The 72,089-nt window shown below is 40.9% G+C and overlaps 1 protein-coding gene across 1 annotated transcript; it reads left to right on the top strand.

Annotated features, from left to right (window-relative positions):
• Nucleotides 1-50,102: 50,102 nt before the first annotated feature.
• Nucleotides 50,103-52,310, top strand: LOC131218868 (U-box domain-containing protein 30-like). The gene has a single exon (XM_058213733.1). The coding sequence runs from the start codon at nucleotides 50,486-50,488 to the stop codon at nucleotides 51,791-51,793; it is 1,308 nt and encodes a 435-aa protein (XP_058069716.1). The 5' UTR covers nucleotides 50,103-50,485; the 3' UTR covers nucleotides 51,794-52,310.
• The last annotated feature ends 19,779 nt before the right edge of the window (nucleotides 52,311-72,089 follow it).

Genomic DNA, 72,089 nt, shown 5'->3' with positions numbered 1-72,089 from the left:
CAACATATAATTTTCCTAGTTCGTTCAGTTAATAGGGCAACCTGTTTCACCAACTCCCTCATGTGGACATTCATTTTTTAGAGGGGATGGGAACTTTTTCTTCTTCTCCGGTGATCTTCTAGAATGACTCCTCTTAAAGTATGTTATTTTCTCAGTTAAAAAAAATTACCCATTTAGCTTGAGACTGATGTGGAATGTGGCCTTTCGGACACTAAGCATTCAAATTTCATATAGCCTTTCTTCACATGCATGGCACACGAGAGAGACTTTAGTTTTACTCCCTGAAGCAATATAGTCCTTTTAAATCACCACCGGGATAGAGGTTGTCACATAAATATTCTTATTATTTATAAGACCTTTCTTATCCTTAAAAGGCTTACCCATGCCTAAATATTTACCTATTTATTCTTCTCCTTGGGTAACTTTAGCATCATAAAGATACGATTCAAGTTGGCTGACTTGAAATTTTAGATCTTGATTTTCAGATTTTATTGTATCAAGTTCCAATTAAAAACCTGAACATCTCCCTAGGATCGTATTAAGATTAGACTCAAGATTTTCCTTTTCACGAATTAGGAATTTTATATATATATATATATATATATATATATATATATATATATATATATATATATATATATATATATATATATATATATATATATATATATATATATTTCTAATTTGTTAGCCAATCGATTCTTCTTTGCCTTAACCAAACTTAGCTTCTTTAAAAATTTCATACATTTAGTGAAAAGTTGGTCGTACACACTTGCAATTCCTCATCTTCTTCATCATTGGAGGATGATGTCATACCTTCTTCTTTTGAGATGTTATGGTCAATTACTTCACCTATGTCACTAGTCATAGGGAGAATAAACATGTTGGAGGCTATTAAAGTTGTCATAAATCTAAGGTCTCTATCACTATGTGATTTTTCATAATTTGATTTGAAACACTCGGACTTATCCCATTTTGTTATCAGTCTTTCCTTTGAATTTTAAAACATTCGAATATAAGGAGGTAACATGACCATAACCTTTGCAAGTGTGACATCAGAATTCTTTTGTTTCTTTTTAATTTTTTTTATTTAAGACTTACGTATATGCATAAAGTCAAAGGATCTACCCTCTGTGTCGCAACACTCTCTATTGTTAGACATAATTCTAAGGCTCTTGACAGATCTTACTCTAAATGGTTATGTCCTTATGTAACGCCCTGAATTTTGGGGGTCGAGTAGATACTCGACTCCCGACATCCCAGGTGCCACTTGTGTTTTGCGGAAGCGGAATTTTATAATTTTTTTTACCTTGCGTTTGAGCATTTGAGGAATTAAAATGGATCATGCAACATACAATGAAATGATTTGGGTCTTCTCCATTCCATCCAACTACTCATAAGCCTTTCGCATATAATATCGTCATAAAAAGTAAAAAGAAAGCTAGGTATAACCTGTATTAGTGAAGTAAGAAGATGGAGTTGTACAATTAACAATGGTGACCCATTGTACATAACAACGGTAACCCATTAAAAATCACAATGGTAATCAGTTTTACATAACAATAGTGACCCGCTAAAAATAACAACGGCGACCAGTTATATATGACAATGACGACCCGTTGAAATTCACAATGATGGTGAATATAACACATGACAATGATGATCCATTATATGAGACAACAGTGATCCATTGTACATGACAACGACAACCATTATACAAGACAACAACGATCCCTTATACATGACAATGACAACCTGCTGAAAATAACAATGGTGACTGTCACACCCCAAACTCGGAAATCCGATTCACAGGAATCCCGATCGCCGTATCCGGTGCCGACAACCTCCGTAGTACTCCATTCTCGGCTCCCAACGCCTAAATGCCAGGTTCCGATCATGGGATCTTACAAGGAGGATTTTCCAACGTACATTTATCTTGTGAGAAGCATAACCACAAGTTCACCAAATCACGAAGGCAACATCATCATCACATATCCACTAATATAAACTTAAATACAATGCTGAAAGGGAAATACATATGTTTAAAAAATTAAAGCTCCTGAAAATCGCCACATGCTCCAAGCTCAACGCTGCTACGACCTAACGCCACCTGTACGCATCTATCGTGCATAAGGTTATAGAAAGCTTAGAGGGTGGTGAAAGTGTGTGTACAAGATAAGTGTCAAGCACACAAATATAATGTCGTAATCATACAATATCGAAAATACATGCAAGATCATGAATCATACGATATTAGAGTAAGCGGAAATACTGACAAGTCCATGAGTCATATAATATCAGAGTACGCAATACAGATCAGCTATGCAAATGAGGAGTCATAGAGAGCCAAATATTAGATGTCAAGGGCACAATGCAATATGTAAATCCTGTTAAGTCTGTCTAGGCCACATAAGTGCATAAACATAGCAACTAAAATGTCATATGTCGTGGATGTCATGCAACATGTGATGCGAATGAAATAACCAAGCTGGAGTGAAGTCGGGATGATAGTACGTAGTATCGCAGGCTATGAGGTCCATCATAAGGGAATTCTATCCAAACCAGTCCCATACCTAAATTTAGATAGTCAAACACAATGTGGTGAACTCCTGATCTTAGGTTAGTCACGCGCCCCAACCGAAATCTCGGCCATTGTGAAGGTACACGTAACAAATAGTTGCACACCACCAGCCCGAGTGGATGGTGAATGAATAAATGAATGAGTATGCAACTCCAGCTCAGTAACCTACTAGCACAGTAGCCTACTAATCACTGATAGCTCGTCCAGTGTGGTAGCTCGCCCAGGCCTCAGCCCCGCCCACATCAGTGTCCACCCACGTGCGCCTGCCCACATGTACAGCAGTGACGAGGTGTCATAATATCCCCCACTGAGGGCAGAGCCATCCTTGGCTCTGATACCATATGAAACGCCCCACCCAAGGACACAATATTGTCCGCTTTGCCCAGATGGCTCACGAATCTGTCAATCTGTCTGACTCTCAAATGCTGTCTCTGCTCGATAATCCTGTAACAACTCATCTGTCTGCTGAGCCTCGATCACCCTTGCGACAAGAGAGGGTTGAATTGACAGGCTCGATAGTTGAACGATAGAAGACTGCAGACCAAAATCGAAGTCGTACTCTACTATATCCTCGAGTATCCTCCACTCCTGAATCATCATGTGTGCCACCAGGCTTCGTGGCTGACGGCTGAGGGCATCCGCCACCACATTCGCCTTGCATGGGTGGTACTGGAGGTCAAAATCATAGTCCTTCAGGAGCTCCATCCAGCGTCTCTGCCTCATGTTCAGATCGAACTGAGAGAATAGATACTTCAAGCTCTCGTGATCAGAGAAGAGCTCGAACCTGACCTCATAAAGATAGTGTCTCCACACCTTCAGTGCTAAGACGACTGCTACCAGCTCCAAATCATGCGTGGGGTAGTTCAGCTCATGGACCTTGAGCTGACGAGACGCGAAGGCTACAGGCCTGTCGTGCTGTATCAGGACAGCACCTAAACCAATACGTGAGGCATCGGTAAATACAACAAATCCATCACTCGTAGAGGGAAGAGTGAGGACAGGAGCGGACGTCAGACAGTCCTTCGGCTCCATAAATGCCTGCTCACATGTGTCAGTCCAAATAAAATCTACGCCCTTTCGAGTCAACCTAGTCAACGGGGCTGCAATACGGGAGAAGCCCTCAATGAGACGCCGATAGTATCCCGCTAAACCAAGGAAACTGCGGATCTCGGACGCAGTAGTGGGCTGACCCCACTGACGCACTGCCTCAACCTTCGAGGGGTCTAATATGACACCCTCCCTCATCACTACGTGACCAAGGAATCTCACCTCCTCCTGCCCAAACTTGCACTTCTCTAGCTTCGCATATAGCTGATGGGCACGAAGGGTCTGCAGAGCGATCTCCAAATGCTGCTCATGCTCCTCACGGGTCCTTGAATAGATCAGAATGTCGTCGATGAATACCACAACAAACTGATCGAGATATGGACGGAAGACCTCGTTCATCAACTGCATAAAGACCGTGGGTGCATTGGTCAGTCCGAAGGACATGACCTGAAACTCAAAATGACCATAGCGCGTCCTGAAAGTCATCTTCGGGATGTCCTCCTCTCGGACACGAATCTGATGATAACCAGAACGCAGGTCAATCTTCGAAAAGAACTGTGCACCCTGCAACTGATCAAACAAATCATCTATCCTCGGGAGCGGGTACTTGTTCTTGATCGTGACCCGGTTGAGCTCGCTGTAGTCCACGCAGAGCCTTAACGAGCCATCCTTCTTCCTGACAAAGAGTACTGGCGCTCCCCAAGGCAAACTGCTCGGACGAATGAATCTCAACTCACGCAACTCGTCTAACTGCCGCTGCAGCTCACGCAACTCCATCGGTACCATACGGTAAGGGGTCTTCGAGATAGGCACAGTACCAGGCACAAGATCTATCTGGAACTCAATATGACGGCGCGGTGGCAATCCCGGAATCTCCTAAAACACGTCGGGAAAATCGCAAACAACCGGCCACTGATCAATACAAATGGCAATAGACTCCTCAACGGCGCAGGACATCAAGCAAATAACGGCTCTCCTCGGGGCTCTGCAACGAACTAAAACTGCGGCAAGCCTAGTATGCATAACGTGACCGTCCTCGCGGAACAGTCCAAGATGGCGTGATGCTCGGCAAGCCAATCCATGCCCAAGATAACATTAAAATCGGACATCGGCAGCACAAATAAGTCAACGGGCAAGAAAATCTCTCCCACTATGGGCCCATTTTGGATGGAAAATAAACACTAAAGTGGGCCTATTTTGGATGGAAAATAAATACTACAGTGGGCCCATTTTGAATGGAAAATAAACATTACAGTGGGCCCAGGTTGGGTGGAAAATAGACATTACAGTGGGCCCAGGCTGGGTGGAAAATAAATGTTAAGGTGGGCCACCCATGGGACCCACTAATGTATGTGTTATAATCCACACCTTCCATAGTGTGGGCCCCATCATGAGGTATGTACCTCACCTTTGCCGTCCATCCTTCGCATATGGAATCCGCCATGATGCACATGTTGCACCCAAACTGTCCAATCATTTTCAAAGGATCATTTTTAAGACTTGAGATAAAAATCAGATAGATCTATTTATCATGTGGACCACGATGCACGGTGAGAATTGAACGGCTACCATTGAAGTCCCTTGGGACCTTACGATCAGAATGAATGGGAAATAAATGTTATTGCAGGCCTTGGGGATTTTAATGGTGGCAATCATTATCACCACTTAAATTTGGGCGTGGCCCATGAGATGTGACCCACTTACCTTAATTATGGCCCATGTTATGAGGCCCATTGTGATGTATGCAAGGCCCATGTGACTAGGCCCATCTTGATACATTTGTGGCCCGTCGTTGAGGCCCACCTTAATATATATATATACAAGACCCATGTATGAGGCCCATTTGATGTACTGGAGGCCCATGGGTCAAGGCCCAATAGAAAGTATTTAAGGCCCATTGTAGTGTGATTCCTCCATGGTATATGTGTTGATCTTATAGCGGGCTATACCTTGGGAGTAATGATGGTTTGATGTCCACATCATAAGAATGATGTTGGTTAAATGTCCGTATTGTCACTCTCTCCCTAGGGCCCATTAATAGGCCCATACATGTAATGTGTAGGCCGTCTAGGCCCATCTTCGTTTTGATCAGAGCCCATCACCACATAAGATGTTTAGTATAGATTCATGATCTATGATCATACGCATCATATGTATGCCTGATGTGAGGATTGACTGATCATTCCACATGCCTTCGGGTAGATGGTTTATAGACTCCCTTATAGGAGGAGTTACCCTACATGAGCACGCGGTACGCGCAAGATTGTTGCATGTCTGATGGTATGATTCATGCACTTGCATTTGTGTGATTGTGATCATTGTATGCCCTAGCGACATCGGGGCCAAAGCCTTTACAGACACATCGTGGGTGGCTGGATTGGATACCGAAAATATTGTTACTAAGCATTGGGGTGCCATAGATGTCCCTGGGTGAAAATTCCTAAACCCGATGGTACCAGAGGATGACTCCAACGTCGAGACCGAGTGGATATATGAGCGCATGAGGGCTGAATACCAGGAGGCCGCGTCTCCTGCTATATCGTGGTCGGTTAGAAAGGGGTGTGGCCTTACTCACCCGAGGGTAGGAGGCAATACTAGGCTGAGTTTGACCAGCTCGTGAATGGGTCCGCTATCGACATGCCGGACAGGCATTGGCAGACTATTGGCTAGGCGGATAGTGAGGTTTCTTACGCTCACTTAGACTGTGCGGCTAGGAGAGCGGCAGTGCCACTTGGAGTGTACTAAACCCCGATGATTATCTAGAATGAGAAATGTACTGATATATGATGAGGATTGGCATGCTTGAGTTGCATCTCGCATCGCATGGCCGTGTTATGGCCGATAGCATTCATATCTTACACCATATATCCTTGGTATGGCTGATTGCATTCATTTACTCATCGTCATGATTCCGCACTACTCTGACCTTGCATTCTAAGTACGCTTATATTGCGCACACACTTATATCGCCCTCTAAGCTTTCTATAAGCTTATGCATGATTGATGCGTGCAGGTGACGCCAGGACACAGTCGCAGCCATAGTCTCGCCGTAGTTGGAGCGTACAACCGAGCTTCTGGAATTTTGTTACTTTCGTTACATTGTATTTTCCTTTCATACGCACTGTATTCAAAAGTTTTTTATCATAGTGAATTTTGTGATGGTGTTCTTGTGGTTATTGTTCGTGAGTTATGCTTTTGGTTATGCTCATTATGAATCAGACTGATGATTATAAATTCTCCTTGTAGTATCCCAAGAACGGAACCTAGTAAATGGGTGCCGGGAGCCGAGAATGGAGTTTTACGGAGGCTGTCAGCGCCGAATTCAGTGATCGAAAATTTTGTGAGCCTGGTTTTCGAGTTCGGGGCGTGACAACTAGGGTCTATTACACTCCACATTGACTGCCGCCTCCCTAGCCACACAGTCTAGCGAGTGAAAGAGACCACACTATCCGCCTGACCAGTAGTCTGCCAATACCTACCTGGCTCATCGATAGCGGACTCATTTGTGAGCTGGTCAAACTCAGCCTAGCTTACAGCCCCCTCACTCGGGGGGATAAGGCTACACCCCCTCCCAACCGACCACGACATAGTGGGAGACGCAACCTACTGGTATTTGGCACTCAGGAGCTCATATATCCACTCAGTTTCGAGGTCGGGGCGTCTCCTGGCCTTGGAGGTTTAGAGACTTTCACCTAAGGACATCGAACGTGCCCAGATGATCGAACCAAACATTTTCAGTGTCCCATTTGGTCATCTATGACATGTCTGTGGAGGTTACGGCCTTGATGTCATTAGGGCATACAATGATCATGTCACACATATGCAAGATGCATAAGTCACACCATCCAGTCATGCAGCAATCCTGCGCGTACCGCGCGATAATGTGGGGCACTCTGTCTCATAAGGAGTCCCGTGAATGGTCTGCCCAATGGCATATGCTATGATCAGTCACTACTCATATCAAACATACATATGATGCGTATGAGCATGAATCATGGAGCTATGCTAAGCATGTTATATGGTGATGAACTATCCTCACAACAAAGATGGGCCTAGACGGCCTATACACAACAAGTATGGGCCTATCAATGGGCCCTAGGGAGAGTTATAATGCGGATATTTAACCAACATTATTCTTACAATGTGGACGTCAAACCATCATTGCTCCCAAGGCATGGCTCGCCATAAATATCATTACATAAACCATGGTGGAATCACACATTGCAATGGACCTTGTGTACATCCCATTGGGCCTCAAGCCATGTGCCTCATATATATCAAATGGGCCGTATCACATGGGCCTCATATATATCAAGGTGGGCCTCAACAACGGGCCATAAATACATCAAGATGGGCCTAATCATATGGGCCTCATATATACAAAGGTGGGCCTCAACGGATGGGTCATAAATACATCAAGATGGGCCTCAATGATGGGCCTCATAAATTCTTAAAAATGAGTCATATTGAAGGATCATTTGGATCATACCACAAATAGCAATGGAGATAATAATTTTCACAGTTAAAAAAATCACAGGGCTCACTATAAAGTTTATTCTCCAACCAATCAAATCATAAGGTCATAAAGACCTAGATTAAGAGGGAAAATAAATTCCCTATTGATCCAGAACTTATGTGACCCAATTGGGTTTCAATGATAGACGTTCAAATCCCTATATTTTCGGTAATGTGGTCTACCTTATCCTAGATTTGTCTCATTTTTTTTTCTCAAGCCATAAAATTATCTGTCAAAATGGTTGGACGGCTTGGATGTAACACATGCATCATGGTGGGTCCCATAGGGATGGACGATATAGATAAATCACATACCTCATGGTGGGGTTCACACGTGTAGAATATAATACATACATCAGTGGATCCCACGTGGGGCCCACCATAACGTTTATTTTCCATCTAATAAGGTCACAAAGACCCGGATGAGGAGGAAAAACAAATTTCATAAGGATCCAAAACTTCTGTGACAACCCAAAAGGGTTTCAATGGCAGACGCTTAATCCTTATTATTCCCTGCCGTGTGGACTACCTGAGTTACGTATACGGCTGACATTTGGGGGCACCCCATATATATAAAGGGGACCCATCAAATGCACAGTGTTGATGTGCAGCATAAATCATGGTGGGGTCCACGGCTGGGACCCACCAGTCCCTGCCTCTTCACGCCAAGTGCAGCAGGACACTGCTGCGCATCCTCTGGATGTCCGCAGCAGCACCTGCTACTTGTATTTTTTTATTTTTGATTTTCTCGAGGTTTTTCTGTGGTATGGCCCGCATCAGGTAGATCCACTCCACCCATTGGATTCTAGGACTCAAGACAGGCCGAACAAGCTCAATATTCGACATGTTTTGGTGTATAGAAACATCAAGGTGGATTTTAATGGTAAAAACACTATTTTCTATGTTATGGCCTGCCGGATAGTCGGATTCGCCTCATCTTTCGGCTCAACGCCTAAAATGAGTAGGGGAATGGGATGGATGGCGTCGATTAGATTAATACATCAAGGTGGGGCCCACATGAGCAGCCCACCCCAAAAGCTTAAATCGAGCTAATATTTTATTTTATTTTTTTCTTTTTCTTTTGCTGTGAGTATAACCCACTGTCGGTTCACACCTCACTTGACGAACGCTGGACTTGTGAATGTCCATCAAGGTGGGTCCCACATGGACGTGGCCCACTTGATCAATATGATATTTGTGTTTTTCCATCACTCCAAGGTAAGGCCCACCTGGCTTGGACGGTGTAGGTCCAACACGTCCATCAAGTGGGTCCCACGAAGGTGGATGACATGGATAGGTTACATACATTATGGGCCATGAACAAGGGAAAGAGAGAGAGAGAGACAGAGAGAGAGAGAGAGATTGAGTGATAGAGGCACCTGGCATTATAGGCCCTCCCTTCCATGCATTCAATCATACATCAAGTGGGTCCCAATACATGTGGGCCCACCAAATCAAAATCAACGGTGGAGATTCCTTCTCCACCAAAATGGAAGGTCTAGATAACCCCTTTCAAAGTAGAAAGTAAACATCATGATGGGGTCTATGGAGAATGGCTCCATCATGGAATGATCATGTGAATCATAGTGGGCCATCGGTCACATCTAGGGTCCAAAATGAGATCCATACCATCGATCGATAGGCCTCACTTGGCCCATCATCAAAACAAGAAATCTAGGCCTATAAAGCACCCACCATTTGATCTTCTTGGTCCGATGGAATGTCGATCTCCTTGTGTCTCATTTTGATGGAGGGTGATGAGAAATGAAGGGCTAGGATGATAGATTTTGGAATGGGAAGTGGACCACACAACTCACTCTTCTCTCTTGAAATTGCTTGGACGTCCACCACTTTGTTGCTTGGAAAATGTGTTGAGAAAAAGAGAAAGAAATGGTGGTTGTAAGGGAGAGGTGATGGATGTGAGATGATAAGTGTACTTGACATGTATGAGTGTGTAAGAAAGAAGGTGAGAGAGATTTGACTTTAGGGTTGCTCTTATACTTGACATGAGGTGATTGATTGATTGATTGAGTGATTGAGTGATGGGACATGTTGTAACAATTCTCTTGGAATTGCTAACGCGCGGTGTTTTCCTCGAACTGAACGCAGGCCTACATCTCCTGACCAGGGTATTGGATCGGTATGCAAGACGCGGCGTTGGAACCGCGGCGACGGTGCGGTCGCAATGGTACAAGTCTCGGATTAAGCCGACTCAAATCTATAAGATATGACTTAAGGTCGCGCGCAAATACCGATTACAAATCGCAGGTTGTCGAAATTCGACCAGGAGGACTGCGGAAGCCTATGGAACGGTATGGGCTACGATACGGACTTTACAATGACCAACTCTATTTTTTGTATGCGTTTAATATTGTTTTCCTAAACCTAATAACCACACCTTCTCTTTTTTTGGTATACCAAAATTTGAAGATCATGGCTCTCCAGCCCATTCTATGCTATTATGATGGGAAGTATGTATATAAAAAAGAAAGATTCTCGTATAGCAGTGGTGAATCTAAATGTTTCGGTATGAGCACCAAAATTATATACGATGGGCTCATAGATAAAATGTACAAGATTACAAAGACAACATGTGAGGAACATGATCTTATAATGAATGTTGTATATACCGGGTGTGGTCGCAAATCACTTTCTTAACACATTATCAGAGACAACGAGGATGTATATGCTCTTCTTCGGTCAAAACCCAAATTTTCAGATATAATTGTATATAGAGAAAGTGAGGTATACAACTGTTGTCCAAGAATCCGTGTTTGTAGATTTGAATGAGGAGTAAAAAACCATGGATACTGATTTGGGAATGGGATTTGCATTCACCCCCTCACCAATCGGTATAGATATCCCAAGGCCATTAACCAATGCATCGAGATATGATCCAAGGGTCAACATATAATTGTGAGTAGCCATTATTTCATTTGGTTGATAGTGAAGATTGTACAAATATCCCCTACTCATCAACCAATGCATTGAGACATGATCCAAGAGCTGACAATTGTGAGTGGGCATCTTTTCACTTGTTGGATAATGAAGATTGTACAGTGATATAACTGACTCATCTACTAATGTACTAAGACATAATTTAAAGATAAACAGCTATGAGTGGCCATCGTTTTGTTTGTTGGATAGTGAAGACTATATAGATATCCTCCGTCCATCAACAGATGCATCGAGTCATGATACAAGGGTTAACAGTTATGAGTGGCAATGAACCTTTAACCTGAATTTCAACTTGGTGATTAATAAAGAGTATACAGATATTCTTGAATCATCAACTCAATTGAATCATACCTCATTAGATGTCATGGTTGCAATCACTTGCAATATTCTCACTATATATACAAATAAAGGATACTGCATTTATTAACGCAAATTCTTTGGGATATCTGGATGTAGTCAACAATCCTAATGAAATAGTAGCCAATAAATGTTTGGCTAAAGAAAATTCTTAATAAATTTACGATGCAAAACCACTTCTAATACAAGTTCTTGAAATTAAGCAACCAAAGATACACTGTTGAATGTCTTATAGAAAATTATAGTCGGAGGGTGCATGCATCGAGACTGGATAACTATAGGGTCTTCAAACTAAAGATATATATATATCCAAACACACATGCAATATGTCTTCTTTGAGGGGAGGGGGAGTGATTGATGTAGAATAACTTTTAAGGAGGGAAATATTATCACCAAGCAAACAGTAAGATAAGCAGCGAGTCTGGATAACTATAGGGTCTTCAAACTAAAGACATAGATCCGAACACACATACAATATGTCTTCTGATGGGAGGGGGAGCGATTGACGTAGAACGACTTTTAAGGAGATGGGGAAACATTATCACCAAGCAAATAGTTATCTAAGCAGCAAGTTTAGTGTTAGCATCATAAAGTTGAGTCTAGTATGCAGGACAAGTGATATTACATATTGAATATCTAAGAAATACAGAGTTAAATCAGCTATATGAAAGCATGGAAGGATAAGGGGATTGTAATGTTTGAGGTTATGGGATCGTATGAAGAATCATTTGTTGTACTCCCGGCCTGTCTTCATGAGCTGACAAAGGAATGAAACTAACAGATTTGCAAATAAACAATAAAACGAACATGTTTGAGAGATATTTTATCGTACTCAGACAATCCATTAGAAACTTTCAGCAGTTTTTTTTAAAAGTTTTGTATTAAATGGACATATTTGAAAGGAAAGTATAAAGCTATACTCTTCATAATTAACAACGGCGTTGGATGGAGATAATCACATCCTTTCAGTACTTTATGAGATTGAAGAATTAGATAATAATAATAGTTGGAACTGGTTCCTTCGCATTTTTTACGTAGCAGTTGGATTCATCTTGGTGCTCTTTATTATATTATATCGTTATAAATGATTGACCAGTGAAGTAAAAGTCGTCTTCCATCGTGAAACTCATGGCTATTGTGTGTATCATGTGTTCTCAAATATAATGCCAGCATGAAAGGATAGTTGTAGCAGAAGTATTTTTTAGCAGCTGCTAAAACATTCAAGCATGCTAGAATTAAGGAAGTCATGCGTGAATTAGCTAACCCCTCTGCATAGTTGTGGCTTATAAATATAGATAAAGAAATATGGGCATCTTAATTCTTTGTTGTCAAAAGATATATATAACATCATAATCATGAACATATATAAGATGGCAAATGCATTGTTGAAAGAAATGAGGGAATATTCATTAATGAAACTTTTTGATACGATTTGAAACAAAATACAACATTTCTTCCTCAGAAGAGAAAATACTTCAAGATTTTGGAAAAGATTGACACCATAGGCTGAGAATTTTAGACCAAGTCTAAATTTTTGTGTGGCGTCTACTAGTTGGAGTGGATTTCATACAATCATTACGCTGGGATATGTGAAAATCAAGGGTAGACATCTCCCCAACAGTTTTTTTTTTTTTTTGGTGTCCCATCTAAATCACAAGTCTGCCTAATGTTTTGGCTTGATGACTAAACTGGATTACTCATCTAGTGGTTTGAGTGGATCTTACATACGCATCGCGTGTAAACCCCACCAAAAATCAAATCTCCATCCCTCTCCAACCATATAGAAATACACCCGCGCGCGCGAAAGACACCCACCCTTGATTTTTACAAGGCCTACCATGATAATTATATGAAATCCACTCCAGTCATTAGATTCAACACAAGCATTTGGCATGTATCTCGAAAATCATATCCATTAGTATAGTTTGGAGGGCAAGCATTGTCCTGGATATTATTTCCAATTATGTGATCCACCTTAATCACAAATGGTTGATTTTTGGGCTCTCGACCTAACATGGGGTGACACACTTGATGGTCGGATTAGATTTTACATAAACATTATGCAGGGGCCATCTGAGCCAACCACCCATTTGCTCTTACCGGCCATGAGGGAAGGCAATAGAATGATAAGTATTTTGATCACTAAGGTAGCTTTATGAAAAAGTTATGGGAACGTAAATTTCATACTAATTATATAGTTTTTTGTAAATTTTCCTTAATATTTCGATAATAATATATACTTAGAATATTAATGAGAATAGAAAAGGAGGCAAACCAAATTCAAAAATTAACTGCTTGGCTTGCTAGTAGTGGCATTCGTCTTATAGCTGGTTTGAGGTTGGTTCTTCCAATCCTGCTAATGGCATGTCTCTTTCTAATGACATTTCTGTTTTATTTAAAAACAAATTTACAATGATCTTTTGTCATCTGATTAATGACCAGCAACATGAATGGCCCAAATCATTTATAACAAAAAACCATCTAATTCATTGATCTAGACCATCCCCTTCTGGGACCCATTTCTGCTTCCCATGTTCCTTGCAAGAATCCCTGACCAAACAAAATGGATGCTCTAAATCAATTTGGATAAGTGTCCGATCATGCTTCTAGACCCTTCAGCTCGTGGGACCCACCTTTTATTCACATTTCGTTTCAAAAATCACTTTGATCGGACAAACCTAGCCATCCGATCAGTGGGCCAACAAAATATGTAGTCTCAATCTTTACGACATTATGTTTTATTTATAGACTAGGCCAACCCCATCTTTTGAACCCATCTACGATTATGGTCAAAGGTGGGGCCTACATGGACTTGGACTATCAATCATTTGATCCTGACCACCCGTTTCTCTTGGGAGAAATTCTAGCCTATTTAAGGGCCATGACAAAAAATGTTTGCAATTGGGAATAGATACCTTTTGAAAGAGAACCTATCGGAATGACTTCTGGAAAGGTTACCAAACGCACATCCATACCAAAGGTTGGCCCGGCCCACTAGGTAAGAAACTAGGCCGAAGCCCAATGAAACTCGTTGAGAAACTACCAAGCCCAATCATATTTAAAGGGCATTCCTGTTGAGGTGGGATTCATACTCAAGCCTAAGCCCGGACCCATTAACTATCAGACCTCAAAAGTCATTCCAGGCCCAAACCAAGGACCTTTAACTTCAGCCCATCCACTCAAATCAAACTGGGCCTAATGGCCCTAGATCCAGCTGGCCCAATTGTACCTGTAAATGAATGTTCCAAGATGGTAACATGTTCAAATGCGGACATCCAAATTGTCATTCTATCAGTTTTTTTCTGGCCTTTTTTTCTTTTCTTTTCTTTTCTTTTCTTTTACAAATTGAAAGGTCGTGCACCATTTTTAAAAATTCTAAGAACAGTTGGGGTGGGGCCGCATATCATTAAAAAATTCAAGCTGTGTTTTGGGCCGATTGTGATTTTTGATTTTTGAGATTTTATGCATGATTTTATATGGTGTGGACCACCTAATTAAATTGTAGATCAACCTGATTTTTGAGTGCCGAGTAGAACATGATGGACGCATTTGATGTCATGCACACAACGCATTGGCCCCACACGTGTCTTGTAGGCTAAGCTTCACCTAAAAAGCTTTGTAGTGTATCCTGCTGCAATTTTCATATACTTAAATTTGAAATTTTATTGGATTTTACTTTCAATGTCATTTTACTAATTTATAACTCTTAAATATATAATACATTATGTTCATTGAAGAAATATTCCTAAATTAGGTTTTAACTGTCCATTTTTAACAAATTTAAAATCATTTTCCTCATCATTTAATTTTTTTGAATTAATGAAAATAAATAGAGAAAAGAATGAGCATGTAGGGTTTGATAAGATATGTTCAGCCCATATTTTGAACCATGAAGATCTGGCGGCCCCACCATATATATGACCCATCACAAAAACAAAAAAAAGGTGGGTCCAAGGACCCCAACGTATAATTCTGAAGACCTGTTTTGTTTTTTAAATGCACACCCATTTTCTAGAAACGAAATGTGAATAAAAGGATTCCCTTTTGGGCTCTTCTCAGCTTCCACAAAGCAGTAAAACAGCCAGTTTTCTTCCAAATTCCCCACGCCCATGTACCTACAACATTCCCATGCACCGAGAGGAAAGAAACTCATCAAACACAGAAACGAATGTTAACCTACAACCTATTATTGCATGATAGCTTGCTATTGGGGGTGGCAATGGGTTGGGTTTGATCCATGTCGACTGTCGATCTGAGTTCAACCCATTTACTGAATGGATCAAGAATTCTAATCCTAACCAACCCACTTAAAGTTCACCAAATCCAATCCAACCTGACTTGACATGTTTAACTGTAATTGGCCCGGCCCTGACTGACCCGACCCAAGCCACCATGACCAAACTCAAGCGTGCACAACTTGGCCCAAGTGGATAGATACATGACAAAAACTTATTATCTATACTTTCCTTTTTCGCTTCCTCTCGGGTTTTAGGTTGGGTCATGTCATCCCCAACCCATTGATAGCTTATAAAGGGAAGATCCAACCCGACCCATTTACTTAAATAGGCTACATCTCTAGTCCAAGGCTAATCCGCTACCCATTTAGTGGACTAGGCCAATTGGCCAGTGGCCCATCTAACCCATTGCCACTCCTAATCACTATCCATTCAAGCCCTAGGCCATTAAATCTCAAGAGATTCTAAAAGCCACTTTACAAGCTAGGCGAGCTGGGTCAAGCCAACTTAGCCTAGAACCCAACCCACTCAATTACAATTTTATCCAACAGTACCATACATGTGCTACATGTGTCATACATGCCAAGTTTGAATGTGCACATGTATTGCCATACATGCCAAATAATTTTTCTTCTTCCAAATGCTTGACAAATACCATGAGTCATACATGCACTAGATGTGTCAAATAATTGATCTGGCCAAAAATATGCATGCAAGGCTCTCTGCAAACTAAGGCTAGGGTAGGGTGAAAACCAAAGTAAGCTTATACCTGAGCCTATCTCAATTAAAAAATTTTCATAAGCCATATATATAATCCTAGTTTTAAATGTACACATGCTCCACATGTGTTAAAATTATTCCTCACTCCATATGCTTGACAAATAGCATGCATGGATCATATATGCGACACCTTTCCATGGGGAGAGAGCTAGGAGAGGCTCTTTACGAGCTAAAAGCTAGAGCCAGGTCAAAGCCAACGTAAGCCCAAAGACAAGATCACTCAATTTAAAAGTCTATCTAGCACCATGCATACACCACATGTGCCTAGTTTAGATGTGCATATTGCCAGAACATAATAGTGGATCCATGATCTACACTAGCATCAATATTAAGAAATTCAATTGTTTTAAAATGTGAACCTTGACTAGCCATCCTAAACGTTGTTGAGGGTTGCATGTTGGTCTTCTACCTCTATCACACCTATGTTACATTGCACAAAATGTGCTAGTAAAGTTTGTAGAATTAAGGACCGAGCACTCCTAATTAGAGTGTCTATGGGAATAATCCACTCATCATAGGACTCTCCCGTGCCCCACGTCTCATAACTCCAGGTGGGAGGAGAGTTTAACTCTTGATGCAACTCTACCAAAGTTGTTAATGGCATTTCATGCCCTATTTACTGTGTACACTCACTATAGTATAGGACTTACCCTGATGATAATGTAATTGATCCAAACCAATCATTGCATTGTCAAACGAAATTACACCATATATGCCCCCACAATTTCAACACATGTGTCACATGTGTCAAATGATTGTTCATTACTCTAGATATTTGACAAATACCATACACATACATACATGCGCCACATATGTCACATAATTATTTTATAATTCAAAACTGAGGTAAACTTTTTACAAGCAAGATGAAAACCAAACATGTGTCATATGTGCTAAGTTTGAACTTGCACATATATTATATGTGACTTATTCTACATACTCAACAAATAGCATATATATGCCAACATGCATCAAATGTGTCAAATAATCTCTACAAGCTATAGGTCAATCAAAGTAAACCCGAACATAAATCCTCCTAGTTAAAAAGTTTGTCCAAAGTCATACATGCACCACATGTATCGCGTTTGAATGTATACATGCATCATATGTGCTAAATAATTATTATTTACTATAAATACTTAATAAATAATGTAAAACAACTGGTCTCAAGATGACATAACTCAGATACACAGAAAAGATGTGATGAGCCAAACCGGTCGTACAAGATTGGATGCTACCAAACAACACTTAACTTCGTTCACGTGGGGGCCATGCTTGGGCTATCCAAGCCATAGGCTCTCATCGTGGATGGACCATGCCTCTCAAATTGGAAGATCCTAGCCACAAATCTTTAGCCATTCTCCATTGAATTTGGCCTGGTTGTGTGATCTTTAACCACATCTCGGTATCAATAACTTAAAGGTACAATTGTCTAATTCAGGTGATTCATTTGGTAATTGTCTATTATGATGGGAGCCACAAGATCAACAGTCTGGATCATCTGGGCCTCACATGTACAAACTCTATCCACAATATTAACATACATTCTTAGTGGGCTGTGAGTGAACATTCTACCATAAACAAGTAAATAGATCTTTACGCTAATTAGCAATGAGGAAGGCCTTCAGATTATCCAGTTTCTAGATGAAAGGGGTGAGGGCCCCAAAAGCCTGGTAAAGATCTAACCGTTGGTTGAGAGACCAAGGGCCATGGATTGAAGGAAGCCAGCAACAATAGACGAGGTGATAGAGTGCAACCGGAGGCGCATGAAAACCTATGAAAGCATTTATAGGCATTCAGATATTTGCTTACACGTACGTACAAGTAGCCCAATCAAAGCAGGAGCGGATTAGCTGTTACCCGGACAACAGCTTAGTAGGTGTTATCCTAACAGTGTGGGGGCCACCTTTATGTATTTTTTGTATATCAACACCGTCCATCTGTTTTTCCATCTCATTTTAGGATGTGATCCCAAATAATAATAAGATCCAAATATCAGGTGGACCGTACCAATAGAAGTAGTGATGAATAACCATTAAAAACTTTTTTGTGGGCTACAAAAGTTTTGGATCAATCTGATCTTTTTATTTTCCCTTCATCAAGAAAATTTTGACATTATCAACAAGCTGGATTGCAAATAAACATTACGAAAACCGTTAAGGATCGGCCATTTGAAATTTTTAATGATGAGGCACTCAATCACCACTCTTTCCTGTGGTGTGGTCCATCTGAGATTTGGATCTGAATAATGTTTTTTATTCCTCCTTAAATAAGCTGGAGAAACGGATGGACGGCATGGATTAAAAAAGAAAAGTCATCAAGATGATCCATACGGTAGGGGTAACACCCATTAAGCTGTTACCCGGGTAACACCTAATTCACTCCCAATCAAAGCCATGCATGTGGTAGGCCAGGCTGTATGTTAAGAATGGTTAGACTCCAGTGATAGATGACCACCAATTTAAAAACAGTGGTGATTCTTCAGACGTACAGATGGCATAGTTGTACCGCAATCCAGACCGTTGAAACCTCTTAGCCATTCATTGACGGCGCATAATAAAACCATTACGCAGATAAGAAGAAAGTAACCATCTGAGTTTGCACTTAGAACCAGACCGCACTTGTAAGAAACCATCTGAAAGAAACCGTCAGTTTGACTTGAGATCCACTAATTGAAAGGTTATGATCATCCCATCACCGTACTATCTGGGCCTCGGATATGGGTCCCACAATTTATTCGGTCAAAACGCAACGAGTCACCACCGTTTAAAAAATGACTGTGTATATGCCGCAAATCTGACAGCCGCGTGGTAGCAAATAAGCATTATCACGTGGGAGGGAGCGGATTCAGTCAGGTCGTGACAGTGGGGCCCACCTTGATGCATGTGTTGTATATCCACTCCGTCCATCCGTTTTCCAACCCCATTTTAAGTTGTGAAACTTAAACTGAAGCAGATCCGAATCTCAGGTGCACCACAACACAGCAAAGAGTAGTAATTGACCATTAAAAACTTATCGTAGGCCACAAAGTTTCAGATCAAGCTGATATTTATTTTTTCCCTTCATCCCAGTGTTTTTTATCTTATCAACCGTTTGGATATTAAATAAACATTATAGTGAGCCGTCGAAGTTTTTAACGGTGGGCGTTTAATCGCCGCTGTTTCATATGGAGTGGTCCACCTGATATTTGGATCTGCTATAGTTTTGGGCCACGTTCTAAAATGGGCCGGCGGATAAACAGCGTGAATGTACACCACATAGATCAAAGTGGGCCCCACGGTCATTACCTGACCGAACCTCCGACGTAACTGAATCCGCTCCCCATCACGCGCAGGGAGGGGATCTAGTATTACACGGGTAACACGTTAGTCGGCGTTTCCCTAACCGCGGGGCCTATCTTGACGCATATGTGTTCTATATCCACGCCCGTTCATTATTTTATTTTATTTTTCATTTTAAAACATAGTCCCAAAAACGAAATAAATCCAAATCTCAAGTGGACCTGGACGTCACCGTGGATTGGGAAACCCAAAAATCTACCACGTTGGAATATATCGGACCTTTTATCAATGTGGACCATCTCCTTAACCATTTGTTTGTAGACTATCCGTAAAAAAAAAATAAAAATCAAAAATCAAAAAATCAAAAAAATCAAAAAATCAAAATCGTTTAATATTATTATTAAATCTTTTTTAGCAGACCCATTGACCTATGTATATCTCGTTAGATCAACGGTATGGATCACCGAAACATGGACCCACCAATGTCAGCAAACTGTGCGTTTGCTGATTAACAGCCATGTACTTCCTCTTTGTATCACGCAGCGTTTTTAAATTAAAATCTGAACTGGATCTGGACCGGTTTTTGGCTTGGCCCGGTCCAAACTCTTTTTCGTGGGAAGCGGATTGGCTGGTGTTCCACACACCACCAACCTGGCTGATGTGTGGACGTCACCAAGTTTTGTGGGTCCCATTATGAGGCATGTGTTATATCTAAACTGTCCGTTCATTTGGCGAGATTGTTTTAAGGATCGAACCTAAAAATAAGAAAGAACCAAATAGAAAGTGAACCACACTGCAAGAATCAGTGGGGAGATTGAACGTCAACCATTGAGACCCTTCTTGGGGCCACAGAAGTTTTGCATCAATGTGTTATTTGTTTTTCCTCCATCCTGGTATTTTTTTTTCCTTAACAGATTAGATAGAAAATAAACTTCTGGTAGGCCCTATGGATGTTTTAACGGTGAGAATCATTGTACCACTGCTATTTGTAGTGTGGTCCACTAGATTTTTGGATATAACTCGTTTTTGGTATCGTGCTCTATAATGATCTCGCAAAATGGATGAACAGTGTGGATATAATAAATACATTATTATGGTGCCACGTAATTTTGATTTCTTTTGAACCGTTGGTAAACTCGGAACTCGATGAGTGACGCGCGACACGTACCCACACTAGCCAGGTCGGTAGTGTGTGGTACCAGCCAATCCGTTTTCATTTTTGTGTGGCGGAGTATGATGGTTCCTATACCATGTTCTTCTACATTGTACACGTGGCATTAGTTAACTAAAAATAATCCGTACAAATTACGAGACTTTCCATGGATAGACCACTACATAAAAATAAGATAGATTTGAGAAATTATATACTCTGATTAAAAGAAATATGTCCTAAAAATCAACCGTTCCTCAAAATGTCCACCAATAATTTAATTAGAAAATTAATCAGCTTAACTTTTGATTGATGATTTATCTACATATAGCCCACTATTCAGACGGTTTTATGCGGTTGCTTGTGCGCCACGTGTACAAGATCTTAATGCATGTGTACCATCTCCACTCACGTGCACCATGCGTACAAACTCTTCTCTTGCATTGCTTGGACCACCAAGGTGGTTAACCACATGTTCCAACCCAAGTAGATCCAACCATATATCGGATAGGTCCCACCCATGCAACTGCAATTACCAAAAATATTCGGACGGCTTACGGTTAGTTGAGCTATAGGTTATGAAATAAATGCACGGCCAACCATTTGTCTCCATCACCGTGACTTTTTTTATTATTATTGTATAGATTGTTTCTATCAACCGCCATGGAGATTACCATGTGGCATACCTGGTCGAATTCTGTGGGACCCATTGTGATGTGTGTGTTTTATCCATCCTGTCCACCCATTTTTCCAGCTCATTTTAGTGCACAAGCCTAAAAATAATGCATATCCAAGCTCAAGTTAATCACACCATAAAAAACAGTGGGAATTTGAAATCCCACCATTGAAAATTTCTCGAGTGCCATAAAAGTTTTGGGTGAAGCTTATATTCATGTTTTTCTCTTCATCCAGGTTTATACAACCTTATGAGCAAGTTGGATGGCAAAAAAAAAAACATTTCTAAGGAGTGTCAACGGTGGGCATTCAATCCCTATCCGGCGTTGAAACGAGGTATTTTTCACTCAGTCTGCCACTTAAATTACGGATCAGGGTGTATATGGTGTGGTACACTTGGCATTTGGATGTACATCATGTTTTTACTCATGTCCTAAAATGAGCGGGCAAAAATGGATGATAGTGAATTTAAAATATGGACGCGGTGTGGCTAGTGACGCGCCATTGGTCGGTGCTATGTGGACCCCACCATGATATATGTGTTTAATTTATCCATGCTGTCCATCCATTTTGAAAGATAATTTTAAGTCTTAGAACCCAAAAATGAGGTAGATCTAAATATCAAGTGCACCACACCATGGGAAAACAGTTGTGATTGAATGTCCACCATTAAAAACCTCTTAGGGCCCACTGTAATGGTTATTGGACATCTAACCTGTTGATTAGGTCATATAGACTTGGATGAGGGAAAAAATATATATCATCTTGATGCAAAACTTTCATGGCCGCCAAGAAGCTTTTAATGATGGGCGTTCAATCCGTGCGATCCACTTGAGATTTGGATCAACCTCATTTTTGGGCTCATACCATAAAAATGATATGGAAGAATGGATAGACGGCATGGATGAAACACACATATCATGGTGGGGCCCACAGAGCACTGACTACTAACCATTGGCTAGTGGCAGGGTGAGTAGCCGATCCGTTTCCATAAAACACATATATCGTAGTGGGCCCACAGAGCTTGGTCCACGTCGGATTGGATCTCAAATACGTTTCAGTCAGCCATTTTAGCATAAATAAAAAAACATTTAATGATGCGTGAAAATACTTCGGTGTTGCAGTGCGGTGCAGTAGTTGACCCGTTTCATTAATACTAACACACGTGAGATCACCAAATGCTCAAATTCAATTCCTGTTTACGTTAGCATTTGCTTATTTTTATAACCGATCTGACCCGTTGGGTCAGTCAAAACCGCCTCGTCCTGGTGACCTTGAGGTTGGTTTGCAAAACCCGTCGGACCCAGGCAGTCCATCCTCAATAGGATACCTGGCAACTAGGTTAGGTCTCAGGACTAAGATTTTGAGTACTTTTTGTTGTTGTTATTTCAGTATCAGTGAGGTGATTAATGTGGGCCCACCAAAATTGAATTTGCGGCTCAATTCAAACCGAGCAAATACGACCACTACGACGAGATAGGTAGATGCGCCGAGACTCCATCATGTATGACCGAGATCCCTGCTTACTCAATATTATTTAAGATGATTAAGTAATTATCAAATAACAAGGTTCATTATCTAAAAATGAGTTACAAGAGGATTTTCTCCTCAATACAGGTAGGGCTGTACGCAAACCGGGCTAGCCCAGTTAACTCGCTCAACTCGGCTCAAAAAATCTCGACTCGGCCTGACCCGGAACTGAGTTCGGGCTGGAACGGGCCATTTTCTTCAGCCCGAAACTGAGTTCGAGTCGAGTTCAAACATGTCCCAGTTCGGCCCGACTTGGTCCAAAACCCGACTCAACCTGGCTTGACTCGACCGTTTATATATATATACCCGACTCAACCTGGCTTGACTCGACCGTTTATATATATATAGGGAAAAGGTACTATGCGCTCGAACTCACGAGTCCGTTCCATGAGGTCGAGATGTGTGGGCCCCACCGTGATGTGTTTCGAACATCTACCCCATCAGTCAGATGCACCATTCCATCGTGGGCCTAGGTCTCAAAAATCAAGTCAATCCGTGACTTATGTGGGCCACACCACATACAGAAGTGGGGAGGGGTCGTGCACCATTAAAACATTCACAACAAATCCAGCCCATCCATTATGTGTGTCCCACTTGGATGAGGGTTCAGACCAAGTTTCAGCAGCATTCAAAACTCAGGTGGGCCCCACCAAATGCTTTTATATGTTTTAACGGTGTCTTCACATGATTTTAGATGGTATGGCCCACCTGAGTTCCGTATACGGCTGATTTTTGGGATATCCTATAATTTAGAGGGGACCCATCAAATGCACGGTGTTGATGGTCGACACGCATCATGGTGGGGCCCACACACCTCGACCTCACGAGAGCTTATCGTGAGGTTGAGCGCATAATACCTTTTCCCATATATATATATATATATATATATATATATATATATATATATATATATATATATATATATCCTAAATCCTTATCCTAATCATTTCAAATGGAGAAGTGAGAACGTCGTCCATCCCTTTGTAGATGGAGCAAGCCCGAACTCACCCGATTACTGACCGGGCCGAATTCGGGCTGGACATATTGGCCCGGTGACCAGGCCGGGCTGGGTTTGGGCTGGGTGTGGCTGGTGACCGGGTTAAGCCCAGTTCAACTCGGATCGACTCGTGTACACTCCTAAATACAGGTAAAATAAAAAGGAAATTCTTAGAGTCGGTTGCAACGACAATGCAAAATGCTTCTATGAATATAGAACTTTACTTGATATTTGAACATTGGATGGAAAACTTTGCTTGATATTCAAATGGAATCCAGTATATAAGTGTATATTTGAATTACATCTAAAGTTAACAACTACTTTACTATTGCTACGGATTACACTAAAGAATGTAAATGGCAGATAAAGTTAAGAATTACACTAAGAATTGTAAATGACAAATAAAGTAATTGAAAGATACATTTGGTTTGGTATGAGACCCCTTCTTATGCTGAATTTCTTACTATTTATAGTATTAAATTGACCATTTGGATGCCTCTTATGTCTTGACGGTTGCTATAACCAATTCCGCATTACTAACCTTCTAGAGCCTTTCCTTCTTTGCTTACCACCTGTACAAATAAGTGCTCCAAGTCTCCCTAACAACTCTACCACGTTCAGCTCAATCACTCTTGTTTCATAGATGGTATGGTACTACTCGATAGACAACAGTTGTATACCCACAAAATCTTCTTTAGGTATCTCCATAGATCTTGGATACACCACGTAACTCTCACAAAATTACACATGTCCTTTTCTGATTAGTTCTTATAGGAACAGACAGAAATTGGGTAGAACATTTCTTCTTCCTTATTATTCCTCTTCTTTTGACCAAGCTTTGTTTTTTTATCATTAATTGATCATCGGCCACACATCAGCCGCATCTCTGTTATCGGTTGCTCGCTCGCGCTCCACTTGGCTACTCTATGCATCTTTTCGTTTTGACTGCTCGACCAAGCTTCTCAGCCATATTCCATTCTCTGACTTCCCTCGGCCGCTCGGTCTGCTTTTGAACACCTCTCAACTGCTTAATCTGCTTCTGGATGACTATCGGCCGCTTTTTCCACTTCCATACGGCTATCGACTGCTCACTTCACTTTGTCAACCAAGGTTTTGTCTTGGTTGCTGTAAGACCTGTATCCTAGCCTGTACTATTTCGTAGGATTTCGCGGTCCTTCAATTGAATTTCGGCAACCCGCAATCTGTAACCAGCGTTTGCGCATGGTCCTGAGTTATATCCCATATTCTAGAGTCGACTCGACCCGAGATTGTACCCTTGCGACTGCACCATCGTCGCAGTTCCAACGCCGCGTCTCGCACACCGAGGTGATACCCAAGCCAGGAGATGTGGGCTCGCGTTTAGTTCGAGAAAAAATGCCGCGCAAGAAAATCTCTGCCAATTGTCAAATCAATCTCATCAAAGTACAACCCATCACTCATCCCATCCCCAAGTACACAAGTCATTCCCCAAGTCAACTCTCTCTTACACAACCCATACCACCCATCACCCATCTCTCTCCCTTACATCACTCCTCTTTCTCTCTCTCTCTTCACTCCATTTTCTCAAGCAACCCCATGAGAGCAATCGTCCAAGCTCCATGGATAGAGTTTGTGTGACCCACTTTCTATCTCCCATCTCCACCATCCAAGTTTCATCTCAACCGTTGAAGTAGTTCCTTTTGAGCTCTAGCATGCATTAGCGGAAGAAGGAAGAAGAGATCAAAGGTGGGTGTTTTCTTTGTGTGATTTTAATGGTTTGAGTGCCCACATGTAATGGGACCCACTCGATGTATGTTGTAATACATGGATGAGGGGCCCACAGTGGCGAGGCCCCTCCCATAACCGATCAATCTCCCTCTCTCTCTCTCTCTCTCTCTCTCTCTCTCTCTCTCTCTCTCTCTCTCTCTCTTTTGATGTGTGTGGTCCACCCTGATTCACCCCACCATGATGTTTGCATTGCCATGGGTTTTATCCAGTCGTCTGTCCACGTGGGACGTTAGACGTGGGACCCACCGACGTTGATGTTTCATCCAGGACATCTAGTCCCTGGACGTGCTTATGGACCCCAACATGATGTTTCATCCAGGCCGTCCAAGGCCTGGACGTTGTTGTTTATTATAATATAATATTATATATATATGGACATTGATGTCTATTATTATATATTATTATATATATAGACGTTGTTGTTTATTATAACATAATATTATATATATATATATGATATACATATGTATCTAGTGGGCCCCACGTGGGACCCACCCTGATGTATTTATTCTATATCCACACCGTCCATATACCAAGACGGTGGGACCCCTGTGGTATATGTGTTATTCACACCGTCCATCTGCCGGACGAGTGGGCCACACCTTGATATATTTATTTTATATCCACTCCGTCCATCTGTCTAGGGACGTGGGATGGAAGTGGATTAGCTGGATCACCGCACGCAACTCCCTAGGCCACCATGATGTATGGTTTCATCCAGTCATCCAAAGGTAGGGACAATGGGCTGATGTGCCACGTGTGCTGTCCACACCGTCCAACATGGGACGATGCTGGACGCACCATGTTGCACGGTTATATCCAAACCATCCATCCCTGGACGGGATTTGGGTGGCCACCTTGATGATGTGCTATATGTCCACCGTCCACACGTGAGATGTGTGGACCCCACCATGATGTACAGGTTTTCATCCACACCGTCCAGATTCAGCTGGACGGTGCTGGACAACGTTTCAATGGTATCGATTTACATGGATAATGTTTGGACGGTGCTAATTTACGTAGGCAATATTTTGACGGTGCCATGAGCTCCACCGTGATGTATTTGTTATCCACGTTGTCCATCTTATGCAATGCAGCCCACTTGATGTGTATGAGGCCCATTAAATGCGGCCCATTGATGTAGCCCACTTAATGTGTATGAGGCCTATTAGTGCGGCCCATTGATGTAGCCCACTTGATGTGTATGAGGCCTATTAGTGTGGCCCATTGATGTAGCCCACTTCATGCGTATGAGGCCCATTAGTGCGGCCCATTAATGTAGCCCACTTGATGTGTATAAGGCCCATCTTTAGGGCTCACCTATTGTGTATTTGAAGCCCATGGGTTATGGCCCATTGTAATATACTCGAGGTCCATGGGCGAGGCCCATTGTGATGTATTCGAGGCACATGGGCAAGGCCAGATGAGATGTACGTATGACCCATGTTTAAGGCCCATATGTTAAGGCCCATATGATGTATTCGAGGCCCATGTAATGCGACCCATTGGTGGGGCCCATAGTGATGTGTATTAGGCCCTTGTGTGAGGCCATGGGCCCACGATACGTTTGGCTTTATGTGGGCCACTCATTGGGGGTAATGATGGTTAAATGTCCACATTGATGGCGATGATGGTTAAATATCCACATTGTGACCTTCCCTTATGCCCTTTATTAAATCGAGTCAAATTGTCGAGGCTGATTCCGATTGTCAAGGCCAATTCCTATTGTCGAGGCCGATTCCAATTGTATAGGCCGATTCTGATTCCAATTATCAAGGCCGATTGTTGATGCCGATTCTGATTCCGATTGTCGAGGCCGATTCCGGTTGTTGAGGCCGATTCTGATTCCTATAGTCAGGGCCAATTCTAAATCCGATTGTCGAGGCCAATTCAGATTATCGAGGCCGATTGTTGAGGTCGATTCCGATTGTCGAGGCCGATTGTATAAGCCGATTCCGATTGCTAAGGCCGAGTATCGAGGCCGATTGTATAAGCCGATTCTGATTGTCGAGCCGATTGTATAAGCCGATTCCGATTGTAGAGGCCGAATATCGTGGCCAATTCCGATTTGTCAAGTCCGATTCCGATTGTCGAGGCTGAGTATCGAGGCCGATTCCGATTTGTCGAGGCCGATTATATAAGCCGATTCTGATTGTCAAGGCTAAGTATCGAGGCCGATTCTAATTGTCGAGGCCTGGGTAAGTGAAAGAGACCTCATTATCCACCTGGCCAATAGTCTGTCAATACCTACCCAGCTCGTCGATAGTGGACCCATTCCTCGAGCTGGTCAAACTCAGCCTAGCCATGCCTACTCCCTCGGGCGGGTAAGGCCACACCCCCTCCCAACAGACCACAACACAGTGGGAGACGCGGCCTCCTGGTATTCGGCACTCGGGCACTCATGTATATCCACTCGGTCTCTACGTTGAAGCGTCCTCTAGTAAAGAGGGTTTTAGGAATTTTCACCCAGGGCCATCTATGGCAGCCCGATGCTCGAACTAAACATTTTCGGTGTCCCATCTGGCCATCCACGATATGCCTGTAGAGGCTACGGCCCTGATGTCGCTAGGGCGTACAGTAATCACAACACACAATGCAAGATGCATGAGTCATACAATCCAGTCATGCATCAATCATGCGCATACCATGCGCTCATTTGAGATAACCTCCTCCTATTAGGGAGTCTCATAACAACATACCCAATGGCACATGCAATGGTCAACCATATCTCATAACAAACATGCAGATGATGCATATGGGCATGTATTAAGATGCTATATGGTCACATACTCATAATCGGTATCAATAACCGGCATCGACAATCAACCTCGACAATGTGGACATTTAACCAACATTGCCCCCAAGGAATGACCCATATAGAGCCTAACATACAGTGGACTCATGGCCTCACACAAAGGCCAAATATACAACACTATAGGCCTCACTTAAGAGCTTAATACACATCGCGATGGACCTCACTCATGGGCCACATATACATCAAGTTGGTCGCATCTCACGAGTCTAATATACATCGCAATGAGCCGCTCCCACGGGCCTAATATACATCAAGTCGGGCCTCAACATATGGGCAGAAAATATATCACAATGGGCCACGTCCCACGGGCCTTGAATACATCACAATGGGCCTCGACAATCGAAATCGGCCTCAACAATTGGAATTGACACTTGGAATCGGCCTTGACAATCGAAATCGGCAAATCGGTCACGACAATCGGAATCGATCGTAATCGAAATCGGCAAATCGGTCACATCAATCGAAAATCGGCAATCGGCCACGACAATTGGAATCAGTCAATAATCAAAATCGACAAATCGATCACGTCAATCGGAATCAGTAATCGGTCATGATAAATGGCCTCGATCGTTAATCAGTAATCGGTCAAGTCAATCGGAATTAGCAATCGGTCATAATAAATGGCCTCGATCGTTAATCGACAATCGGTCACGACAATCGAACGATCGATAATCGAAATCGGCAAATCGGTCACGACAATTGATACAGATAATCAGTATTGATAATCGGCGTCGGCCTCGATAATTGGCACCGATAATCAGTAGATAAGCAAAGCGGAGTCCATAGATGATCAGCCGATCAACCATAGTATAAAGATCAACACTTAGCCATGGTTATATCAAATCCGATAGCACAGAGTCATCCGTCTACGGCGAATGGGGCCCACTTATTTAGGTTAACTCACGAAGAGAATGGGCCTAACAAGGCCTAAGGGAAGGTCATAATGAGGATGTCTAACCATCATTGCCCCTCAATATGGACATCTAACTAACATTGCTCCCAAGGAGTGGCCCACGTAAGGAATTTATACATAACGCAGCGGCTACACATGCATCACATTGGGCCTCACATACATCGCATTGGGCTTTATACGAGGGCCTCAAGTGTATCATAATGGGTCACGCCCATGGGCCTTGAATATCAAGTGGGTCGCATTTACATGGGCCGCATTATATGGGCAGCACTAATGGGCCCAATACACCTCACAAGGGCCGCATGGCATGGGCCCAACCTTCATCAAGGGAGGGGGTCACACCATCTACCCCATTCATCTATTCTTAAGGATCATTTTAGAGTATTAATAAGAAATATTTAAATCACATGGACTGCACTCCAAATAACAGTGGTGATAATGATTCCCACCATTAGAATTCTTAAGACCCACCATAACATTTATTTCCCATACAATCTGTTCATAAGGTCACACAGACCTGAATTAAGATGAAAAACAAATTTCAAATTGATCCAGCACTGTTGTGACCCCGAGAAGGGTTTCAATGGTGGACGTTCACTCAACACTATTTTATGTAGTGTGGTCCTCTTGATATAGATCTGTCTTATTTTGGTCTCAAGCCTTATGAGCTAGCCCTTTGGATGGACGGTTTGGATGTAACACATACATCAAGCATGGGCCCACCGTCCATATGGACGGTGTGATATAAAGCATTAATTCATTAGGGTTCCATACCCGCTGCTGACGTCCTTAGCAGTGGGACCCACAGAACTTGCTCTCGTCAGATGGCAGTGGGTCCCACCATAAAAAATAGATGGACGGCATGCGTAAAACACATACATCATGGCTAGGATCCACCGTCCATGGGCTGGATGGTGGATGCAGCGCATCATCCAGGTGGTCCCACCGTCAGGATGAATGGACGGTTAGATATAACACATACCTGGTGAGACCCACACGTTACAGACGTCAATAGGCAGCTATATAGGTATCGTACACGCAGCTACTGCTGCTTTAAAGGAGAGCAGAGGTGGGTCCCACGTAGGGCCCACCCTTATATATATGTAAGATATATAATATAATATATATACAGCTACTACTGGTGCAGCTTTATGCTTTAAAAGGGTGCAGAGGTGGGTCCCACGTAGGGCCCACCCTCATATGTATATAAAATATATATATATATATAATATAATATTATAAGATAACTAATATAATATGATATATTATATTAATATTATATTTAATATAAGGCAACGTCTACACATACATCAAGGATGGCCCCACACGTGGGGGTGGGTCCCACCGTCCAGGGACGGTGGACGCTACACATACATGATGGTGTGGCCCACCCCAATGGATGGACGGCGTGGATGGTCTCATGGACCCCACCGTTAGCACACTCTTTATTGTTAGCCACTCCCAGTAGGGAATCAGTGCTCAGAACTCAATGTTGAAAGTTGGTATCTTTCACTCAGCCTACCACTGGAGCTATGGATTTGGTCTGACGGCTAAGACCTTAGCGTTGAAATGAGGTATCTATCACCCAGTCTATCTCTTGAGCTATAGATCTGGGTGGGTCATCACATCAAGAAGGTCCCCACCCATACGTGTGGGGCAGGCCACGTCCTAGATGGACGGTTGGGATGATATACAAACATCATGGTGTGTCCCACATGGATGGGTTCCACCAGTAGATGGTATGAATAATATACACACATCATAGGTGGGCCATTGATCATAGGAAGAGAAAGAGAGAAAGGAACGTGTAGGGGAGGACCCCGCCACTATTGGGCCCTCCCTTGAACCATACATACATCAAGTGGGTCTTACAACAAGTGGACCCTTAAATCACAAAAAGTAAGAATGTGGGTCCAAGATCACCCATCGTCCACTCCTTCTTGCTCCCTTGGCTTCCTTTGCTCCTTAGCTTCAATCCTATCGGAAGAGATGGAGTTTGGATGGTTGAGATGGGAGATGAGACGGTGGGAAGTGGGCCACATTAAAGCTCCTCCATGAGAGCTTGAGAAGCATGGACGTGTGGTGTTTTGGGTTGCTTGGAATGGAGCTTGAGAAATGAAAGAGAGAGGGTTGTAAGGAGAGAGAGGGATGGGTGATGGAGTGCTGGATGTGGTGAGTGATGGGTGTATAAGAGATTGTTGACTTTAAGGGTAAGTTGTATAAGAAAGGTATGGGGTGTGTAAGAACTTTTTGACTTATGGGGTTGCTTGGGGATGAGTGTGAGATGATGGTGTACTTAAGCCTTGATGAGATTGATTGATTGATTAAGGTAACACATCGTAGAGATTCTCTTGGGTTTTGTAACGCGCTTCATTTTCCTCGAACTGAACGCGGGCCCACATCTCCTGGCCAGGGTATCGGATCGGTATGCAAGACGCGGCGTTGGAACCGCGGCGATGATGCGGTCGTAATGGTACAAGTCTCGGATTAAGCGACTCAAATCTACGGGATATGACTTAGGGTCGTGTGTAAATGTTGATTATAGGTCACAGGTTGCCAAAATTCAACGGGACTGATTGCCAAAATTGACAGAACAGTACGGACTAAGATACGGGCCTTATAAAATATGTCCAGCAATCACATATATCTCTGGACAAATTTATTGATATATCGATATACCTATTGATATCATCGATATTTGAATATCGAGTCCATCAAAAATGACTTGATAATATCGACAGGCAGATCTTCGGTGCCCTGTTTTCACTTAAGAATATCATATGTGCATCGATATATCGAAGCCCTCCTCGATACCATCGAAGTTCAAATCTTGATGATATCAGAAGGCTCTCGATGTTATCGGTCATGGGCACGAAAATTTCCAGCAAAATATTTCAGGATAGTTTATCTATGATTAAGGGTCACTCGATAGAATCGATATTCAAATATCGATGATATCGGTACGGTTTCGATGGCATCGAACAAGGACAGAAACTATCCAGCAAGCTTAAACGAAAATTCCATTGATTTATCGATGCCTCGACATAGCTATCGATATCATCGACATTCAAATTCTGATAATATCGTAGGTCCCTCGATCATTCTTGTAAACCTTAAATATTTCAAAGTAAGTCTCTCTCATTTTTAAATGTCGAGGAATCGATCCTCGTCTCAATAAAATCGGAGTTCGAAATCCGATGACATCGACGTGTGTTTCAATTCCCTTGACTAGCTGGCAGAAAGTTTTTAAAGCGTATGACATTTGAGTTTGTGTCATCGAGCGGCCAGTCAATACAATCGAGAGTATACCCTCGATGATATCGACCCTGCTCGATAATATCAAACTCTGTTATAAATGTGACCGTTTTATATCCATTGGAACTTTTTGCCTATATATAGAGAACTTATCTTTTATTGCTGGTAGAGAAAGAAGAGAATGCTTTTGAGTATTTAACCTTAGATCATTTATCCAAAGCCCTTTTTCTCAAGGGAGTTCATCGTCCAATCCAGCCTCATCATTGATATTCAATAGAGTGGATTGGGGAATGAACTTTCGCATTCAAGGATCCTCCAGCTACCACCTTAATGGTAAATCATTAAGCTGAGATGCCTTAAATGCATAAATGACTAGAATCACTCTATCTTCCTTATAGGAAAACATTTAATAGAGTAGGATTCCGTCTTAACCTTGACCTAACCCGTCGCCATGTATTGGTACATCATCTGAGGACATGTTTGTTAATGCTGAATTTTTGAACTTAACATGGAATGGGAAAATTTTTCGTGTTTAGTGGTGTTTGTTAATGCGTTATTAACGCGGAAGACGGAAAGCGCTAAGTGGTTTTTCACTAAATTCTTTCCGTGATAGGAGTCTCGCTTAATGGTGAACGCGGAATGTGCTCCGTGATTTTTCATTAAACAATTTTTTTTTGCTTCCAAAAGTACCCCTTGTCAAGTTACTACGGAAATTTTTTCTTTTAAATTGTTTGCGCAATACAAAATCAACCTTTAATCTGTGAAACTTCTTTATGCCCCACCATGATTTATGTGTTTAATCCACATCGTCCATCAACTTTTTCAAATAATTTAAGGTGTGATCCAATAAAAGAAGCAGGTCGAATGATTAATTGGACCATGAGGTGGGGATTGAACGTCCACCTTTAAAAACTTCTTGAGAGCTGGAGAAGTTTCAAATCAAGTTGATATTTGTGTTTTCACTTCATCCATGTATACATGACCTAATGAATAGGTTGGATGGTAAAAAAAACATCACAATGGCCCTCAGAAAGGTTTCAACGATAGATGGATACATGAATTTTTTAACAATGAAAATCATGATCCTACTGTTATTTTTGGTGTGGTCCACTTGAGTGTTGGATCTGCATCATTTTTGTGTTCATGCCTTAAAATAATCTGAGAAAAGGGATCAATGGTTTGGATGTACAATACATCACGGTGGGCCCACCCACAGAACTGCCAAATCAGATCTAGGGACAGGCGGGGGCAGTACGCAATCCGCATCCTCATACAACTCCGCGCTGGACGCAGATTTCATGCAAAAGCCTTTCGCATAAGGTTCCTGTGCTGGAAACCTAGGTGGGGCCCAATGTGATGTTTTTGAGAAATCCACCACAGCCATCCGTTTTTTGAGATATTTTTAGGATAACAGGCCAAAAATGAGCCGTAACTAATACTCAAGTGGACCTAAAATGTGAGTATTGAACGTACACAGTTGAAATATTCGTGGGCCATAGAAGTTTTGAATCTGGCTAATTTTTGTGTTTTCAGTTCATCCAAGTAGGAATGCTGTTATTAACGGTATGGATGTCATGTAAACATCACTTTCTACCCCAGAAAGTTTTCAACGGTAGGAATTTTCCTACCCACCTTTTACTCTAGTGCGCCCCACTTGAGTCTTGGATCCTTCTCATTTTTGGTCTCGAGTCCTAAAATGAGCTCAAAAAAAGAATGTACAGGGTGGATTTCTTAAAAATATCACGTTGGGCTCCACCCAGTTTTCCAGCGCAGGAACGTCGGCGTCCCTCGTCCTGGACAGAAGACAGGAACGGATTGGCTACTCCCACATCCACCAGCCAATGGCTGGTGGTCGGTGCTCTGTGGGCCCTACCATGATGTATGTGTTTCATCCATGCCATCCATCTATTTTTTCAGATCATTTCATGGTATGGGACAAAAAATTAGGTATATGAAAATCTCAAGTGGGCCACATTATAGGAAACAGTGTTGAATGAGCGTTGACCATTAAAAACCTTTTGGGGGCCATAAAAGTTTTAGATCAAGCGGATCTTTGTTTTTTCCCATTGGACAGAATCCTGTTTTTTGAATAGCCAGGATTTTTATTAGGTCATATAGGCCAGATGAAGGGAAAAAACAGGATTTGGTACCGTTGGTAGACTCCCATTGGTACCGATTCAGGTAGGTGTGAATTTGGTAGACTCCCATTGGTACCAGAATCCTGTTGTTCTCCACGAATAAAAGCCTAGACAGCTGATCCACCTAACAATTTTATTTATCCTATCTTATAAGCATTCCACTAACAGCCAAACATGAGGCTCGTCCGATTGTTACATGTGGACTGTAATATGACCAAATGGTGAGATTTTGAATATATGGTCCCCACTATTCCAAAACAGGATTGTGGAAGCATGCAAAAGATCTAAACCATGAAACTTACCAGAGTAGCATCTGTATTCTATGGAGGTTTTCTGTGAGTTTCTATATGGATTTCAGGCTACATCCCCTCCACATCTAGTGAGCTTATACAAGGCCCTAGCCAAGTAAGCTTCCTGAAATTGCATGGTTCCAAGTATCATATTCACCATTAAAATCCATTACAATGCTCTAAGTTGTATAAACTATTTAAAGGAGATCAAAGTTGGCGGGAAATCTGCACCAGGTGTAGTACCAAATAGGCTTCTCATTCACTTCTCCATAAACACAACAAGCTCCTCATTCACTTCTCCATTGCTAATAGCTTCTTTATAGAAGATTATAAATATTTCTCCTTAATAGGTATTACAATATTTTTATGCTTGAAGATTGACTTGATTTTCTTGATTTTCTATTAAGTACTTTATAGTTTATTTGAATTAAATAGAATAATTTTATTTTCATTTAATAAAAAATAATTTTTTTATAATGTAAAACATTTCCAAACAGGAGATAGGGGCAAATGTGTCAAATTAACATATTTCAGACATTTTAGATGTTTGGTAACAAATAGATTATTTCAAATTCAGTACTTAATTTTCAGACTTTAATCATAATTATCAAACAAGTTTTTTGATTTCAGATTTCAAATTCAGCTTCAGATTTCAGATTCAGGCTTTAGACTTCAGATTTAACAAACGGGGCCTGAGTTGCGGATGAAGGAAACAAAAGATTCTTCGTCAACAAAGGAGGAGATCTTCGTCAATGCGCTGAAAGGGACTCATCTGCTTATGTGTAAGTTATTAGAGTCCAGAGGACCCCTTGTGATCATTTCTTTATAGGATTGGGTCTAAGGTGTTTCTCACCCCTTGCAAGTCCTTTAGGAGGCTTCCGACGAGAGTGTACGTAGTGGGTGCGTTGTGTTGACCCTTGCTCTGTGGAGAGCATAAACAGTTAGGATCTTGTGGAAGATCCTTGGCTAGTGTGCCTAAAAGTGGGTGCGTTATGTTGACCCTTGCTCGTGAGAGCATAAACAGTTAGGGTCTTGTGGAAGATCCTTGGCAAGTGTGCCTAAAAGTGGGTGCGTTATGTTGACCCTTGCTCATGAGAGCATAAACAGTTAGGTTCCTTGTGTGGATCCTTGGCCAGTATGCCTAAAACCGGGTGTTATGTGTTGACCCTTGCTCAGGGAGCATAAACAGTCAGCCTAGGTATAAGTTGTAAAGGTTAAAGGTGAACCTAATTCAAAACCTTGGGTTTGGGGTGAACCATGTGAAACCTCCTTAGTGAAATCCGGTACACTAAAGGGTTGAGTGTGGTTACCGTGAGTGAAGTAGACAAGTAGTCGAACCACTATAAAAATGGTTGTGTTTGGGATTGCTATTGTGTTATATTTGCTTGTGTGATTTCCTTAAAAACTCTTCATACTTGATTATCTAAGATCACACCTCACACACACAATCATAACCATAATAAACTAGCTTATATATTATTCATCTCTTAAGTAAGGCTGTGTTTGTTAACGCTGAATTTTTGTACTTAATAGAGAATGGGGAAAATTTTCCGTGTTTAGTAGTGTTTGTTAAAGCGTTATTAACGCGGAAGACGGAAAGCACTAAGTGTTTTTTCACTGAATTCTTTCCGTGATAGGAGTTTGGCTTAATGGTGAAAGCAGAATGCGCTCCGTGATTTTTCATTAAACAAAAATATTATGCTTCCAAAAGTACCCTTTACTACGGAAATTTTTTCTTTTAAATTGTTTGTGCAGTTCAAAATTAACCTTTAACCTGTGAAATTTCTTTATGCCCCATCGTGATTAATGTGTTTGATCCACACTGTCCATCAACTTTTTCAGATAATTTAAGGTGTGATCCAATAAAAGAAGCAGTCCAATGATTAATTGGACCATAAAGTGGGGATTGAACGTACACCGTTAAAAACTTCTTGAGAGCTGGAGAAGTTTCAGATCAAGCTGATATTTGTGTTTTCACTTCATCCATGTATACATGACCTAATGAATAGGTTGGATGGTAAAAAAACATCACAGTGGCCATTAGAAAGGTTTCAACGATGGATGTCACTTCCGATTTCGCGTCCTCTGTTACAGCATGCGGACGAGTTTCTTTTCTATATTGTTGTTAAAAATAGGTGGGGTCCACTTGTGATGATCTTCTGGAAGATCCACTCTATTCATCATCTTCAACACCCCGTGCTAACTCATGGTCCCAAATCTGAAGTAGATCCGATCTTCAGGTGGGCCGCACAATCCGCCTACCCGTAACGTTAAAACTTCTTTACATAACTAATAACGTGTGACGTGTTTCATACAGAAGTAACGCAAACTTGAATATTTTCATGAAGTTCACTGGATTGTTTGAAGTGGTATAATCCACTCTGTTCACCGAGATTGGCACAACATGTTAGGGCATAGGTCCATAAATGGAGCAGGTATATTAATCGGGTGAGCCACGAAGTTCAATAGAGTGTAAACGATGGCATGTAATGGTAATGGGTATTTACAGCTTTGCCATCCACTTCTCAAGTAGCTTCCAATGTCCGTTATGTCAAGGTGCACCGTCCGAATGTCTTGAAATTTGTTGGACATTCCTCATTTTTCGCATTCTTTCCATCGGTCCAGTTTGGGCATTGATCGACTATAGATGACCCACATGCCTTTTTAAATGGATTAGCTCACTCGGTAATTCAAAATAATATTTGGGCATATTTATTTGACAAATTTTCAGGTACTTTGGGCCTATATCCTAAGCTCTTAATAATGATCGGTTTATCATGATATTCATGTGGCCCGTTAGGCGGATCTAACCACGATGAATGGTCATATGACATGCTAAAACTAGGAAGACTTGATTGTTGATATTCTAGTCATGTATCCAGGTGATTATACTGTCAATTTTGTAAATGAATGGATATAAAGCGGATTTCTGAAGTGATTAGGGGTAGGACCAGTATATCGTTAGATTCGAGTGACTTTTTCACATGTCTAAGTTTCTTAGATTGTAATTCTAATGGTGAGTTAAGCATATTCATATGGTGTGAACAAGATGGACGAGTCATAATCTTGATCTAATAAGTGTACGAATGGATATAGATGTCAAGTAGCTAATTTACTATGATCTAAGAGCTGAAATTCGACGTATATAGTTAATTTATGATCATTAAGCCTAGTATAAAATCTCACATGAGACGGATTGTGGGAACCATGTGATCTAGAATTCAGGAGTTTAGGTCAATGGCATTTTCATACAATGTGATATTTTAATTTTCTATTAAATACTTTATAGTTTATTTGAATTAAATAGAATAATTTTATTTTCATTTAATAAAAAATAATTTCTTTATAATGTAAAGCATTTCCAAATAGGAGATAGATAGGGGCAAATGTGTCAAATTAACATATTTCAGACATTTCAAATGTTTGTTAACAAACAGATTGTTTCAAATTCAGTACTTAATTTTCAGACTTCAGCCATAGTTACCAAACAAGTTTTTTAACTTCAGATTTCATATTCAGGCTTCAATTTTCAAATTCAAGCTTCAAATTTCAGATTTAGGCTTTAGACTTCAGATTTAACAAACGGGGCCTAAGTTTGTGATTGGATCCTCTACTGGGCTTGAACGCCGGTAGGGTTAATTTTGAGTAATCCTAATATATGCTTGTTGTTAGGATTAGAGTGATAGGATTTTAAATAAACCATAAAACCTTTAAAAAGTCCTATTCACCCCCCTCTAAGATATATTGGCATATTCCTACTTCAACTAAGGCGGTCTTTACCGCAATTTCACCATTGACTCGACTTGTAATTTGACTTGGTACTAACTCGACTCGATCTAAAACCCAACTCAACTTGGGTTCAGATTGTGTGTGTGTGTGGAGAGAGAGAGAGAGAGAGAGAGAGAGAGGAGTGCTCAACTATACACCTTCTTACATGAGCGTGTGTGTGTGTGTAGAGAGAGAGAGAGAGAGAGGAATGCTCAACTACACACCTTCTTACGTGAGCAACCGTGTGGTCCTTTGCACACGTCTTAGGCACAGAATCTGAACGATCAACATGATGCATGCGACATCCCTCGAAACTCTATAGGCCCAATTTTTAGCCTAATCTAAAACTCTAGTGAGCTATAGCAAAGAGAAATGCAAATCAAGGGAGGAAACTTTTTTCCTTTTGCCATGGCCCACCAGAGTTTTGTATCGGGCTGAAAGTTGGGCTTGTGAGGTTTCATGGGGTGCTACATCACATTAATTGTTCAAATTTTGTGTCTAAGACACGTGTGCAAAGGTGCACAGGCGAGTATGCGTGTGTGTGTGTGTGTGTGTAAACCTAATCTAACCTATCCGCCACAGGCCTGCATCCGACCTTCCCTCCCTCCGTCCTCCTCCTCCTCATACTACTCTCCCGAGCCTACCAGTCACCCACCACCACCAAGCCACTCTCCTCCTCCTCCTCCTCCTCCTCCTCTCTCTCTCTCTCTCTCTCTCTCTCTCTCTCTCTCTCTCTCTCTCTCTCTTGTATGGCCGCACTCGACTATTCGTTTGTCCTGACTTGACACCCACCACAACTTGGTTGCTTGTCTCGATTCAGTAGCTCGTCCGCACTCACCCAGCCCACCCACTTGCCGCTTACTCTTGACACTCAACTCTCCAAATCAACTAATCAAGGTAATTTTTATAATTTTATTTTATAATTTTCATATATTCTAATTTGGGGATTTCGTGAAATTGGGGTCGGTGCTGACTCGACTCGATCCCTGTGACCAGGTCGAAATCAGTCCATGTTAGTCCGTGCCATACCCACACTCAGATCGGGTCAGGCATGCTGGACTCAGTACCGAGTCAGGTCGAATTAGGGTCAAGTCTATTTCAAAACCGGGTCTGGCCAGGTCAGCCCAAGCTGGGTACGACTCCACTCGATACCCAGCTCTAGTTCCAAGAGGCTTGTTGAGCGCAAGCAGACGTACAAGTCTGCTAATGCACGTGCCATCACATATACCAGCAGCATAGAAATACCAAACATACACGGCATTCATTAGGTGGAGCTCATCATTTAGATTCTAGTGTCCAGAGATAAAAGTCGGTGAGCTCAGCATGTATATTAGAAATAAGTGGACGATGAGAAAAATCCAGATGATTTTTTCGCAACCGTATATATATTCAGTTTATTGGGACCCACCTAATCAGTGGACCGACCTAATTCTTAGTCAGCATAGTGGTACTGGCCATTCGTCATATATGGTGGCTACACTGTGTGTCATAGAAATACTCTGTCTTCTGATCATTTAGGCCAAACTCCGATGACAGGAAATGAGTGGTTAGAAAGATATACACGCGGATCACTCAAACGAGTGTACTGCCCAGATTTTTGGGATTTGGAAGCGGATTGCGTGGACCACCAACCAGGGTAGCGTGTTGATGGGGCAGGGTTTGGGTGGATCTCTGGATCCCCCGAGGTCGTTAGTTCCCTAATTGTGGGGCCCACTTTGATGTATGTGCCTTACATCCACACCGTCTATTCATTTTGAAAGTTCATTTTTAAGGTATGATCCAAAAAACGAAGAAGATTCATATCTTAGGTTGAACATGCCACAGGAAACAGTAATGATTGAATCCCCACCATTAGAAACTTCATTTGGACCACTGGAATGTTTATTTGCCATCCAAACTGTTGAGAAGGTCACAAAGACCTGGACAAAGAGACCATACAAATATCAGTTTGGTCCAAAACTTCCATGGCCATGAAAAGATTTGGATCCGTTTTATTTTTTAGAACATGCATTAAAATAAGTTTTCAAAACGGATGGCCGAAATGGAGATTAGTATAACAAAGTGAGCCATGGTCAGTGATCCCACCCACCTAGGTGGATACGAGGATCCGCTGAAGCTTGATGTGGTCAAGTTCAGCGAGCCCCACCATGACATATGTGTATTTTATGGCATGTATCAAAAAATGGTGCAGATCTTAAGCTCAAGTAGCTTTCAATTCCCACGGTACCTAATGGTATGGTCCACTTGTGCTTAAGATATGCTTCAATTTTGAGCTTGTATTCTAAAATGAGCCAGCTGTGGATAGACTGCATGTATAAAAAACATACATCACGGTGGGCCCAACAGAGTCGAGACTAGCTACTACAGAAGTGATGTCACCAAGTTCTGTGGCCCCCACCATGATGTATGTTCTATATCCACGCCTTCCATCCATTTGTAGAGATCATTTAAGAGAAATATACAAAGAATGAGTTAAACCCAAAGCTCCGGTGAAGCCCAGCACAGAAAACAGTGGGGACAGTGACGCCCACCGTTAAAAACCTCTAAAGGTTTTAGATCAAGCTGATAACTGAGTTTTCCCTTCTTTTGTATCTTTTTTAACTTTTTAACGGGTTGGATTTCAAATAAACATTATAGGGAGCCTTAGGATAGTTTCAACCGTTGGAATCATTCTCCCCACTGTTTTTTGTGGTGGTCCCTATTGATTTTTATATACCTCATTTTTTTCGGCGGCTCATGCCTTAAAATAATATCTCAAAATTGATGGTCGATACGGATATAGCACACGTCATGGTGGGCCCACAGAACTTGGTTTCGTCATTTCAATCACTTCGGTAGCGGACTCGGACTCGCTACTCATCCTGTCAGTGTCACAGGTTGAGGAACAGGCCGGTCGTTGAAGTGATGTCACTGGGTTACGTCGGCTACACCGTGATGTATGTTCTGTATCCACCGTCCATACATGTTGAGAGATCATTTTAGGGCATGGCACAGAGAATGAGGTAGCTCCAAGGCTGGAGTGGATCCCACTATAGAAAACAGTAGAGAGAGTGACTCTCACCGTTGAAACCTCCCAAAGGTTCACCGTATTGTTTATTTGAGATCCATCCTATTTATGTGTTAAAGCAGAAATGATAGAAGGGCCAACACAAATATCAGCTTATCGGAAGCTTTTTCAGCCCTTGGAACTTTTAAATGGTGGGCGCCACTCTCTCCACTGTTTTTTTGTGGGGTTCACTCGAGCTCTGGACCTAGCTCATTCTTTGGATTATGCCTTAACATGATCTCGCCGAATGGATAAATGGTGTGGATAGAAAACATACATCATGGTAGGCCCACAAAAGTTGGTGACGTCACTTTAGTAGTGAGTCTCGTTACTCGACCTGTTAGTATCTAATCGGCGTCCGGTCAGATGCGGCAGAGTCACCATGCAATTAGCGTCCATTGTGAACTACTCGATGAATGGCCCGGATCTCTAACACGAGTGCTGCACGTGCAGAACTCATACACATATTCTGCCCGCTCATATGATAAGGGGCCGCTCGCGGAATCACGAGTAGATCTGGAATGGTCCCATGTATATCACGTGTGGGTTTGCCGCGATTAAGCCCCTTTGTGCACGTGTGATTGGATCAGGATATGGGCTTTTTGTATCGTGGGCGCGTCCCATGTGGGTCCCACTGTTTAAATTATCTTTATTAGCTTCATTAATTAGTCTCAGCTGAATTTGAAATCCCGCAGCCAGAGAAGGCTGGCACGGTTCCCACCGCCACGTGTCCGTGTCCTATTCGTTTTCGTACAAGCAATGCAAGCGACGCTTGTTACTCGCCGTGCAAAGCAGTCAAAGCCATGACCGGATAAGCCCGAGGCATCCAGTCAAAGCCATCCGTGCTGGTCAAACACTGAGCTGGCACTTTATTGAAAGGAGAGTTATTTAATACACCGGCAGACTATGACGCTTGATATGCAGGCTTTCACAACTCGTAGACGTGGCACACATCAGATCAAGTTAAACAGATTAATTGTGGAAATCACTTCAGGCAAGTTACAATCTAAAAAATTCAGATAAATTGAACTATTCTAACCCTTGATTCATGGACACTTTGTTTGATGAAATATGATCCCATAATTCTTTCATTTTGCACCGTCCAATAACTGTCCACTCAATCCGATAGTCGGATGATCAAATATCTATACAATTTTTCCAATAATATATCTAAAATGGTACACATAATATGAGCTGTTTATTTTGAATTATTTTTATTCCACATATGCAAATTCTAAGTGAAAGTGTATCATCTATAGCGCCCTACCAGAGCATCAAAGATTTTCTCTTGGAAAGAAAAAAGGCGCGGGGCGTGGACCCCGCTGCTTAATTACTTTAATATGCGTGGAAATATTCGTTTTGCCATTTCGAGATGTGCTTTCGTACGCCGGGGGGGCCAAGATTCCCACCGTTCCCCGTAACCCATAGGCGCATTCTAGAGTTTCTGCCCCTGCCCTTTTCAAAGTCGGGTTTTCCGAGGGCTGCCATCTTTCTGCAAAAAGACCGACTTGCCCTTTTTTCTCGTCTGAATACCAAAGCTACGTTCGACTCGCACGTGGCACGGCGAAACACGTGTGTAAGTTCTGACCTGCTGATTAAGATGACAAAAGTAGAAGTCAAATCAGATCATCACGTGGACCGCACCTGTACATCTAACTTGGGTCACGGATTTGACGGATCCTTCAATGTATGGCCCACCTTGATGTAAGTGCCTTACATCTAATCTGTCTACTCAATTTGACATCTCATTTTTAAGTTACGAATATACAAATTGTAAGTGGACCACATCATAAGGAACCAATGGTGATTGAATAACTATCTAAAAAAACCCTTATTAGGAGCTACCGGAATGTTCATTGGCCATCCAACGTATTAATACAGTCATAAATACCTGTACAAAACGACTACACAAATATCAACTTGAGCCAAAACTTTTATAGCTCATAAAAATTTTTAATGGTCAGTTACCATTGTTTCCTCGGGTGCCTAGCTCACCACAGATTTGGATATATTTCGTTTTTAGAATCATGCACTTTAATAAGCCATGAAAATGAATTTACGGCGTCGGTGTGGTGCACATTTTTAACGTTGTCTATCCCTATGGTTTATCAATGTCTATCCTTTTTTATAACTCATTCTAGGACATGGGTAAGATGAGGTGGATCCAAATCTCAGGTGAATCACAATGTAAGAAAATAATAGTGATTGACCGTACATGGGTAAAAATATCTTAAGGCTTGTTATAAAATTTATTCATCAAACTTGTTGATAACACCATACATACCTAAACAAGAAAGACATTAGCTTGATTTAAAAAAGTTTTTAATGGTGGGAATTCAATCCTTACTTTTGTGGTACCCCTGAGTCTAAATCTACCTTATTTTTTATAACATACCCTAACATAATGACACAAGGATGAACGGGATGAGGTTGCTTCAAAGAGATTCTCTGGACTCTTCACAGATACTTCTCAAATCCACGAGAAAAAAAAGTATGAAAATAAATATAAATTTTAATAAATTCAAATTTTAATTGATCAATTGAAATAAATAAGTTCACAACCCTTTAAATAGGGATACAAAGCAATATAAGAGAAATCAGAAACAAACTATAACTAAAACTCCCTAAAATTTATAATTTACCATAAATAGTAATTTTACTTTTATAGTAAATATCTTATAAATAATAAATTTACTTTTATAGTAAGTATCTTATGTGGCTTAACCATATTATTCTCCTAATTATTCTAAGCACTTTTCATGTTGGACACAACTCTTAAAGCCCAAATGAATGAAGAGTTATAATTAAACTAAAACTTACTATTTATAGTAAAAATGGAACTAAACATGCAATTCGGATGTGGTTATGATGGAACCTCACAAATTCAGTGTATGTAACCTGGCATAGCCAGGTTGGTTGGATAAAGTAGCTTGTCCTACCCAAAATCATATATGATACGTCAAGTAACTCATTCCGATTTGTGAGATAAGCCTGTTTTAAGGTTTTGATGGTCTTAATGGCTTTTTCTTTTGATCGGGCCTTCTCTGGTCCATCTTGGACATGAAAGTGTCAGCGACCCACTCTACATCACATAAGCCGGTAAAACACATGAGGACGTGATATATAACACATTCGTTAATTTGGGCCCCACAGTTAGGGCATTGTTGTACTGTATTTCTAATCATTCCTGAAAAACTCAAATGAAAAGGACATGTATTATAGCAAGAAAAATATATTACAAACTAAATATCTTTAAGGATGCTTGAAGTGCTTTTTACATAATCATGACCAACATGATAACAAGACAGAGAATACTTGAGAGGAATTCAAAAATAAATCAAGTAGTTGATCAAGCGGTCGATAGCCATCCAAGAGGTCGAGCAAGCGAATGATATTTATCTAGGAGGTCAATCAAGTGGCGATGGTCTTCCAGGAACTCGATCAAGCGGTCAATAGTCATTTAGGAACTCAATCAAGCATTTAAGTAAAATACAATCGAGTCAGCAAGGAGGCCTGAAGCAATTACTAGGACAAAGTGATGAGTAAATCTCCAAAAAGTCGTGTAGTGTTGAAGGCTTATATCAACCGTTAGAACGTGAGAATCATCTAAAAGGCCAAGTAATGCTAAATAGTTATAGCAATCGTCAGAATATGAGAACAATCTAGATGGCCGAATTAAGGCTATAAATAGTAGAAAAAATTCAGTAGGAATATTTAGTCTCATACGAACCCAATTAAAACCAAAATTATCTTTCAATTATCTTTTTAATTACTAATTATTATTTTTTTTACATTTCGGAGTGTAATTTTTTATTTATTGCTAAGTAAATTACATTTTTTAATGTAATCCTTTACTTTCAGATTCTCATTTACACTTCTTAGTATAATCTGTAAAATTAATTAAGTAGTTGATAGTGTTAGTTATAATTTGAGTCTATGCTCATACAATAAATTCAATTTTTCCACTCAGAAATATGTTCTGCAACTGTTCTATGCGATTGACTATATATTTGCACAGAAGACAAAAATATAACCCATCATGAGATAACGAACTCTATCATTTGAATATCGCATGATCTTATTTTACACATTAAGTATATGAATAAGCAGCTGACCTTATCAAATCTTGGCCATATATCGTTAATCTACCTATTTTAGTGCTTAGGGTCATAGCTACTTGATTTGAATTGAGCTTCAAATTCAATTCTAGCATGACTACATCAAAAGTAGAAAACCAAGCACCAACAATCCCCGCCCACCAAGCAGTTACCTATGCCTCACCTAATCCGCAACCTATAACTAGTTGGTCAGCGATTTCAACCCTTCATTTATTCTGTACACATGTGGGCCACCCAAAGATCACATTTGGTGACATCGAGGTATGCCTAGCACAGGACGGATTGGCTGATGAGCGGCTATAGCGGGCCAGGCCCAGCTAAGTTTCTACCCAAATTTTGAACTATTTTGAGCCGGGCCATCAGGCCAGCCCCACCCAAAATTCTAACTTATTAGGCCCGGGCCCGGCCCACTGGCACCCTATGATGCCCCCACCCTAGGAAGTTCTTGAAAGCTATATGGGGCCCACTGAGATTCCAGTGGCAAATTCATTCCGGCCATCAGTTTCTCCATATTACAGTAGGACAGAAACACAAAAATAAGGCAGATCCAAAACGCATGCAGGCAACACCACGTGAAACAGTAGGGATTGAATGTCTACTATTGGAAACTTATTGGGTCCCACTGAAGGTTTTTTTTTTTTTTTTAATTTTATGGGGATGATATTTGTGTCTGTAGTTTATCTGAGAGGTAATAACACCATGAACCGTTTGGATGGCATATAAACATTATGGTCGGCTCTATAAAAGTGTCAACGGTGGAGATTATCGTTCTTACTATTTCATGTGGTGTGACCCATCTGAGTTTTTAATCAGCCTGATTTTTGTACCTATTGTGGTATTGAGAAACAAAGTGGATTTGTTACAGTCATCTCTGTGGACCCTACATAACTTCTGACCACAGAAACTTCCGGGGGCACGGTCAGTTGTCGTCCGCTGATGAGTGGCTCGGACCTGCCACGTCTTTTCCTAGTTCTCAGGTGGCCCCGCCGTGGATGGGTCCGGATCTGAAAATTGCATGAAATAGACGGTCTGGATTGATTGACCTTTTTCTTTTTCATTGAATATGGACCGTTAACAGTTATTTGGTGTCAGTGTCTTATTACGAATAATGGAAGGGGACACGCAACACCTGGTCAAGGGAAAAAGCAGCCTGGGGACCACCACAATGTTGTGTGACATTCACTCGATCCATCAGTTGAGCCTGCTCACGTCATGGATCCCAAAATCAGGCAGAAGTGGGCCACCCCACTTCAATAAGTGGGGATGGGAACATCCATCACTAAAACCTTCCTGGGCTCTACATCATTATGCCAGCCGAACTATTCACAAGGTGGGTCCCACTAAGATGAAAGGAAAACACAAAAAAGAAGACTGATCTACTGACTCACAGCCAACTCGTTCCGCACTGAGTCGTGACTCATCCTAGTTGGGTTGAATCAGCCTAACTCGCCCACGAATCATTTAGACTTATCTCTATGCTACAAATAAACGGTCTGGATTATCTAACTATGTGACCATCATGATGTGGTCCACACAACACAAGCCCTACGGGCATGGATTGGGTACTATCCCCACTAGGACCTAGCTAGAGACGGGAGATCCTATCATGGACTCTGTAGAGGCCCCATAATGTATGTGTTTTATTCAAACATACATTATATCTATGCCACAAATAAACGGTCTGGATTGTTTGACAATGTGACCATCATGATGTAGTCTATACAACACAAGCCCTACCGGCATGAATTGGGTACTATCCTCACCAAGACCTAGCTAGAGACGGGCAATACTATCCCTACTAGGACCTAGCTAGAGATGGGTGATCCTATCATGGACTCTTAGAGCCCATATAATGTATGTGTTTTATTCACACATGCATTATCTCTATGATACAAATAAATGGTCTGGATTATCTGACCATGTGACCATCACGATGTGGTCCACACAACAAAAGTCCTACCGGCGCGAATTGGGTACTATCCCCACGAGGACCTATCTAGAGACGGGCGATTCTATCATGGACTCAGTAGAGCCACTATAATGTATGTGTTTTATACCCACCATTTATCCATTTTGATAGGTCATGTGCCCAATAAAAGATGTAGATCTAATGCTCAAGTGGACCACACCATCGGAAGCCACGGTGACAGTGGCATCCACCGTTGAAACTTTCCTATAGCCTACCTTGATGTTTATATTCCATCCAACCTGTTCATAAGGTCTCCTGGAAATGGATGAAAGGAATATATAAATATTAGCTTGAGCCAAACTTCTATGAACTCCTGGACATTTTCAATGGTAATCATTCAATTCCCACTCTTTTTTATGGTGTGCTCTACTTGAGCCTTATATAGCCTTGGTTATTTCTCATATGAAAAAATAGTCAGCTAAAATGACTGGATGGGGAACGCATACATCATAGTGGATCTTACAAAGGGCGGCCCGTAGGGAAGTAGATTACAGGTGCGACGTGTGCTAAAGTTCTTCCAGAGCCCATAATGAGTCATATCTAAAGCTCAAAGTAAACCATACGATGAATAGCAATGTGATAATAATTTTCACTGTTAAAACATTTACAGGCCCACCATAATATTTAATTTTCATCTAATCTTTTCATAATGATAGAGAGACTTGATGAATCAGAAAAATAAATATCGTACTTATTCAAAACTTCTGTGGCCATTGAAAGGGTTTCAATCAATCCCACACTACTTTTTCGTGTGGTAAACTTGACCTTTGGATATATATTATTTAGAGCTTACCAAATAGTGGAACTATTTGAATATAATACATACATCGTGGTGAGACCCATAAAACTCGGTGAATGTCCAATGATGGAAAGAAAATCAAATTTTGTGCATCTCATCATGATGTATTGATTATATCTATACCGTCCATCTATTTTGAGAGACCATTTTAAGGCACTAGTCCAAAAATGAGTCATATCCAAATTTCAAAGGGGACCACATCACAAATAGCAATAGAGGCCGTAATTCCCACTGTTAAAACATTCTTAGAGACTATCATAATATTTGTTCTCTGTCTAATCTGTTCATAAGGTTACAAAAACATTGATGAAGAGAAAAAACAAATATCAAACCGATCAAAAACTCCCATGGCCCCCGAGAAGGTTTCAATTATAGACACTTGATCTCTCACTACTTTCTGCAGTGCGGTCCACTTGATATTTGAATTTGTCCTCTTTTTTTATTTTATTTTATTTTATTTTTTAAAGACTTAATTCTTACAAATATCCAGCAAAATGGATGGACAGTTTGGATTTAATACTTTTCTCATGATGGGGCCATAAAACTTGGTGACGTCGGTTCTAGATATTAAAAGAGTCAGATCGAAGCCTCTAATAGACTACACCGCATGAAGCAGTAAGGATTAAACTGGTACCGTTGAAAACTTCTGGCATCTGAAAAGTTTTCAACGGTAGGCTTTAAATCTCCACTGCTTCAGTTGGTGTACTCTACTTAAGCCTTCAATCTTCCTTATTTTAAGGCTTATAACTTAAAATGATCTATAAAAATAGATGGACGGCGTGGATAAAATATTCAGATCACTGTAGGTCCCACAGAGCTCCTGACATCATCATCCGTCTCTTGCCAGCTCCCGGTCGGGGTAGCACGTGTCCTGCGTTTGCCCTAAGGACTCTGCTGTAAATTACACAAAAACAGAGGACACAGCTGTCATTTTAACTAAAGTTACGGCCCCCATCCGGCTTTCCTCCGTTTTTACCGGCAATTATTCCTAAAACAATCAATCAACCGGGTGATTACGGCGACAGGTGACATGACTGCACGTGTGGTCCGCTCCCCAAAGGCAAGACAACCGGCTGTAGCCGGTTACTACTAGGTCACCCGGTATTTCTCCAGAAGAGAAAATCAGAGAGGGAGAGGGACAGGCCGAGAGAACATTTTGCAGCAGCGATTTCTTCTCTCCCGACTCTGGTATGTTCTTCCTTCGATCCACATCTCGTGACTGCTCCCTCTCCCAAATTCTATTTCCAATTCTGTCCTTTTGGGTCCCATTTATTTCCATATCTGCCCCGGGTTCTTGATTTTTCTGGTCTTCTTTTTCTCTGATCTGGGGTTTTGATGATTTCACCTTTTTCCAAGTGAGATTTCATGCTCATGATGTGTTTGTGAAAATGCCATTGTTCTTTTGACTGGGTAAAGTGAAAAGAAGGAGATGTATGATTGTGATTGTATCTCCATTGAAGGGCATTCTTGTAGTTTGTGAAGGGCATTTCTGGTAGGAACAATGCCAATGTTTCAGTTGCCTGCTTGGAGGAAAGATGGGGTTGGTGGGCATGCCTTAGATCTTGAGATTTCAACTAAGGATGGGATTGTGGGAAGTGGGTTTGAGAGATCTGATCTGAAGAAGATGATTGATGAGCTTGATCTGGTTGATATCCCATCTGTCTTCATCTGCCCCATCTCACTGGACCCCATGCTCGATCCTGTGACCCTTTGCACTGGCCAGACCTATGAGAGATCTAACATACTCAGATGGTTCTCACTCGGCCACCTCACATGCCCCACCACCATGCAGGAGCTCTGGGATGACTCAATCACACCCAACAAGACCCTTTACCATCTGATCTACGGCTGGTTTTCACAGCGGTATCTGCAGATGAAGAAGCGGTCGGAGGATGTCCAAGGGAGGGTGATTGAAATTTTGGATACCCTCAAGAAGGTTAAGGGCCAGGCTAGGATCCAAGCTCTCAAGGAGCTTCAGCGTGTCGTGGCGAGTCATGAATCAGCGAAGAAGACGGTTGTGGATGAAGGTGGGGTTGGATTGATTTCATCGCTTTTGGGTCCGTTCACTTCACATGCTGTTGGGTCCGAGGTGGTTGGCATCTTGGTGAATTTGTCGCTTGATTCAGAATCGAAAACGAATTTGATGCAGCCTGCGAAGATATCATTGATGGTGGATATGTTGAATGAGGGGACGGTTGACACCAAGATCAATTGCACGAGGCTCATTGAGGTGCTGATGGACGGCGAGAATTTCCGATCGGAGATCATCTCTAGCTTGAGCCTTTTGGTGGGGTTGTTGAGGCTGGTGAAGGATAAGCGGCAACCTGATGGAGCATCCACCGGGCTTAGCTTGCTCAAGACAATATGTCTGTTTAAGGAGGTTCAGAGCTCAGTTGTGAGTATTGGAGCAGTCCCGCAGCTGGTTGAGCTGTTGCCGAGTTTGAATCCTGATTGCTTGAATTCTGCTTTGTTTATCCTGGACATTCTAGCCACCCTGCCAGAAGGGCGGGCTGCTTTGAAGGATTGCCCGAACACTATTCCAAACATGGTGAGGTTGTTGATGCGGGTTTCTGAGAGTTGCACTCAATATGCATTGTCAATTTTGTGGGCCGTGTGTAAGCTTGCGCCGGACGAATGTGCTTCGCTTGCCGTGGAGGCGGGTTTGGCAGCGAAGCTTCTTCTTGTCATACAGAGTGGTTGCAATCCAACCTTGAAGCAACGGTCAGCGGAGCTCTTGAAGTTGTGTAGTCTTAATTACACTGCCACCATTTTCATTTCAAAGTGCAAGCTTACAAGAACAATCCAATGAAAGGAAGATGACTGGCTGGGTCCTTTTCATCCCATCACCCATGGGAGTAAAGGAGTTGATGGGGCCTGCCTGATTCCTGAGAAATTACGATGGGGAGAGAGTTTAGAGCCGATTGATGATCAGAAAGGGCCTGCAAGGGCCTGCAGAGATGGCCGCTTATTGTTAGGTACTGAGCTCTCTTCTCCTGTGTATACTAAAACTTGCAAATCTCTTTTCCATTGATATGCATACAGGAAGAACCATCATAGTATAGATTTAGGCTTCTCCTTTTACAATGATGTGAAATCCTGGAGTGGATTTGTATCCACCGCCCGATTGCCTGCCCTGTGGAATTCTTCTTAATAAGTCAGCAAATTTCCAAATCGGGCCAGTTTTGTTTTGCAAAAGAAAAGAGAAATAGAAGAAGCTAAAAAAGCCCACAAGATTGCATCTCTGTTGCTTGAGCATGTAAATCTTTTCATGTAATGGAGAGTTGAATTGAATGTGAGACTGCAGGTTATCCTGCTTGAAATTTCAAGAGTTGGGTGTTTTCTTTTTATACAATGTCATGAATCATTTAATCCCCTCTATTTTCTTTGATTCTGTTTTGAGCGGCAGGTATTTTTTTGGTTGTTGTTGTTGTTGTTGTTGTTGTAGGCTGCTTTGCTGAACATCCTGGCATTGTTGATGATATAGGGGCCTTGGTTTTCCAATACCCATTCTTTCGTATATCAATATCCAAATCTTCTGTTCATCATCTCTCTTTTTATGTTTGGATGGTCTGCTGCACAATTTCAGTTGCTTAGGCTGTGTTTGGATGCACAAGCAGATTGAATTGCAAACTGCTTCTGCTTAAGCAAGAAGACATGAACAGTAGAAAAAACATTTCCTACACTTTCTCAGTGAGAAAGTCAGAAAGAACCCCAAATGTAACCACGTACCTCTCGAATCTGACCTAGGCCTGTTTGTTTCACAGAGTTCCCCGGTAACAGAAAGGAAATGTGTCATCATCATTACAATTTTAGCACCGAATAGTTGGTCATGCAAATGTTAATGCTTTCAGGAGATAAGTAAAGGAATTTGTAATCATTGCACTTTTATATATAATTACTGTGAAATATTAGTGTATTTTGGTGATGATTTGATAATAAAGTAATGTAAAAATGACATCATTACCATTTTATTGCTGATAAACCAAAGGTGGGAACCAAATGCAGATGTTATCACGAGACAAGTTAAATAATTTGTGATCATTGCACATTTCCTCTACATTCCTATGGTTACAGGTGAAACAAATTGGCCCTAAAAAGTAACAGAATTGTGTTTTGGAGTCCAATCTCTCAATTCAAGTACATGTTATTATCATTAGAGTTATTTTATACTGTGGCTGAGTATCATCATATCCATAGGCATGACCCAACCACTGTAAATGTGGTATGCATGTAAGAGTCCAGACTATACTTGCACGAAGCATGAAGCAATGTGTCAAGAGATTCTGGTGTTGGTAGCAGGGAAGCACTCTTTTTAAAGTTGGGGTTTTTACAAAGCAAAATTCCTTGGGAATTTGCATTTTAGCATTTTACCAAATAATGCCAGGGAGATATGCTTTTTGATGGAGTGAATTACTAGAATGCCTTCTTTTATTTCCTTTTCTTTTATAAATAGTGAAGTGGAGAATTGCGTGGGCCACGCAGTATGTGTATAACATCCAATCTGTCCAACATATGCACCCACCATGGTACTCACACACGCAGAAATCTTGTTGGTGGAATCATCAAATGGGCTACATATGAATTTGGGTATTTTTGAGTTGACTGTAATTTACCCATCTAATAGACTACTATATTGCAATTGATTGTAATCAACCTATGTAATAGTCTAGTAAATTGTGCTGTTGGGAGTTTTGTGCTGTCCTTGCTGGTATCTAGCCTGGATGGAGGGTTGTATCAGGTTGGCCGCCAGCCAGCATTAAACTCATGCTGTAACTTTAATCATGAATCCGAACAACATGGAACTGATGCGGGGTATTAGGTATGTCCCTTGATAGAGTGGAATGGCAGGAAAAGATTCACATTATATATATATATATATATCTGTGTGTGTGTGTGTGTGTGTGTGTGTTATGGTTTGGCCTAAACGATTGTGTCGTGAGTTTTTATTTTTTTTGTGGGCGAATTTTGGGTTGTTTGATAGTCATGGTGATTTGCATTTGTTGGATGGGTTGGATATCAGACATATTATAAGGACCTCTCTATTATCCATTAACCAGTCTTTAAAGAAAAAGGAAATTTCACAAAAAAGTACTTGATTAATATAGAATTTATGTTCCATGCCTTTTTTCAAAAAGGTTTTAAAAAATCTGCCTCTTTAATTGGGGTGGGTGTGCCAGCCAGATGGGTTTGTTGCTTGCCGTGATGCTTATGTAAAATTCATCTTGACCACCAGTGCCACCTCATGTTAGGCCAAGGGCCCAAACATCACCACATTCGAGATTCATGTGGATTACATGATTGGGAGATTGGGAATAGTGTACAGGGCAATTATCACCCTCCAAATTGCCTCTTGGTATGGCCCACTTGAATCACTCATGTGCCTGAAATTTAATTTCTAGGCTTAATTGTTTGTGGCATCAAATGTTTGAAATCGATTTTATATAATCATCATGGTGGACTTGGTAAAAATCAAAGGTGGACGTACCTCTCCTGACTAATTTCTTTGGTGTTGCCCACCTGAATTGACCTGAGTTTTTGGCTTTTGGCCTAAAATGTGATTATGCATCTAATGGTTGGAGTATATCTTACCTAAACATTATGGTGGGGCCTGCAAAATCAACTCCCAGCATCCTCTGCAAGGGCACATAACAAAATTTTGTTTTGGGTTGCCACCATCCTTGATGTTGTTGAGGCCGACTATGATGTATGTAACATCCGTTCAGATGCTAGGCCAAGAGACAAAAGAACAGGCTGACTTGTGATTCTGGTGGGTCAGATGCCCACCTTTGATTTTTACCAGACCCATTGTGATGATTACATAAAATCTACTCCAATTGGTAGATTTCACACAAACATTTAGACCTATATGAAAAATTATATCCATCAGTGTTTTATGAGAGCCACACTAATGGAAACAGTTTGGAAGGCGAGCATTGCCCTGCATACTATCTCCAATCTAGTACACTTGAATCACGAGTAGAGCTGATTTTTGAGCTCTTGGCTTAATGAGGAGTGATTCACTTAGTGGTTAGTGTAGATTTTGCATAAATATTATGGTGGGGCGGACCCATTTGCTCTAGTCGCTGCAGAAGGTGGTGGTGGGGTAGCTTCTTGAAAACCTTATAGAAAAAGGTATGGGGATGTTTTCTTATTTTATTTTATTTTAATTTCACCATATGATAATTATGTCAATTAATGGAATTTTATTATTATTATTTTAATTCCGCGCATTGAGAAGCTTGGGATTTTCGTTCTTAGAGGCATTATTTGGTACATTCCAAATTTCTTTAAAATGTAGCAAGATGAGTTGAGTTTGAATCAAAGGAAAATCCAGACCTGTTTAAATGGATCATGCAACCACGGTCCAAACGAGCCAAACCATGGCCACACTGACTAAAGAGGTATAGACTTGGGCTCTGATTCGGTTGTGAATCAACATTTTTTAGTTGAACTAGGGCAGGTGGCTTTCTGTTCTTTCCCCCCTTTGTTTTAACAGTTCATGTGATGGCCCACCAATCCAATAAGTTTGTCTTAATAATTCAGTGTGATTTTTGAGTTGTGACTAATCAACATTGGGGTCCAACCTTGTGGTGGCCCCATGTGCATTGCATGCATATTGATTATCGTACACTGCCAGAGTATCAAGAAATTCCACTTTCACTTTATACTGTACATCTAATTGATTACATTATAATGATTCAATGGATCATTAAAGATGTCTTTCTAGAATCGTAAAAATTGCATTATGTTACTACTATTTCCCGATTGACCGTTGACTAAGTGGGCCATGCATTTCTTGAAAATTTAAGGGCAGTACCCACCCAGCTTTGAGACCAGATTTACTAAATTAGGATGGAACATGAAAAACAGGACACTGACCTCAAAGAAAAAAGGTACTTGACATTGATGTGATACTGTGGAGAATGGATGCTCATACACAGGCCTGCACACAACCACTGTCGAATAGTACTAATACATGTACCTCAATTCACGGGTACTGCCTTCACAAGGACCTAGATAGAAACGGACTGTCCTCGCACGGGCTCTGTGGGGCCCACCTGGATCTTTGTGTTTTATCCACGCCGTCCATCATTTTGACAGGTCATTTTAGGATATATGTCCAAAAAAGGAGGCATATCCAAGGCTCAAGTGGACCACACCACAGGAAACAATGGGGATGGAATGCCCACTGTTGAAAACCGCGTGGGGGCCACAGAAGTTTTGGATCAAGCTGATATCTATCCTTTACCTTCATCCAGGTGTGTCTGCCCTTATGAATAGGTTGGATGACAAATCAACATCACGGTAGGCCCTGGGAAGGTTTCAACAGTGGAATCATTTGCATCCTTTGGTGTGGTCCACTCAAGACTTCAATCTGCCTCATTTTTTGGCTCATGCACTAAAATGATCCATCGAAATGAATGGACGGCATATTTCGTACATCATGGTGGTCCCCAAAAAGCCCCTGCTAGTACCGTCTGGCTCTGGATTGGATGATCCTCCACTCGAGGTTCGTGGACATTTCTATGTGGATTTTGTACCATTTGATTTATTATTATTATTATTATCATCATTTTAGCTGTTCATTTGATGGTCACTGCCAATTGAAAGGTCGCGATCATGGGTTCGATGAGCATGTGTTATGATCCGTCTATCTATCGTGGGGTCACTAGTTGGACAGGTGAACAGTGGCTCTGCTGCTGTGTATGGGCACTCACGGTCTTGCAGAAAATGGATGGAGCTTTCCACTGAAAAGTATATGTTGCAGAACTATTGGGAAATGCTCAGAAAGAGCAACATCCAACCAGACATGAATTTGTTAGGGACCATCATCACATGGCTGGTTTTGATAGATGTGATCAGACCCCAGGTAGGGTTGTTCACTTCATTTTGCCATGATGCTTTTGTACTGTAAGTGGGGTCATGGCATTGACATCTTTCAATGGGAGAGAATAAAAATTGGAAAATATGGAAAGGGGATGGTTAGTGTTGAGGAATGGACAAGATGGCCCATTCATAGTGGAACTGTCCATGATGGTCTCTGATGGATCTTGTGGTGGTTCTCAAATTTCACTCATTTGTGGGCCCATGGAAATCTGAGAAAAGGGGCGTGTATGAGGAATTCTAGGCAGGGGTGTAGAAAGGGTGATGGCTGTGGTTGGGAGGTTGATTGGTCCACCAGAAGTGAGGGTTCATTCCATATATTACCAAAATACATACAGTGGACATTTTTCATAAATGAACCATTCAGCTATAGATGGTTTTAATTATTGATCATTGACCAAAATAGTCTTTTAGCTGAGGGCCTGTTTGAATAGGACTATTCTTCTGGAAAAAGTTTTTTTTTTTTTTTTTTTTTTTTTTTTTAAATTTCTTGATTAGACAGATTCTTTTACTTGATTTACAAAGAAAATTTTTTGATGAAGTCTTCAGTAGCTTTTGCCACATCTGCTTATCTAGCACAGGATATACCATTGCCAAAAAAATATGGGATTCCAAGTAGGGTTCCTTGCTAATAGAATACAATCCAATTTTTTTAATCTACTCTTTGATAATGTTAGGTATAAATTATCATTACAAATTTAGTTTCTTTTCTTTCTTTTCCTCCTTGTACTGGGATAATTTAAAGGTCACAATGGGAGTTTGTGATTCTCACCTGGTGGAGGTTGATATTCTAATCTTGACTTTTCTGCATTTTCTGGAAATCTCAGTGATTGTAGTTGTGTCTTGGAACTCAACTTGATAACGAAGGATTTGTCATTAACAAGAGGGATGACATATTCAAGTATTAAAAGGACATGGAGTGGGGATGTAATTCACATTTCAAACTCAAAATTGTGGTAGAAATGTCTTCCTGAGTGTTGTACGTTAATGACTAGGATACCGAGCTCCTTAGGTTTGCAAATTCAATACGGAGGATCAATTTAGGTTCAACAGGAATATAGATGGCTTTATCTTCAGATACATACTTGACTCTTTGGTGAATAGTTGCCAACTTGGCACCGACTTTGTAAAGCCAGGCCTAGCTAAGGAGAAGACTGAACGAGTCCAAGATATCCCAAGCCTAAAAAGTGCAAGTTGATATATCTTGATCAAATTAGAATTTGATGTCAATTTCTCATTTAACTTGTCCCTTGAAGTTGTCAAAGGCTCTTACATTCATGTTGTTAGATTTAAATGAGGATGATTTTATCCACCAATGAGTAGCAGTTCACAATGGAAAAACATTTAGGCTTGAGCAGTTGTTAACTAACACGAGTGAGACCTTGAGTTCTTTGTAACGAATAGCTATGTTCAATGAACACCCATGGTTGTGGCCTTTGAGCGGAAGCTCCTCATCAACAAATGTGATCACTTGTGTTGCAAGGAGTTGCCTGATCATGAAGGTGACTAATTTTGGTAGTGCTTCCTGAGAGATGTGGATTGTTGAGGGTTTTTACAAACATTTTCCAATGGATTTGCGATGTGCACACTAATTTCCGCATGGAGATTTGGGTAGGGATTATCTTCAATTGAGCCACTACATTGTAGGTAGCTTCAACCTTAGTTAGAAGGTCCGCCAAAGGTCCCTTGGGATCACTTCAGTTGTTATCCCTTTGGAGGCAACATCCATTAAGGTTCATTGTGCACACCTTGACACACTTGGGATAACACCAATGAATTGCTTTCTTATTATGCAGAGGGATCACCCTTCCCTTGAGAACTACAAGAGTTTGAGAACTTCTTTGCTGGAAAACCAAAAGTTGGTTGCAGCTAACCGAGTTGCCCTATAAGGTAAAATTCCTGCCCTAGAAGATAGCCAAATGATTGAAGATGGGCCTTGATCTAGCTAGGGCACGTGGTACCCCAACTTGGGAGGGTTCCCTTCCTTGAAAAACTAAGGGATTATTAGATGTTGTAAGTGTTTTTATGTTTAGCACACATGGATTGTCAAATATCGTAAGACAAAAGTGCTTCAATGGCAGATCACAAATATGTAATCACAACTACTCTATATGCTCGAAGATCAGCTCAAGATCGGCTTATGATTAGCTCAATATTGGCGTATCTTCTTAAGTAGTTGTCGACCGATTTCAAGACAAGATCAAGTCATATTTTAAGACAAGTTGTCCCTATATTTTCTAAAACATAAGTGGTATGACTCTAGAAAGACCTTAGGTTTAGGTATTTTAAAAAATTCATTAACTTGGGTTTTAATAAGTGTTTTTGTTCTGAAATTTGGCCAACTTAACTTTTGGTTCAACCAGCCTAACTTCAAGCTCGAGCAAAATAATAAATTTTGTTGAAAATTCGACTAGCCTAAGTTTTGGTTCGCCTAGCCCGAGAAAGTTCAGGTTAAAATCCAGCAATGCGATCTTTCGAATTTTTAAGAAATTCGGCTAGCCGATTGGAAAATTTTGACCTCGGGCCAGCTGAATTTTGGATATATCTTATCTCGCGTGATCCGATAGCCGTTAGAACGAATCCGGTGGAATCTGGCTAGCCGAATTTCCAACTTCTTTGGTTATAAATTGAGACTTTCTCTCATTCTCAAGAACAACAAAAATTTACTATAATCCTTTTACAAGAGAAAGAAAAGCTCAAATCCTCAGCAATTTATCTGCGTGGTATTTAAAATTTAATTTATAGCTTATTCAATTCCCTTTTCTCAAGTTCATTTTTATATTATTTTGAGAGAGTAATTTATACTCTTCTTTGAGATCTAAAGAGAATTGAATCAAGTAGCATTTGAGTTTTTCATTTATAAAATCTATAGAACCCTATACTTTTTTTGTTTGATTGAACACTGCGACATCTACGTTTAAGAAAGAAGTTCCTCTGTTACAAGCTTCTATCACGTCTTTAGATCTCCATTTGAAGATAAGTACATTATCTTACTATATTTCATTTAAAGTTTGTTTGAGATAGCCTGTGAAAATCTCAGTGAGATTTTTATTTGTGATAGCCCGTCAAAATCACAAAAGGGATTTTTATCGTGGTGAAACCGTGAAAATTATAAGGAACTGTATTAGGTTGTTAAGGTGAACCTGTGAAAATCTTACTATAGTAATAGTCAAAATTGCGAGAGTAATAATTTTGGGAGTGAAGTAGGTGTGATTGTTTTAAGTACCGAACAACTATAGCTTCTTATGCCGTGAAGTGAATGCTTTAATCTTTTGGTGGTAGATGTTATTTATTATTTCATTCTTTGTATGAATGCTGTAATTCCTTTATCTTCTCTTGCTAGTTTGAAAGATTGATTTTAAAGACATTTGTGAAATAAAGTTGTCCTGCCTAATATTTTAGGTGAAGGTTGTCATTCAAATCATTTAGGATCAAGGTTTCAATACTCAAGCGATTGAAATTTTTATATTCTTTACATATTCGGCATTTATTTCGATTATTTGGCATTATCCTATTCACCCCCCTCTGGGATATCGTTAGCTCTCCTTTTCAAGTGGTATTAGAGTGAGTTGCTCTTTTTATTTTTTGAATTATCTCCTTGAGCTAGATCTAGAGTTACAAGATGTCAAATTTTGAAAGCTTATCCATCACTAGGGCACTTCCCTTTGATGAAAGCCAGAATAAGAATCTTCCTCAAATCCATTGATGAAAATGTGTGGCAAGCCACTATGACTAAATGGATTCTTCTTATGATGGAAGTAATAGCCGATGATGGAACCATATCAATGAAAGAAACCGCATATATTTTTTGGATTACTGTTTAAAAAAGTGAAAGCAATGTAAATGCAAAAGACTTAAATGCAATATCTTGTACTCTATCACCAAATGAATTTTTATAAATAGACTTTCTAAATAATGGTGCCGAGTAGGAACACATACATCGTATAAAACTCTAGATACTTAATGGGGTATTTGTAGCCATTGGAAGTGGACTTTGAATGGTATAAAACATTCATTGATATATCAGAATAAGGATAAGATGTTCAATATCATTGATGGTCGGGTGTAAATGACTTAGATAAGATCTTTGTCAATTTATGATACTATGATGATCAAGATTGAAATTAGACGATTAGATAGGATAATCTACCTATGGAGAGGATTCTCGATAGCTTGGATTGATGATAGATCAAGTGTATATGATACGTAGGATTGAGATGTATAAAAAGGCGTATATGTATATGTATTCATAGGTAGAGTTGTTAAATCATGATTCTGATGGTAGGTTAAACTTATAGTTAGGTAATGGATAAGAGGAATGAATCTTAATCTTGGTTGAGTGTGTATATGGATGGATGTGATGATCCTGAGGTTGGTTTTCTATGATCAGGTGGTCTAAAAGTAAAGTCAACGATTAAATAGCTTCACTTAGCGATGAGTAGTGGTTCCAACAATTGGTTTGATAAATAATCAAGTACATGAAGATTATTTCAGAATGTTTGTATGTAAAGTGTGTGTACAAGTGCATGCATCAATGAGCATTTTCTCTAATTTAAAGAAAATAAAAGAAAATTTACATTAAATTATACATGCAAATGGGCATATTGTGTGCGTAGATTTTTGGTTGTTACAAGTGATTAATTAATGTTAATCAATACACAATGAGTGTAGATTTATTTCACCACTTGGAAAGAGTTTCGAAGGCACGGGTGGGCCCCACCATAGTGTTTATCTGAAATCCTCCCTATCCACCGGATGTGTCACCGCATGTTAGGCCAAGGACCTAAAATCCACCCTATCCGTGATTTAGATGGATCACACATATTGGAAATAGTGTATAGGGTACAGGTGGGCATCGGTCTGGATCGGAGTGGATTGGGTTCAACCTGATTAGATCCGAAATGACAATGGTTTGACCCGAACTCGATCAGATCTGGAATCAAATCCGGGTCACTTGACTCGAACAGATCCGATATATGATTTGCCTGACCTGAACCAAGTCTGACTCGGTCAGAGAAACCGAGTTGGATCGAGTTGGGTACGATTTAGATATATGTGAATTTAATTTAACTTTTCATATAATGTGGTCCACTTCAACCTTTAATACATACTATTTTTTTTGCTCAAGGCCTAAATTGATATGTCAAAATGAATGAACGGCTTAGATAAAACATATACATCAAGGTGGGCCCCACATGGCTCTGAAAAACTATTTGTTACTGTATTCATGTTTTTACCGAATATATATATTAACGTGCACTGCACGAAAGCACTTTGACTTCTTTTTTTTTTCCTTTTTTTTTTTTTTTTTTTTTTTAATACAGTGAGTGGGGACTCGTTGTAACGACCTTACCAAGTTACGTGAGTCTTATCATGAGGTATGTGTTATATCTCAACCGTCCATCCATTTGGCGAGCTTATCATAAGGCTTATGATGAAAAATAAGACAGATCTAATATCAAGTGGACCACACGAAATATTTAATGGTGAAAATCATTCACTGCTGCTACTTGTGGTGTGGTCCAGATGATCTTTGGATATTAATAATTTTTTAGATAATACTCTATGATGATCTCTAAAAATATATGAATGGTTCGTACAACTCGGAGCTCGAGCACCCATGTTTTTACTTAAAACCGCTTTCCAGCCCATTGTTTTGCTCGAAACTGCTATAGAGCTTAAATTAGAAACAGAACTGAGTAACTCAGTAGGCTCCGCATACTGAGTAAACTCTTCGAGGTTCACCATGATTTATATATTTAATCCACTCCGTCTATCCATTTTACCTGATAATTTTAGTGCTAGAGACAAAATATGAATTATATCCGAAGCTTGAATTGACCACACTACAGGAAACAGTGTGAACTGAGCGTCCACCGTTGAAAATATTCTTGTGGGCCACAGAAATTTTTTTATCGAGCTTATATTTGTGTTTTCCTTTCATCCATGTTTGTAAGATCTTATGAACAGGTTAGATGGCAAGTAAACATCATTGTGGGGTACATAAAGGTTTCAACAGTGAAAAATCATTACTACCATTGTTTCCCGTGGTATGATACATTCGAGGTTTGGATATTCTTAAATTTTGGGTTCATCCCCTTAAATGAGCTGAAAAATCGTATGCACGGTGTGGATTAAACACATACATTCACGGTGGGCCCAACTAAGTTTACTGAGTACGATAAGGTTACTCAGTACGCAATCTGATTTCACCTGAATTGCAGTTACGAGAAAATTTAATACTCTGGTGGAGTGTGATGGATTATACACAGGCACTTAGAAATTGCAGATGTGTCATATGAGTAGTCCAATTAAACCTACCAAATTATTGTATATAGGGAAGATTTATTATGAACCAGAGATTAAGCTTATTTGATTATCTTACGAGAAATGGTGGAGACATTTGTGGGACGGTTATAAAATCCAACGGTCTTATTTCTACAAACAAGTTTTTACGGATAGATGATAGGATTGTCCAACCAATATGATCTCGAGTTTTCTCATGGAAGCAGTACGGTGCATGGTCTACTCAAAATTTTTAGTTAATATTAGGGCTGAAAGTCGGGCGGGTTGGGTCGGGTTAATGCTCAACCCTAACCCAACCCAAGATTCCTATACCTCAACCCTAACCCAACCCAACCCAACCTCAGGTTGGGAATTCCCAACCCAAGCGGGCTCGGTCGGGTTGATCGGGTTGGTCGGGTGTATACGTGCTAATATTTTTGTTATTACATTAGTTTATTATATTTTAATATTGGAATTATTTTTTGTATCTATGATTTTATTAATTATATATGTGATTATTCATTGTAAATAACTTCATTTTTTCTTTAAAAAAACAAGCTAAAATATAGGACAACTATTCCTTTAAAAGTTACTTAGCATAACACGCAATCTATTTGGGGAAGAGAAATTTGGCATATCTTGTTAGCTTGGGTCATTGGAAATGACATGGACAAATGAGACCCGGCATCACTAGTGTGCCTTCAACTCAAACGATGCACTCTCAATTATAATTTAAAAGTAATTTATATATTGATCGGGTTCGGGTTGGGTTGGGCAACTCGACACCTCAACCTAAGCCCGACCCAAGTTTTATTGGGTTGGTGTTTGTATAGCCCAAGCTTGAGATTGGACCCAATACATCCTGCCCGAGCCCAACCCAATGTCGGGTCGGTCACGGGTCGGTCGGGTTGAACCCGCCCAACTTTCAGCCCTAGTTAATATAAATCGAGTGAATAATTCCGAGTCCACGCGTATCAAGTGCCATACATAGCCGAGTATCATATATGTAGAAAAGGTGCTAAGACCCATGTGACCCCACACGTCTGAGACACCTTCTCATTCGTGGAGGATTGAAGCCGTGCATGGCATGTGGCCCATCTGAGCGACGAATAGCTTTGATTTGGAGAGGGATTGGATATTGACACTACTGGAGGGGACAGGCTGCTCGACAGTGCTCTGTGGGCCCCACCATGATGAAAGAAAGAAAAGAAATATGTTAGAAATGGCGTCGGGGAGTGGAGAGGAAGAAGAGAGCGTTGAAGAAGAAGAAGATGAGAAATAAGGTAAGAGATTTAGGGGTATAAAAAATGTATTTATACTACCCGACTACCCACTCCGGGTCGGGTCGGGTCGGTCCGGGTCATTTCGGTTTGGGTTATCGGATCAGATCTGTCCGGATACACCATTATCCGACCCCGACCCGAAAAATGATTGGATCTGGACGGATAGACTCGATCAAACCCAATTTTGGCCGTCGGTTCTATTCGGAACGGGTCGAGTCGGGTCGGATCGGGTCGGATCCATTGAATTGGGTTCAATATGCCCACCTATAGTATAAGGCAATGCTCACCCTCCAAACATATTATCTTTTTATGGCCTACTTAATTTGTGGCATCTAATGGTTGGAGTGGATTTCATATAATCATCACGGTGGGCCCTGTAACAAACAAGGGTGGATGTCTTTCTTCCAATTGTCCCGAAGCTAAGATTTAGTGTGACATCTAATGGTTGGAGTGGATTTCATATAATCATCATAGTGGGCCCTGTAGAAAACAAGGGTGAGCCTCTCTACCGACTCTTTCCCTTAGTGCGGCCCACTTGAATCACAAGTTAGCTTATTTTTTGTCCATGGCCTAAAGTAGGATCACACATCTAACTGTCCGGGTGGATCTCATAGACACATCAGAGTCGAGCCTGTCAACAATAAAGGGTGGGCATCCATCTCTTACCTGTTGAAGAAATAAGGGATGCTGAAGTTCCTACGCTGGGATGCTACATGGGGCTCACCATGATGTTTACGAAACATCCACCCCGTTCATCCGTTTTTTTAAGATCATTTTACAACATTATATAAAAAATCAGATGGATCCAAAACTCAAGTGGGCCGCACAAGAGGAAACAGTGGAGATTTAGCGACTACCGTTTAAAAATTTGTATGGCGAGAGAAGTTTAATATAAGGCTAATAGTTTGGTTCTTTCACTTCATCCCAGTGGAAATGAACTTATAAACAATTTGGATGGCATATAAACATCAAGATGAGCCCAGGAAGGTTTCAACGGTGGAGAACTCTTTCTCCAGTTGTGCTTTTCTTATGGCCTTCTTGAGTTTTGGATCCACTTGATTTTTGGTCTCATAAAACAGATGAACGGGGTGGATTTTTCATAAACATCATGGTGGCCCCACGTAGCATCCCAGCACAGAAATCCACGGCCAAGAAAAAAGTGATATCGTTATAAAATCTGGAGTTTTTTTAAAGTCCAACCACTTCGACCCTAAGCTATATTCAGACCATAGAATAACTTGAAATCAACGTCCAAGAAAAAAAAAAAGTGATGTCTTGCTAAAATCTAGAGTTCTTTTAAGTCTAACCAATTCAACCCTAAGCTTTATTCAGACGTATAATAACTTTCAAAGTATTAGGTACATGTGACATCCATACCTTCCACTATTCTAGCCCCACCACGAGGATCACCTTATATAATGGTCAATCCTATCTACGAATTAAGTAGGCACACTATATAAAACATTTTCATACAAGAGTAAATAGCGAAACACAAGTATGGTCCACTCAATGAGTAAATGCTGGGAAGTTTTCTAAGATGTGATTTACAGGGAAAATCTATTAGATATGGGTTGAATGCCGTATACGGATGAGAGGTTGGAAGTTATCGGTTGGTCAGACCGTAACTTTTTAAGGGGGTCCACGGTGAAGTAGATGTGAAATCCACTCTGACCAGTCAAGGTGTAATTGTATATTATGGAAAAAAAAAATTGTAATTCAGGTGGACCACAAGCTGGGGAGATTTTTTGGATGCCACCCTTATTTTTTATGGGTCCACAATGATGTGCATGTGAAATCCACTCTAACTAGTCAAAGTGTAATGATACATTAGGCTTTAGGGAGAAAAAAATGTGATTCATGTGGACCAGACTAAAAGAAACAATTGGAAGAAAGATATCCACCCTTGATTTTATAGGCCCATGATGATTTTATGAAATCCAACAGGGTGGACGTTCCTTTTTAAGGGTGGCCCTATGATGTGCAGATGAGATCTAATCTGGCCATTAGATGGGTAATTCCATGTCACGCCCAGTGCCAAAAATTCAGGTAGACCTATAATTTATGTAGGCCACACCAAGGAAATAGTTAAGAGATAAACATACACGGTTAATTTTTACTAGGCCACCATAATGGTTATATGAAATCCACTCCAACCATTAAGTGTCACACCAAAATTTAGACATGAGATCCAAAAATCGGGCTCATCCACGAATCAAGTGGGGCCCACAAAAGAAAATAGTTTGGAGGGTGAGCGTTGCAATGTATAGTGTTTCCAAGTCCACCTGAATCTTAGACGGTGCTGATTTTTAGCCCTACGGACAACATAGGGTGACACCCCACTCCTTGCATATTTATTACATATTTATTAGCATTAATTATTCACTAGTATCTTGGAGCTCAGGTGTGTGTATATATATATATATGTTTGTTTGTGTATTTGCCTATGTGTATGGTGTGGATGTCTATCTGTGTGTACACACACATATGCATGGACACATACATGGGTAGCTCTCAAGTCTAACCGGTTGGATCACATGTTGTAGTCTACCCAACTGGTAACTTCCAACCATTTAAGAGCTTGCGGCATCCGAGGTTGGCCCAACCATGACAGTTGCCTGGTTAAAAAATCTGCCCCATTTGCATATTGAGCAGACCACACCATGTGAAGCAATTCTAACCATTGCAAATAGCAAAGTATAAGGTCTACTTGAAAAATGAATGTGGCTGATTTTTCCTTAAGGCGATCCTCATGATAAAGCCAACCCGTTAGACAGGTTGGATGTTGCACACATCACAACACACACGCACACACACACGTATGTGTGTGTTGTACACACATGTAACTGGGTGTATATACAGGAAATGGTACCATGAGGTCTAACTCACGAGAGCTTCCCACGAGATTGAGCTCTGAAGGCCGCACCATAATGTGATGGACATCTACCGTTACATTTAGTAGGTCTTCTCTAGGGTACTGGATGTGCCAAAAATCAGCAAATCCTAAACTCAAGTGGGCCACACCATTTAAAACCATGGAAAATCATGTGTAAAACATGTAAAAGCACTTGTTGGGGCCCATGTGGGTTTTGGAATGGCTTAAAATTTGGTGTGATCCTTCATCCAAGTGGGCACACACAATGGATGGCTTGGATGTGTAAACCACATCTCACTAGGCCTTATTATATTTATAATAGGGAAGGTTTCAATGGGTGGGCATCCACCTTCAAATGTAATTTGTGGTGTGGCCCACCTAAATTATGGATTGGCCTTTTCTTAGGCACGTTACTCACCGCGAAAATGGTGCATCTAATTAATAGGATGAATGTCTGTCACATATCATGGTAGGGTCTATAGGGCATGACATCATAGTAAGTGACCATTTCCCCATGTATATAAACTTCCTTTCATGCTAGAGAAATTTCCAACTGCACGACCCATATATGGCCCATCAACCTTTTGAAGCCCACTCGCTTTTTACCTCCCAAGAATAAGCCTCAGCTGTACGGCCCATTTAGTTTGGCTACGGATTATAACCGTAGCTATAACCATTCCCCTGACCCACCAATTGCAAAAGGTTGGATAGCGGGTTAGGGTCGAACGGGTATGGACCCGGTCGACCCTGAGGCACTGTCCCACTGACCCAGTCAACTCCAACTTGCTGTTCCACCTTTGTACTTTTTTTTTTTTTTTTTTTACAAGGAGAACTTTATCTCTCCTACATTTTTCTCTAATACATATTTATATAAATATGTATATATAAGCATATAAAATTTTTTTTCTTTCTTTTTATTCATTTCATTCTTTATTCATTTAATAAACATATCTCTTAAACTAGAATGAGTAACTTGACGTACCATATAGGATTTGGGGGTAGGAGATGCTACTTTAGCTAACCAACCTACTTATTTTCCAAGATTCCATCAGGTTGATGGTCGAAAATTCATTTCATTCACTTTGTGGCCAATTTCAATCAGTTAATGGTCAATTTCATTCATTTTGATTTGACGGTCAATTCCATGCATTTCACGGTCAATTGCCTTCACTTTCACGGTCAATTCGCTTCACTTCATGATCAATTCTATTTATTTCACGTTAATTCTCTTCACTTCACGGTCAATTCCATGCATTTCACGGTCAATTCCCTTCACTTCACAGTCAATTCGCTTTACTTCACGGTCATTTCCATACATTTCACGGTCATTCTCGGCGATTCCGTGTTGATTCACGGTCATTTCCATGCATTTCACGGTCAATTCCCTTCACTTCACGGTCATTTCCACGTATTTCACGGTCAATTCGCTTCACTTCACAGTCATTTCCATGCATTTCACGGTCATTCCTGGCGATTCCGTGTTGATTCACGGTCATTTCCATGCATTTCACGGTCAATTCCCTTCACTTCACGGTCAGTTCCCTTCACTTCACAATCATTTTCATGCATTTCACGGTCATTCTCGGCGATTCCGTGTTGATTCACGGTCATTTCCATGCATTTCACGGTCATTCCCGGTGATTCCGTGTTGATTCACGGTCATTTCCACGCATTTCACGGTCAATTCCCTTCACTTCACGGTCATTTCCACGCATTTCATGGTCAATTCGCTTCACTTCACGGTCATTTCCATGGATTTCACGGTCATTCCCGGCGATTCCGTGGAAATGACCGTGAAGTGAGGGGAATTGACTGTGAAATGTGAGGAAATAACTGTGAATCAACACAGAATCGCCGAGAATGATCGTGAAATGCATGAAAATGAGCATGAAGTGAAGCGAATTGACCGTGAAATGCATGAAAATGAGCATGAAGTGAAGCGAATTGACCGTGAAATGCATGAAAATGACCGTGAAGTGAAGGGAATTGATCGTGAAATGCATGGAAATGACCGTGAATCAACACGGAATTGCCTGGAATGACTGTGAAATGCATGGAAATGACCGTGAAGTGAAGCGAATTGACCGTGAAACGCGTGGAAATGACCGTGAAGTGAAGGGAATTGACCGTGAAGTGAAGGGAATTGACTGTGAAATGCGTGGAAATGACCGTGAATCAACACGGAATCACCGAAAATGACCATGAAATGCATGGAAATGACCTTGAAGTGAAGCGAATTGACCGTGAAATGCGTGGAAATGACCATGAAGTGAAGGGAATTGATCGTGAAATGCGTGGAAATGACTGTGAATCAACACGGAATCGCCGGGCATGATCGTGAAATGCTTGGAAATGACCGTGAAGTGAAGGGAATTGATTGTGAAGTGAAGGGAATTGACCGTGAAATGCATGGAAATGACCGTGAATCAACACGGAATCGCTGGGAATGACCGTGAAATGCATGGAAATGACCATGAAGTGAAGCGAATTGACCGTGAAATGTGTGGAAATGACCGTGAAGTGAAGGGAATTGACCGTGAATCAACACGGAATCGCCGGGAATGATCGTGAAATGCATGGAAATGACCGTGAAGTGAAGGGAATTGACGGTGAAGTGAAGGGAATTGACCGTGAAGTGAAGGGAATTGACTGTGAAATGCATGAAAATGACCGTGAATCAATATGGAATCGCCGGGAATGACCGTGAAGTGAAGCGAATTGACCGTGAAATGCATGGAAATGACCGTGAAGTGAAGGGAATTGACCGTGAAATGCGTGGAAATGACCGTGAATCAACACGGAATTGACGGGAATGACCGTGAAATGCATGGAAATGACCGTGAAGTGAAGCGAATTGACTGTGAAATGCGTGGAAATGACCTTAACGTGAAGGGAATTGACTGTGAAATGCATGGAAATGACCGTGAATCAACACAGAATCAATGGGAATGACCGTGAAATGCATGGAAATGACTGAAGTGAAGCGAATTGACTGTGAAGTGAAGGGAATTGACTGTGAAATGCATGGAATTGACTGTGAACTGAAGGGAATTGACCGTGAAATGCATGGAATTGACCATGAAGTGAAGCGAATTGACCATGAAATGAATGGAATTGATCGTGAATTGAAGCGAATTGACCGTGAAAGTGAAGGGAATTGACCGTGAAATGCATGGAATTGAATGTGAAATGAAATGAATGAAATTGACCATGAATTGATTGAAATTGGCCACGAAGTGAATGAAATGAATTTTCGACCATCGACCTGATGGAATCTTGGAAAATAAGTAGGTTGGTTAGCTAAAGTAGCATCTCCTACCCCCAAATCCTCTATGGTATGTCAAGTAACTCGTTCTGGTTTAAGAGATATGTTTATTAAATGAATAATGAACGAAATGAATAAAAAGAGAGAAATTTTTTTTATATGCTTATATATACATATTTATATAAATATGTATTAGAGAAAAATGTAGGAGAGAAAAAGTTCTCCTTGTAAAAAAAAAGTACAAAGGTGGAATAGCGAGTTGGGACCCGGTCGACCGGGTCAGTGGGACAGCGAGTCGGGGTCGACGGGTTAGGCTGGTGTTTTTTTTTTTTTTTTTCCAAGTTGTAATTCTATCGCTATTTATGGGTCCCATTATGATGTATGTGTTATATCCAAACCGTCCATCTATTTGGCGAACTCGTATTAAGGCTTGAGACGAAAAATAAGTCAGATCTAGCTATCAAGTGGACCACACCGTAAAAGGCAGTGGAGGATTGAACATCTACCATTGAAATCCTTTCATGGGTCACAGAAGTTTTGGATCATTATGAAATTTGTTTTTCCTCTTCATCCAGGTCTTTGTGACCTTATGAATAGATTGGATGGAAAATATATGTTATGGTGGGCCCTACAAAATTTTTAATGGTGAAAATCAATTTTCTCGCTGCTCATTGTGGTGTGGTCCAGTTGATCTTTGGATATGATTTTTTTTTTTTTTTTGATAATGCTCCGAAATGATCTCGAAATATGGATGAATGTTGTGGATATAATAAATACATAACTGTGGGTCCCATGTAACTTTGATATCTTTTGAATCGTTCGTACAACTCGGAGTTCGAGGAGCGTAAGCGCTCGTCTTCGATCACCAGGGGATCCGCCTCAGGAAGGAAAGCAGGGGCATTTTCGACCTGAGAAATAAGGCCGCACAGCTGGGGATTATTCTTGGAAGGTAAAAAGCAAGTGGGCGTAAAAAGGTTGTGGGTCATATACTAGTCGTACAATTGGAAATTTCTCTTCATGCTATTATCCTATCTCTAAAGTATCTTATCAAAAACTTCCAATATAATTAATATGTCGTATTAAATATTCCCCAAGATATTTTTATATCTAATTAAAGATTTGTTAGAAATCCAATACACAACGGAGGATAGAAGAAAACGATCAGATCTATCGGTTTCAAGGCTCGACTTGAATAGTCGATTTCTCAAGACAGATTTGCTGCGCTTTTTCTGAAAATTCCAGCAAGTGCAAACGAAGGAAATCTGCAAATTGTCTTCAGGATACAATGAACTCTCAATCTAATTTTCAACACGAAAATTTGCACATTTAAGTATTGAACAGATCTCTAGTTTTGACACCGATATGCCGTAAGACGTTCAGAAAAAACTCAGTAAGAGATTAGATCGAGAGTAATTGCACAGAAGATGATATAATGTTAAGAATTAAGAGTCTATCCTTCTGGATTATAGTATCCAGGATTTATATCAACTAAAAGGTTATGGATTTCTTCCTGAAG

This window comes from Magnolia sinica, chromosome 11, assembly GCF_029962835.1.
Source record: "Magnolia sinica isolate HGM2019 chromosome 11, MsV1, whole genome shotgun sequence".
In the NCBI taxonomy this organism is placed as follows: Eukaryota; Viridiplantae; Streptophyta; class Magnoliopsida; order Magnoliales; family Magnoliaceae; genus Magnolia; species Magnolia sinica.
Note: the sequence above shows the minus strand (reverse complement) of the source record. Positions and strands in the feature narration are given on the sequence as shown.

Excerpts from the sequence above, each read along its gene's own strand:
- LOC131218868 (XM_058213733.1), top strand. The coding sequence starts at position 50,486 with ATGCCAATGTTTCAGTTGCCTGCTTGGAGGAAAGATGGGGTTGGTGGG.